A 60,948-nucleotide genomic window follows, 5' to 3' on the forward strand; every position below is an offset into this window, starting at 1 on the left:
ATAATTAATTGTCATAATTTGACTCCCTTTCGAAATAAATTATGATTTATAACTATTTGTAATCGAATCGGGTCATTTTTCTGAGTCTAAGGGTCTTCGTTTCACTTAAATCAGTTAGACGGTTTAATTACTACGCAATAAACAAGATTTAATCAATGATTAATCAATTATAATTAATTAATCATAATTAATTAAACCTTAATTATATTTTTAAATAATCAATTAAGAATTATCATATTTTTAAATAATTATTCCCTAAGTTTTGGAATTAATTATAATTTATTACAAATTATTCAATTAATTGATTAATTATAAAGTAATTAATCAATTTAATTAAATGATCAATAATTAAAAAATAATTACATACATTAATAAATTTAAATTTCTAAAATAAGAAAGTAATTCTGGAATGATTTACAAAATAATTCAGATAATAAATTATTATTTATTGGATTTTCTAAATAATTAAAACTAATTTTTTTTAGAATTTTATAAAAATAAAAGTAAATAAATAATTCAGAAATAGATATCCTGAATCAGCTATTGGGTTTTTCAGATCAAAACCGGTTCCAGGAAAACGGATCCTGAAGAACAGACCCGGGTCGACCCAACCCTACCCAGATTTCGGTGGTGACACCGGTTTCCGGCGAGCCTAATTCGAGTCAGTTTGACTCGATTCTGTTCGATTGGCTGATCCAACACCTTTCCCGTATCTGCAGCAACATAAACCCCACGTCCCCGGTGCTCGACGATCCCCACAGCTTCTTCTCCGGCGAACTCCGCCAGCGATACTCAAAAAACAAGGCGAACGCCCGGCGTAACTCCGTTCAGGGCCATAACAACATCGTTTGGATCGATTTCTGGTGGGTTTTCATTCCAAATTTCACCAGGAACACGAATATACTACAATCACAATCTAACAATCCCTACAACAGATTCTCCGATCAAACCATAATATTTTCCAGCCAAAAACTGAAGTAACGATTCCTACACGAAAAATTATACATAATAGTTCAAAATAAAGTTTAACACTTTTACAATCTAACCCCTATAATCAAAACAATCTCAGGTTCATGTAAAATTAAAAACGAATTAAAGTAAACTTCCATAAATCTTAAAATAAGAACTAATAATTCAAGCTATCGTTTGATGAAGTAAATAGCATAAATCAATTGTAAATGAGCATATGATATTATCCCAAGCATCAATTTCATCCCATAACCCCAAAATCAGAAACCCCCAATTTCAGTTCATGAACCCTAAATTACGAATTGAAAATCTAAGCAACAAAACATGAAATTGTTGGTATGAACAGAAAGTAAAGATCATAAGCTTCGTTTTGGTTACTCACATGAACGATTTGGATAACAGAATCACAGTCAAATCTGGGGTTGAATTCTTGAGTTGTTCTTCACAAACACAATTGTTCTTGATTTTCTGATTTTTTTAATAATTAGCTAATTAATAATTAATAATAAATCAGCTATTTATACTAGGGTTAAAAATACTCCTAATTAAAATTAAGGGCTTAATTATACATCTAATAAAATTAATTAACTCTATTTTTTTATAATTTTTGGGTATTAATTATGAATTTTTAAATATCCAATAAATACAAAAATTATGCCAAAAATTCCCAAAAATTGTGAATAATATAAAAATGCAAAGAAAAATGATGTTTGATAATTTGATGATCCTATAAAAATAAAAATGTGATTTTTGTGGGGTTTTTGACACCCGAAGGGCCCCATAAAATTCATTTTTTGCGAAACAGGAAAATTTGTAAAACGTCTAGATGTTCAAAATATCGATATGGCATAGGCCATACTTGGCAAAATAGGGCCAATGATTTTGTTTGAAATATTGGCTTTTAAAACACTGTTTGGGCTGTACAGCTTTTGATATAAAGATATTTAACTTATAGTAAAGCACTCAATAAATACCCAAAACACATTCCGATTGAAACATATAACACATAGCAGATAGCAGCTAGGGTTTATGACCCAACACACTTAACAACATAACAATACAAATAAATCATCTTTATTAAGATATAATACAAGCGTAATTTCTCGGTCATTACAGTTGAGAAATAAGTCGGTATCTTTAGTACGAGTTTTATGGAGAAACCATTTGATTAAAGAGTCAACCTGGGAACTTGAGAGTGAAATGTTAGAAAAGTATCCCCAATTATTTTCTTAGCGAGATTCTGAGGACAGAATCCTATTAAGGGGGAAGGATGTAACGACTGAGAAATTACGCTTGTATTATATCATAATAAAGATAAATTATGTATTTTATTGTGTCATTTATGTATAATTAGTCATAAAACCCTAAATCTTATGTGCTACGTATGTTCTGTATCGTCAGGATATTTTCTGGGTATTTGTCGGATATTTTATTTTGTGTTAAAAGCTTTTGTATCAAAAGTTATACGGCCCAAACTATGTTTTAATAGCTGATATTTCATATAAAATAATTGGCCTTATTTTTCTTAGAACGGCTTGTACCATCGCGTTACTCGAAATATCTAGATATTTTATAAATTTTCTTGTTTCGTGAAAAATGACTTTTTCGGGCCCCTTCAAGTGTTAAAACCCCCACAAAAATCATATTTTTATTTTTATAAAATTATAGGACTTTCATATATACCATTTCTTTGTATTTTTGAATTATTCACAATTTTTGAGAATTTTTGGCATATATATTGTATATATTAAATATTTAAAAATTAGAAATTAATATTCAAAAATTATAAAATTAGGGGCCAATTAATTTTATTAGATGTATAATTAAGGTCTTAATTTTAATTAGAAGTATTACTTTACCTACTATAAATAGCCTAATTTTTATTAATTAATTATAATTAAATTATTAAAAATTCTAACAAATATGAAAATTCTCTTTTTCCGGGTCAGGTTTTGAATTCGAGTTGTGCAATCAAACCGTGATTTTGATCTGATTTCTGCACCAAATCAAGTCGTTCAAGTACTCAAATCAAAGGTTTTGATCTGTTCTTACTGTTTCTGATATCAATTTCATATTTTGATTCGTTATTTTTCAATTTTGATTTTTAGGGTTTATGTTCGAATTGGTACTTTTTTATTCTGGGGTTATCTGTTGAAATTGATGTTATGAATAGCTTTATATGATTGTTTCTGATCGATTTGCATCAATTAAATTAACGAAAAATTGCTTGAAATGATAGTTCGATATTTAGGGTTTATACTCAATTTTGATTTGATCGTTTTTGAGTTTGAGTGATTTTTGGTTACTGAGATGTTAGGGCTTAGATTGTAGAGGTTCTAAGCTTTAATTTGAGCTATTAAAATCAAAGTTTTATGTATAAACGAAGAGAATCGGGTGTTGGCCGGAGTTTATGTCGGTTTGATCAGAGGTCGGGATTCAGGGATGATTCTAGTGATTGAACGATGTGTTTGTGATGTTGAAGTGATTTGCAATCGATTCCAGTCAATAAACAGAACAAACGATGTCGATTTTGGCCTGAAAATGAGCCACCGAAATCTGTGCCGATCGCCGGTTTCTGGGCAAAATCTGGCGTGTTCTTCACGACCCGGATTTTGACCTGTTTGACCCGTCTGTTTGACCTGTGTTTGATCCAATTTGTCAGAAGTTTCATTTCTGACAAGTGTTTCTGAATTTTTATTTTCTTAATTATAAAATGAAATCAGTTTTATTTATTTTATAAATTGATTAATTATTTATGTAATTAATTGATTTATATTCTAAATAATTCTAAAATATTTTCTAAAATTTGAAATAAATTATTCCTTTAATTATTAATTATTTAAAAATAATTAATTACTTTGATAATTAATCAAATTATTTTCAATAATTCATAATAAATTTATTTTAATTCTAAAAATTATGGAAATATTATTTTTAATTCTGATTTTTCCTAAATAATTATTTAAAAATATTTTTGAGGTTTAATAATTTTGAATAATAAATTGATTTATTCTTATTTATCGAACACTAATTGAACCGTTTATCCAATTTAAGCGAAACGAAAGTCCTTCAACTCAGAAAAATGATCTGTTTTCATTAAAAATAGTTTTAAATCCTAATTTCTTTTAGAAGCGAGTCATCTTTCAATATTTATTTGTTTATATGCCCTATTACTTAGAGAGATGAGTCCGATGAATTCCAAAAATTAGGAAACGAGTCAGATATTGTTCAGTAATGCGAATAGCGAGTCGATTTTGATTCTAAAAATTATTTTACACCCGGAATGACCATGTGACTTATGTGCTATGTGAATTATGTGGTTAATCGAGTCTTATTTGTTGATAATTATTATACGAGTCAATCATACGTATATGGGTAGACGATAAGAGCTACGTGAAGTCGGTTTGAAACGTGATTGAGATACGAGTTGACTAAATAAGCCTATTTCTTTGATAGAGGTGAAGTCGATAAGGCGGACCGAGCCAGGGTTAGATAACGGTGAATTGCTTGTGGTAGATCGCGTGAAAGGCAAGTTTTTCCCCTATTCTAAATTCAGAATAGTGAATTGCTTTCATATTCTTATCGTAGTTACACACTGATAATTTCTGTTCACAAACACTGATACACAATTATTATTCCTTTATTCATATTTCATTTCGATTCTTGATTTCTCCTAATTCGTTGAATCCTCTATTCATATTCCAATAGTTTATATATATATATACATATATCCTGATATATTCCGATGTCGGGATACATCAAAGCATACCGATCATTCTGGTTGCTCATCTATGGACTGGATGGTGATGATTGGGATCAGGTATACACTTGATCCTAAGGACTGGGAATTAAACAGATCCTTGTGTTGTGTCGTAGAGCCTGGGTACCCGAATGGATCTATACATTGAGTTATGGATCTGTACTGTATCCTGGCTGATCAAAAGGATATAGGTGCAAACTTATGTTCAATTTAGTTTATTGATATTTGCCGATAATGGCCTTTATTATTTTCTTGTGAGGTTATATCTTTGCAGATGTAACCAAATTAGCGGTTCATTTAACTTTATTATAACACTGCTTATATATTATGGACTTGTTGAGCAACTTATGGCTCACCCTTTTTTGTTGTTATTCACATTATTGTTTTCAGTTAAGAAGGAAAATGAAACCTATCAGGACTCGCGTGGTAAAGAAACGAGTCAAGCAGCAAGACCCTCTAATACCAAAAGTGTTGATCCCGATTCAGAAAGAAAGCTTTGAGTTACTTGAGCAGGTGTAGTGTAGATAGATATGGTGTGTGTTTGAATAAAAGTGAATTTAGTTTAAAACTTGTTTAGACAATGGTTTGTAATAAAGAGAGTTCTGTGAGATTTTAAATTTGGTTTGTAATAAAAGTAGAGTGTTGTTCTTGTTTTCATAATTTAACCTGAAAAGATCCTGGTAAGTTGTTTAAAGGGGATTAGATATATATATACATACATATATACATATATGTTTAATTATAATACAGGTTTGGTAATTAGTAAGTAACCCCCGGATCTATACCCCGGCTTTGGAGGGCGTTACACATGGTGCACCCATTGATAGCATTAGCAGACTTTTTAGAAGCCCGCGTCAAACTCCTGAACAACCAAATCAATACAGCAGCTCCCCAGGTAATCCCTGATATCCTGGTCAAATCCTAAATGAGTTGTATCCACCTAAATTGCAGAAAGGGTACTAAAGTATAAAAAACGAGAAACTACTATGTATAACATGCAAGAACTACATAATTACAAAAATGCAGGAGCCACCTATCAAAGGTTGGTAAATAAAATTTTTAAGGATCTTATTGGCAAAACCATGGAAGTCTATGTTGATGACATGTTAGTCAAGAGTCTAGTAAAGACTGGCCATATAACCCATTTGAGGGAAGCTTTTGAGGTCCTGAGATATCATAAGATGATGTTAAATCCTACGAAGTGTGCTTTCGGAGTAGGGTCTGGAAAGCTTTTAGGATTAATGGTCTCCAAGAGAGGAATCGAGGCCGATCCCAATAAAATAAAGGCAATCCTGGACATGGAGCCACCAAAAACTATCAAAGATGTTCAGAAGCTCACATGAAGGGTTGCTGCGCTGGGACGATTCATCTCCAAGTCAGGGGACAAGTGCTTGTCGTTCTTCAAGTCCTTAAAGAAGGTCAAAGATTTTGAATGGAGTGAGGAAAGCCAGAAGGCATTTGAAGAATTAAAAAAATATATGGCTCAGGCCCCGTTGTTGCCCAACCCAACTTTTAATAAAGTTTTATACTTATACTTGGCCGTTTCAGAGAATGCCTTGAGCACTGTATTGGTCAAGGAGGAACTGAAAATCCAGAAACCCGTGTACTATGTCAGTAAAATTTTGCATGAAGCTGAGTTGAATTATTCAACTATTGAGAAGTTTGCTTTAGCCTTGGTAATGGCTTCGAGAAAGTTGCGTCCTTACTTCCAGGCTCACAAGATTGAGGTGCTAACAAATCAACCCCTGAGAAATATCATTCATAGTCCCAAGGCTAGTGGAAGGCTGATTAAGTGGGCAATAGAGTTGGGAGAATTCGATATCAAGTATAAGCCACGAACTGCGATAAAAGCCCAGGCATTGGCTGACTTCGTGGTGGAATGTACCATACCCAACCAAGAAGTCGGGGGGGCAGGAAGATACCATACCTCAAGACAAGGAAGTTGATAAGGAGGACAAAGAAAAGGTTGATAAGGAGAAAGAATACTGGGTTCTCTATTTTGATGGAACATCAAAAATAAATTCAAGTGGAGCAGGTTTGGTTTTACAAAGCCCTGATGGGTTATTAATTGAGTATGTCATGAAGTTAGACTTCCCAACCACAAACAATGAGGCAGAATTTGAAGCTCTGATAGCTGGTCTTGGCTTAGCAGGGACACTTAGAGTCAAGAACTTAAAAGTCTGTGGAGACTCGAAGCTGGTCATATCCCAGGTGAAGGGAGAGTTTGAGGCAAGGGATGATACGATGGCTAAATATGTTCGCCTAGTAAGGGCTGTGATGACCCAATTCGATGAATGCCATGTTGAGCACATTCCAAGGGAGGAAAATGCCAAGGCAGATGCATTATCAAAGTTTGCTTCATCGGAGATAAATGAAAGTTCAGGAAGCATGTACTTCCGTGTTCTGAAGACACGGAGCATTGATGTTTAGCTTGTAGCTCCTATAGGTCTGGGGACTATTATTCCCAAGGAATTAACAATGAGATTTACAGAAGGGGGTTGAATGTAAATCTCAAAACTTTTTCAAGTTTTGAGCAGTTTCGAAGGCTAAGTGTTTGATGAACAGTTGTGTGTGAATTGCTTTGAGCTGGTGCAGACAGATGTATATTCAAGACACAAAATGTAAAGAACACAAAGGCTTTAAAAACTTTTCTGGTGGATTTGTTGTTCCACCAGAGATGTGTATTTCAGAAAATCTATGATTCAAAGAATTGATCACAGCTGCGTCCTAGTACAAACTAGATGATTTTCTCTCTATATTTTTCTAAACAGCTCTGGAAAATTCATCATCTAATTACTAGCTGCAACTTGGTTTATATATCACCAAGATTACAAGTGAAGACAAAAATAAAATACAATTTTTAAAATAGTTTTTCACATGTTTCTTCTTCATTTCTCTATCCAATGCAATCTAGGATAATCTGTGAATCTTTGAATACTTCCTTGTTTGCACCAGAATGGAAATCCTGTATTTTCTTAATTCCTCCAAGAGGCTACCACATTCCAATTGTCTCTGTCAACCCATGTGCCTCTATCAGCTTATGAATTGTCACTGTCAACTGTTATTGAACTGAGCATCCGTCGAAGCTTTCATCCGTTGATGGCTTTATCCGTTGATGCTTTATCAGTTGAAGCTTTACCCATTGATGCACTCATCCGTTGATGGATGTTATCCGTTGAAGCTTTAGAGACATCCGTTAAAGCTTTGTTTCTCATCCGTTGAAGGTCTTTAATCTATCAGTTGATACTACTTCATTTATACAAAATTACAAGGCATGAAATATTTACAATTAGCCCTCCTATTTGCATATCCACTATTAGTCAACATGACTTATAATTTCCCATAAATTCTAAGAATTATAACTTAAATACAGAAACTGAAATGTGCTACAATACTAAACTTATTTCTAAGTAAAGCTACTCCATCAACGGATAGCCAGAGTAGTCTTATCCATTAAGGCTATAAATACTAGATTTGTACTTAAGTGTTTTGCTTAACTTATCATCAAACTAATACACATATTCCTAACAATCTCCCCTATTTATGTCTACTAGAATTGTAGGCATAAATTTAGGTTTAACTTGATGATAACAAAACACTTAACGAATATATGAGCTGAAATCAAGTAGAAATTCAAAAGTGCTGCAAAAGTGTATGTACTGAGATAGAATTGAAGAATTACATTGTTTCAAAGGATGCTCCTTTAGACTGAGCAAATTAATTTCTTTTCCTTTGTTCCCTTGTTTTCTTCCCTAGCCTCCTGTCATTTTCCTCTACTTGGAGTTGGAGTTGTCTGTAGAATTCAGCTTCATCTTCTTCACTGATATCCAACTTAGATTGCATGTCCTTGAGAGTTTCATTACTGGCAATTTTAAGCTGGTCTTCAAGTCTGAAAAATCTTCTGACTCCTTTATTGTCTCTGAACTCCATCAGCCAATGAGGTGATTTATGAATTGTAATTCCATGCTCAGGGATGAGTAATGTTCTAGGCAAGGAATTAGACTCTCACCAAGTTTTCCTTATGCTGGCAATCTTGTTGAGAATCTCAGTTTTGGCAGTCCTGGTAAATCTATAATCCCTTTTGATAGCTGAGTAGACTCTAACCAAGGTAGAATAGCCCTCATTTAGAATTCTTTGAAGAGGCCAAGTCCGTTCCTCACTTCCTTTATACTTGAACACTAGCCTTTCTGGTAGCTGTTTGTAGGCACTTATTCCCCTTACTTCCTCCAGCTCATCCAGATAGAGTTCAATATCTGTATACTCCTTTATGTCACAAATGTGAACATAATCATCCTTTGAGGCTTGTGGCTTAGGCTTAGGATTATGTTTCTGAGTGAATTTACTTGAGGTTAGGGGAGGTGTTGATTTGGATTTTCTTTTCAGTTTCTTTGGTGGTGGAGAGGTAGTTAGGAAGGTAGGCAAGTTGATGGTGTCCCAATCAATAGGTTCCTCTTTAGGGATGATTGGTTCAGCATGGACATTTATACTGGGATCAGCAACAAAAGGTTCAGGAATGGAAGGTAGTGGTTTAGATTTTGATTGGGTTTCCACAGTGTCATCTCCACTCTTCCTTTTTGCATTGGCCTTCTTTCTGTTCCCTTTCTGCCATTTCTTTCTTTCCTCCCTTCTTTCCTCCACACTCTCACCAACCACATTCCCCATATCCACATTTCTGCTTTCAATCTTGTCTTCTTCACTCTTGTCTTCAATCTTCTTCTTTTCTTCAGTCTGACTTGACTTTAGCTATTTTTTAAGCTTTGCTTGTGCTCTTTTGTCAGCCTTCAGCTTTTTAGCTTCTTCCTTTAACCTCATGGTTTCTTCCCTCTTGGCTATTGAGAATTTGGGATGTCCTTGCATCACACAGATACTCTTTCCCACTCTATAGATGATAGCCATATTCATTCTTTCCACTACATCCTTGGTCTCTTTGTGCTTTATGATGTTACCACCCAAAACTTTGTCTTCATCAGGCTTTGGAAGAGGAAAATCCACTTCTTTTAGTTGAGCAAAGCTTAGAGGGTTCTTTGTATAGTCCTTGTTGAATCTAGTGGTTGGCTTGAGTACCATGGGCTTCAGGTTCCTGAAAGAAGTTTCTCCAACCTTATTCCTCCTTACTCGCTTGTGCTCCATTGTGATTTGCTCAACTTTTGTTCTATATTTCACAGATAAGGATTTTGTAGTTGTAGAGCCAAACACATGTTGCATCCTTTCATCAATTTTTCTCCTTTGCTCTTTCACCTTCATCTCAGCTGCTGCTAGCTGGATTAGATCAATTCCATCAAGCTTTCCTTTGATTTGAAGTGTTGGAGAAGTAGTGATGGCAGGAACTAGCACTTTGGATATTTGAATGTTTGTAGATGGCTCCCCTCCCCCTTCCACTTTATTCTCCCCCTTTTTGTTATCATCAAGGAGAAGAGTCAAGCCTTGTGCTTTAGCCAGTTGCATGAGAAGACTGGTCTGAGACTGTTGATTTTGAAGAATGGTGACCACGGAGTTTTCAATAACTTGAACTCTGTCCTCCAATTTGGCCAGCTTCTTTTCAACATCTGATTCTCTTCTCAATCTCAGTAAAAATGTCATGCATGGTACCATAAGGCATGATTGAGTCCAGCTTCTCAGAATTGTAGGACTTCAAGTCAGCTATATCCTTTTTTAGTTCATCCATACTCAGATTCTGTCTTAATTGCTGTAGCTTCATGAGATGTAGAGAATCTAGGTGGGCTTGAAGAATAGCCTTGGTACCAGCATTTGAGGTGTTCTGAATTGCCTTTTGGATAGACATGATTTGTTTGACTAAGGATACATTGAATTATGCTGGTGTAGACTCCTTTGTCAATGCCCATTCAGGTAAATCTGTAATAGAACTTGGGCCTTCATCTCCCCCTAAGTTCATGCTTCCATCAAATGAAACAGAGTCATCATCATTAGAATTTACTCCAAATTCTTCAGATGGCTCACCAGCTGTAGAAGGCCTCAAATTGACAGCAGCTTTATCCATTTGTAGAGATTCTGAAGTATGTACTAGATTTAAAGTCTTCTCTGCCTCCTCATTGCCCTGAGTAGCCAACAATTGATAGGCTGACACAGGATGAGTAAAAGTGTCAGCATCCAAGGAAATGTTATCAATTAAAGCTTTGTAATGTTGCTAAAATTGTCTTTCCTTTTCAGCATCATCCACAATCATTGACTCATGAGCAATGGCTGGATCCACCCTTATACCCTCTGTACCTGCTTTTCTCTCAATTTCTCTCTTTTCTTGCATCAGGGGCTCCCCCTGGCTCACACTCCTCACACCCTCACCTTCACCTACTAAGGTGGCACTCCTCTCACTTTCTTTTGCCATGCTGGAAGAAATAGCATGCATATTTAGACTCTCAAGCTCTCCTTTTGCCTGGGAGCAACCCAGGCTCTCACTCAAATTTTCACTCCCTTCCCTCAATCCTAGAAGTGATTGTACAGTAACCATGTCTTCTACACTTGATTTAATTCAGTTGTCTGTGTAGAGGCTATCAACGGATAAGGAGTATCCGTTGAAGTGGAAACTGATGGTATCAACAGATAACTGATGTTAAGCTTATCCGTTGAAGAACAACCACTTGTCAACGGATGAGAGATATCCGTTGAAGAAGGAAAAGAAGTAGAAATTGAAAGTGACATAATTTTTGAATCTGTGTGGATTGATTTTAATTTAGGTGACACAGAATCTTCAACTAAGTCTGAAAGAATTGGCTGATGATCCAACAAATCATCTAAAAGATGATGATCAACAGTATTTAAGTGGGGCTCCTCCCTGAGTTGTAAAGAGGGGGAATCAGGAATTGATGTGAATATCATGTCCACATCCAGAGATGGTGATGAAGAATTTGGTGATTGATGTGTGTCAATTTTGAGAGAATGGGGTTGTGACTCCACATTTGTTGGAGTCACATCAAGCTGAATTTGAGAAGGCATAGATACAGGTGGGTGTATCTGTGCAGTGTGTGCACCCTGTGTGGAAACTAGGGTTTTGACCCTTTTTCTTCTTGTAAAGGCTTTTACAGGTGAGTGTGTGGCTTCAGTGTCCCTCCCTCTTTTGTTCTGTGTCCCTGGTTAGGGACTATTTTCAATAGTTGCACCCTTTTGGGAGGATGCAACTAGGGATGAGTTTGAATCCTTTTCAACCACCACAGTCTTTTGAGAAACTGTGGATTGGCTAGCTGGGGTACCACTCACCTCTCCTACCTTATCCTGGGGGTTTTCTTGATGTTCACCCCTCCCCTCACCACTCACACCCTGTTCACTCCCCTCAGGGTTTATGGTAGTTGTTACAACTGTTGTCTTTTAAGAAACAACAGAGGTGGCTTTCTTTGACTTTGGTTTTGAAACTTTAGGTTTGGTGGCCTTGGTAGGAATCTGTTGGGACAAAGACACAGATTCCATGGCCACACTTGAAGGCAAAGAAATGATGGGGTTGGAAGTAGTAGGAGTTGAAGAAGTATTTACCTCACTTACCTGAGGTGCATTCATGATTGGTAAGTATACCAATGGCACCTGATTGTTGAGGTTAATTCTCAAAAGGTCTGCAAGGACCCTCTTCTCTTGTGCCCAGCATTTGAGTTTATTACTCTCATTGGTTATGACCAAACCTTCAGCAACATGGTTAGCCAATAACATAAAGAATCTAGCATAGTGGATGTTATGAGGTCTATTAGCCTTGTTACCTAACCTAGTACCCAATTCTAGCATAACATAATTGCTAAAATTAAAGTACCTATCAGAAACTAGCATATAGAGCATATTTACAAGAGATGAAGTTATTGCATCAAAATTACTAATTTTCCCAGAGAAAACCTTGATAAATGCATCACCAAGAAAACTCCATTCTTTCCTAAAGGTTTTTCTCCTAATACTTCCTAAACTGGCAGAATCAAAGGAATAGCCTATGGAATCTAACATGCTAGATACATCATTATCAGTGTGTGGTGTCATGGCATTATTTTCAGGTAGTTTGAAACAGGACTGTATATCATTACAGTTAATACAGTAATCTTTACCTTTGAGAGAGAAAGTGATGGTCATATCAGTGGGGTTGAACTCTGCAGTTGTCCAAATCTCCTCAATTACCTCACAGTAAATCGTTGGGGCTTCCAGCATTGCATAGCTTAGTTTGCAGTTTTTGATGAAGTCCATCATCTTGTGATAATCTGAGTGGGCTTCATTCTTTTCCACCAAAGCTATGAAATTGTTTTTCTCATAGACAAATCCAGACTGGGACATTATCTTTACTACTGGTGCCATTGTAGTGGGTAGAGGTTGCAGAGAAAGGTTCAGAGTTTTGGGAGAGAAAGAGAGTAAAAGCTTTTGAAAAATTGCAAGAAAGCGTAAAGTGAAAATAAGAATTCAAAGGAGCTTTTATACTTTCTCAAATTAAAACATAAAGAGAATGATTAAACAATGTTTTTAAGTAAATTTCAGCCGTTTGAGAATAAAGGAAAATTGTATGTATTCTAAAAACTGCCTTTGATACAAATACATACAACTGTGTATATATATATGTATCAACGGTTAAGTAAAAAGAATCAACGGTTGTGACTTACTTAAAACAACTGATTTGACACTTCAACGGATGAGGTAAACAGTTATCCATTGAAGATTAACACAGTTTTATCTGTTGAAGGATAAAATTACCAGAAATGTATTAGTCTTTCAACGGATAATGAACATCCGTTGATAGAACAGTTTTGGCTTTCAACGGTTAGGGAATATCCATTGATAGAATAGACTTTACTTAAAGCCAACTTTGTTCTTGCAACAAATTCATTTCAGGCTACAAAACAAATTACAATAAGGGCATGAATTTATGAATAATTAAGCATACCTAGCTCACTTACTAATCTTGTGAATATTGATTCATCAAGTGGCTTGGTAAATATGTCTGCAATCTGTTTTTCACTTAGAACAAAATGAAGTTCCACTGTACCATTCATCACATGTTCCCTTATGAAGTGGTACTTGATGTCAATGTGCTTGGTTCTTGAGTGCTGCACTGGATTTTTAGTAATGGCAATGGCAATTGTGTTGTCACAGAATATTGAAATTTTGTCAACATTTAGCCCATAGTCAAATAGTTGATTCCTCATCCATAGTATCTGTGCACAGCAACTACCAGCAGCAATGTACTCAGCTTCAGCTGTTGATGTAGAAACAGAATTTTGCTTCTTACTGAACCATGACACAAGCTTATTCCCTAGAAATTGACAGGTGTCAGTTGTACTTTTCCTGTCTATTTTGCAACCTGCATAATCTGCATCTGAGTATCCAATTAGATCAAACCAGACTCTCTAGGGTACCAAATTCCTAGATTTGGAGTCCCTTTGAGATATTTGAAAATTCTTTTAATAGCAACTAAGTGAGATTCTTTAGGGTCAGCTTGAAATCTAGCACAGAGACATGTAGAAAACATTATATCAGGTCTACTAGCAGTTAAATATAGAAGTGAACCAACCATGCCTCTATAACTTGTAATGTCCACAGACTTTTCAACCTTGTTTAATTCAAGCTTGGTGGCAGTGGCCATGAGAGTTTTTGCAGATGAACATTCTATTAAGTCAAACTTCTTTCAAAGATCATAAATATATTTAGTTTGACTAATGAAAATTCCACCACTAACTTGTTTAACTTGTAAGCCAAGAAAATAAGTTAGCTCTCCCATCATGCTCATTTCATATTTACTTTGCATTAACTTAGCAAACTTTTTACAAAGCTTATCATCTGTAGAACCAAATATAATATCATCTACATAAATTTGAACAAGTATTGTAGAGCCATTAACATTTCTAAATAAAAGAGTTTTGTCAACAGTACCCCTTGTGAAGTAATTATCTAGGAGAAATTTTGACAAAGTCTCATACCAGGCTCTAGGTGCTTTCTTTAGTCCATAGAGGGCTTTCAACAGATAATACACATGGTTTAGAAAATTAGAATCTTCAAATCCTAGAGGTTGGCTCACATAAACTTCTTCCTCCAATTCTCCATTCAGAAATGCACTATTGACATCCATTTGATAGACTCTAAAATTGGCATGGGCTGCATAGGCTAGAAAAATTCTGATGGCTTTAAGTCTTGCAACTGGAGCAAATGTCTCATCAAAATCTATTCCCTCTTGTTGAGAATAGCCCTTGGCAACCAATCTAGCTTTATTCCTTATGACAATGCCATTTTCATCCATCTTGTTTCTGAATACCCATTTTGTGTCAATGGAGCTCTTGTTCTTTGGCTTGGGTACCAGCTTCCATACCTTGTTCCTCTCAAATTGGTTTAGCTCCTCTTGCATTGCTAAAATCCAATCTGGATCCAATAGAGCTTCTTCCACCCTCTTAGGTTCCTCCTGTGATAGAAAACTATTGTATAGACATTCATCTTGAGTAGCCCTTCTAGTTTGTACCTTAGATGTTGCATCACCAATGATCAATTCAAAAGGATGATTCTTGGTCCATTTCCTTTGAGGTGGTAGATTAGCTCTAGATGAGCTTGCCTCAGTATTGTCATTATGTGAGATAGAGTGTTGATTGGTTGAAACTCCCCCTGAGTTACTGATCCTTTGAAAGGAACTGGGAGTTCTATCAACTGATGAAGTAAATTGATTATCCGTTGATAGACTATGATCAACGGATGCTTCATTATGTACTTCAACGGATGATGCACTTTGTCTTTCAACGGATGTTGCATTACTTCTATCAACGGATGCTGAATTATGACTTTCAACTGATGCAGCATTTTATGCATTATCCAGAGGCAGACTTTGAATCCTTTTCGAAGTGTCTTCTTCATCATTTTTGTCTTCACTATGATCACAATATATCTCAATGTTGTCAAATTTGAGTCCTTCATGATGTCCCTCATCTGTTAGTCCATCAATCTTTTTATCATCAAACATAACATGCACAGATTCCATAACAATGTTGGTTCTTAGATTGTAGACCCTATATGATTTTCCATCAGAATAACCAACAAATATCCCTTCATCAGCCTTTGCATCAAACTTTCCTTTGTGATCAGTTTGGTTCCTTAGAATGTAGCATTTGCAACCAAAAACATGAAGGAAGTTTAAGGTTGGTTTTCTTCTCTTGAACAATTGATAGGGAGTCATGCCTTTTGCCTGATTGATTAGAGAAATATTCTGAGTGTAACATGCACAGTTAACAGCCTCAGCCCAAAAATATGTTGGTAGTTTTGACTATTCAAGCATTGTTCTTGCAGCTTCAATTAGTGATCTGTTCTTTCTTTCCACCACACCATTTTGTTGTGGAGTCCTTGGAGCTGAGAACTCATGCATGATCCCATTTTCTTCACAGAACAACCTCATGGTAGAATTCCTGAACTCAGTTCCATTGTCACTCCTGATATTTCTTACTTTGAAATCTGGATGATTGTTGACTTGCTTGATATGATTGATAATAATTTCACTAGCCTCATCCTTTGATCCAAGAAAGTAGGTCCATGAAAACTTTGAGAAATCATCTACAATCACTAGGCAATATCTTTTCCTTGAAATTGACAATACATTGACTGGTCCAAAAAGATCTATGTGTATCAGTTGTAATGGTTCATTAATTGCTGATTCAAGCTTCTTACTGAATGATGCTCTCTTTTGCTTTCCTTTCTGACAAGCATCACACAGTCCATCCCTTGAGAATTCCACTAGAGGCATTCCTCTAACTAAGTCCTTTTTGACTAGATCATTCATTATTTTGAAATTCAAATGGGACAGCTTCTTGTGTCATAGCCAACTTTCATCTTGACTTGCTTTGCTGAAAAGACAAGTAATTAATTATCCATCTATAGAGTTGAAGTCAGCCAAGTACACATTCCCTTTTCTAACTCCAGTTAAAACCACTTTGTTGTCCTTCTTACCTGTGATAACATAGGCTTCAGAATTGAAGGAAACAGTTTTACCTCTGTCACATAGTTGACTGATGCTCAATAGATTGTGTTTGAGACCATCAACTAATGCAACTTCATCAATGATGACATTTTCCTTTGAAATTAAGCCATATCTCATAGTGAATCCTTTGCTGTCATCTCCAAAGGTTATGCTAGGGCCAGCTCTCTCCTTGAACTCTGTGAGCAGGGTGAAATCTCTTGTCATGTGCCTTGAACAACCACTGTCCAAGTACCATAGATTCCTTCTTTTTCCCTGCACACAACAAAATCAAATCAAGTTGATTTTGGTACCCAAGTTTCTTTGGGTCCAGCTTTGTTAGTCTTTTTCCTAGACTTCATACTTCCTGCACCTTTTGACTTAGGTAACTTTGGGTCAACCTTGGTCTCAGATGTAGTTGGTTGAAGTGTAGGTTAGTCACAGAATCATTTAGCATATTTGGTTGAATTTGATAAGGCATAGATTGTGCAAACATGTTATTCCACATAGGCATGTTGTATGGTATTTGAGGCATACTGAATGCAGCAAAATAAGGATTATTAATATATGGCATGTTTGCAAAATGTGCATGAGGATTCTGTTGAGACATAACAGGCATAGCATGCAGAGGTGATATAGACATGTTAGGCATGGAAGGAGTTAAAGGCATGGGAGCATTCTTAACAGACTTGCAGTTAGCAGATAGATGATTAACACTTTTTCTAGGAGCATACTTATCAAGTGTGTAATTATTGTGTTTGTTAATCCCTACCTTCCCATTTCTATTAGATTTCCTTTTAGTTTCCTTTTTATCCTCAACCAACTTAAGCCTATTTTTCAACTGATCTAAAGTCATGTGTCATATATTCACCTTACTGGCATCTTTGGATATGCTAGCCTCTTTTTTGACAAAGTTCTTGGAAGTTGAACCAAACTTCTTAATGAGATTTTTCAAATTATCCTTTTTAGAATCACTTGCCTGTTTTAATTGATGAGCATTCAACGGATGCTCCTTTTCTTCCTTCAACGGATAACTTTCATCATCCGTTAATTCCACATCTGTTGACAATCCATCAATTAATTTTACTTCCTTTTTGTTTTTCTTCCAGGCATTCTCACAGAGTGATTCAATTCCCTGAACCTTGACAATCTGAGCACTAACATCCCTAGATATTTTCCAGGCCTTGATTACTTCTTTCTCACGTTCTAGTTGTTTAGAAAGAATTTCTACTTTCTTAACAGACTCTTCTAGTTCACTCTCAACAGATAAGCATTTGATTTTAATATTTTCAAGCTCAATTACCTTACCCTCTAACACAGCATTCCTATCACTTAAAAACAAATTATTCTCTTTAATTCTTATGTTCTCTTTAGCTAGTGATTTAAGGGAAACACGTAAATGATACAATTCATTGGACATATCATTTATAGCTTCATTGTATTCATTTTTAGAAAGCTGAGAGAGGTCAGTAGTAATTACCTGGTTGCTTGATGAACTAGTTTCATTTTCATCAGAATTAGCCATCAGGGCTAGGTTGACATACTCCATATCATCATCTTTATTGGCTCCATCAGCTGCCCAGTCATTTTCCTGAGTCAGAAAAGCTCTTTCCTTTTGTTTGAGCAAATCGAAATATTTCTTTTTATAATCCACTTGCTCAAATTTCTTCTTTTCAGAAGTTGGCTTTCTGCACTCATTTGCAAAGTGTCCACTTATGCCACAGTTATAACATTTGAACTTAGATTTGTCCACCATGTTCTTGTTTGGCTTAGTGAATCTAGTATTTTTCTTGAATTTCATCTTTGCAAACCTTCTGGACAGAAAAGCCAGATGTTCGTCAACATCATCAGAGTCGTCTTGACTGGAATTGTCTTCAACCTTAGCTACTTGCTCCTTTCCTTTGCTTGATTCGGATTTGCTTGTGCCAATTTTGAGACTTGGCATTGTCTTTTCTTCATTCCTGACTTCAGTTCTCTCATTGTCAGCTACAAGTGCAGCTGATCCACTTTTTCTCTTTCCCTTTTCCAACAGCTCATCTTGCTCCATCTCAAGTTCATAGGTCTTCAAAATTCCATATAATCTTTCAAGAGTGAAGTCCTTATAATCTTGAGAATTCCTTAGTGAAACAGTCATAGGTTTCCATTCCTATGGTAGAGACCTCAGAAATTTTAAGTTGGAATCCTTGACTTGGTACACTCTGCCATACAGCTTCAATCCATTCAACAGTTTCTGAAATCTATTGAAGGTATCATTCAGTGATTCTCCTTCTTCAAAATGAAAATATTCATACTGTTGAATGAGAAGCTGCATTTTGTTTTCTCTAACGTGTTCAGTACCTTCACAGATAAGTTGCACAATATCTCAAATTTCCTTAGCAGTTTGGCTTAATGACATTATCAAACATATCTTGGTTTAGGCCATTAAACAGAATGTTCATGGCTTTCTTGTCCTTGTGAACCTCTTCAATATCTTCATCAATCCATTCTGCTTTTGGCTTGGGAATAGACTGTCCAACAGCAACTGTTGCAGTGGCAGCTGTGGCCACCTTGTGAGGGATGTGAGGACCATTTTCAATGCAGTTGATGTAGCTTTCATCTTGAGAGAGAAGATGTAGATGCATCTTCACTTTCCAGTGATGATAATTATCTATTTCCAGGATTGGAATCTTTACTCCAATATCCTTCTTACTCATGATGTTAGTAGAATAGATCTTTAAACTCTTTGTATGTTAAGAGCTTGCTCTGATACCAATTGTTATTCCCAAGGAACTAACAATGAGATTTACAGAAGGGGGGTTGAATGTAAATCTCAAAACTTTTTCAAGTTTTGAGCAGTTTCAAAGGCTAAGTGTTTGATGAACAGTTGTGTGTGAATTGCTTTGAGCTGGTGCAGACAGATGTATATTCAAGACACAAAATATAAAGAACACAAAGGCTTTAAAAACTTTTCTGGTTGATTTGTTGTTCCACCAGAGATGTGTATTTCAGAAAATCTGTGATTCAAAGAATTGATCACAGCTGCGTCCTAGTACAAACTAGATGATTTTCTCTCTATATTTTTCTAAATAGCTCTGGAAAATTCATCATCTAATTACTAGCTGCAACTTGGTTTATATATCACCAAGTTTACAAGTGAAGACAAAAATAAAATACAATTTTTAAAATAGTTCTTCACATGTTTCTTCTTCATTTCTCTATCCAATGCAATCTAGAATAATCTGTGAATCTTTGAATACTTCCTTGTTTGCACCAGAATGGATATGCTGCATTTTCTTGATTCCTCCAAGAGGCTACCACATTTCAATTGTCTCTGTCAACCCATGTGCCTCTGTCAGCTTATGAATTGTCACTGTCAACTGCTATTGAACTGAGCATCCGTTGAAACTTTCATCCGTTGATGGCTTTATCCGTTGATGCTTTATCAGTTGAAGCTTTACCCGTTGATGCACTCATCCGTTGATGGATATTATCCGTTGAAGCTTTAGAGACATCCGTTGAAGCTTTGTTTCTCATCCGTTGAAGGCCTTTAATCTGTCAGTTGATACTACTTCATTTATATAAAATTACAAGGCATGAAATATTTACAATTAGCCCTCCTCTTTGCATATCCACTAGTTTTCAACATGACTTATAATTTCCCACAACTTCTAAGAATTATAACTTAAATACAGAAACTGAAATGTGCTACAATACTAAACTTATTTCTAAGTAAAGCTACTCCATCAACGGATAGCCAGAGTGGTCTTATCCGTTGAGGCTACAAACACTAGATTTCTACTTAAGTGTTTTGCTTAACTTATCATCAAACTAATACACATATTCCTAATAGGGACGTCATGGATAGATCCTATTAAGACTCATATTCAAACCGGTTGGTTGCCGAATGATGCTACTGAAGCACAAAAATTGGTTGTTCGAGCACTAAGATACTCTTTAATAGATGGAATTCTGAATAAAAGATCTTTCGTGGTTCCTTACTTAAGGTGTCTCAGGCTCGATGAGGCACACTTGGCTCTTGAAGAAGTGCATGAAGGTATCTGTGGGCAACACTTGGGAGGCAGGGCCTTAGCACATAAGATAACCTGTTTAGGCTTCTATTGGCCAGAAATGATGGCTGATGCCAAAGAATATGTGAAAAAGTGTGACCGCTTTCAGAAGCACGCATCGGTCGTTAGACAACCCCCCGAGATGCTGACCTCCATCAACTCGCCGATCCCCTTTGCTATGTGGGGAATGGATATACTGGGGCCTTTCCCATGGCCACGGCACAAAGGAGGTTCCTGATTGTAGCCATTTATTATTTTACTAAGTGGATTGAAGCCAAGCCTTTGGCCAAAATCACAACTAAGCAGGTTGCACAATTCCTGTGGGAAAATATTATGTGCCGGTATGGAATTCCCCGCATCCTAGTCACTGACAATGGAACACAATTCAACAATGAGGAACTCAAGAAGTATTGTGAGGAGAATGAAATTGAGTTACGATTCACCTCTGTAGCTCACCCGCAAGCCAATGGGTAAGCGGAAGTGGAGAATCGAATAATCCTGGATGGACTAAAGAAGAGGATCGAGAAGTCGAGAATAACTGGGTGGATGAAATACTCCCAATACCATGGGCCTATAGGACTACCTGTAGAGTCACAACTGGAACAACTCCCTTCATGTTAGCATATGGGGCAGAAGCAGTTGTTCCTGTAGAGATATCACATTCCTCCCCCAGGATTCAAGCTTTCAATGCTGAGGAAAATGAGGAAGGGCATAGGTTAGCCCTGGATCTAATTGATGAAGTACGAGATAAGGCACATGCAAAGATAGTGGAATATCAGAAAAATGCTTCATTATACTATAACCTAAGGGTTAAAGAAAGGTTCTTCAAACAAGGTGACTTAGTCTTGAGGAAGGTGGAAGCTTCTGGTGTAGGGCAGAAAGGGAAACTTGCCCCTAATTGGGAAGGGCCGTACAAGGTTAAGAGCGTTCAAGGTAAAGGAACCTACAAGCTGGAGACTATGGATGGTTTTGAAGTCCCGAGAACTTGGCATGCGCAAAACCTGAAGGTTTACTATATGTAAAAAAGTTAAAGCACGATTCTCAGTTGTCAGAAGTGACAAGTTGGTTTAAAAGCACCTTGAAGCTTTGCTTGCTTAGGATTTTTATAGAAGATATGTTTAGATTTTATCAGGGTTGAACCCATCTCATGTAAGGTATCAAGATTACCAAGTTATAATAAAAAGCGTTCGGCTTATTCTATCCTATTAGATTGATGCATTGTGAAGGATAAAACCAAGTTATAAGCTTGAGTTCAAAAACTCGGAAAAAACTCGATGATACTTGGAAAATATAAATGAAAATAGTAAAAGTCAATTACAAAGTTCGATATTGTCTAAAAAAGAAGAAAAAATACATAAAACTTAGGCCTTGGAAGGCTCAGATTCTTCAGAACCACTATCCGAAGTCTCCTCGGACGTCTCTTCAGTCGGTCCCTCGGAAGTCTCTTCAGAAGTATTCGCAGAGGTTTCCTCGGAACTATCCTTTGATGCTTTGGATGCTGCAGGAGACGCTGGTTTAGGAGACGCTGGTTTTGGAGGCTCTTCTACCATGGACTTCTTTATAACAGGCTCAGTCTCCTCCTCAGAAGAAGATTCCTCCTCTTCAGAGTTGGATTCAAGCTCCTTCCTTTTTTGGCCTTGGCCTTGACTTCCTGATGGGTTGTTCTTAATCAGGTCAGAAAGCTTATCTGCAACGCCCCCAGGTGCTGGGACTTGCACAGGGCAGGGGAAAGAAGATTGTTCAAGAACCTCAGGAACCTCTTCCTGGATAGCCTCCACAGCAGCGTCCCAACCTTCCTTGTAATTGACTGGATATAGGAGGGCATCATGCTCCACCATTAAATCCTTGAATTCTTGAGTATCCATCCAGCCATCAAAGGCTTTGTCTTTTTGAGCCTTGAGAATGACAATCTCAGCCCTGGTCGTTTCAAGATCAGAAGTTGAGGAGGCAAGTTGAGCTTCGAGAGCCTCTATACGCTGGTTAACCTCTTCCAGCTTCTTGTTTGTGTCTTCCGGACCAACTTTCCAAGCCTTGGCTTGGTGAATTGCCCCTTGAAAGTGGACGTTCGCCTGCAAGAAACAAAGGAAAAGTGAGAAACAAGAAAAATTACTGCAAAAAGATATGAATGCCAAAAGAAAAAGATGTACCGTTGCCAAAGCCTGAGCTCCAAAAAGCTCGTTAGCCTCCAAGTCCTGTTGAAGGACAAGGTCATGATAGTCTACCGGGGAAATGGAATGCAAAGACCATTCCTTGGCAAGCGCTGTGTTGCCAACAATCGAATTCTTTCCCCGGATTCCCCAAATAGGTTGGAAAAAAGCCCCTGATTTTTGTTTAGTATGTAAAGGTTGGTTGGGGCCTTCCTCGCCTGCTTCCTTCGCCTGGAGTAGGAACTCCGGGAAGCAATCCCCGAGGTGCGGGTCTTTGAAGACCTTCCCAGCACGTTTCATCCTGGTCGTTTCCAGGTCTTTAGGCTTTGTAGCCTCCTCGATCTTCTCAGCCACTGCAACATATAAGATAAGTGAGTTGAGAAATTAACAAAGTAAAAAGTGGGAGAAACAAAGACAACTAGAGAAGGAAGGAAACATACTCTTTTTAGGAATGGGAGAAAGGCCACGTTTTACAAGAACGGTCTCCCTGATAAGATCCCAAGAGTGGGAAGTCCCATCCCATTATCTTGAGTAAGGAGGTTGAAAGCTCTGGTCTCCTTCTCAGACAAACTCCCATCTACAGCTAGCCCAAAAGATGAACGAAAGAGGGTGCCCCAATTGCCACGCTCCCAAAGGACATAAAAAAAATCTTTCTTCCACCCCAAATTATTGTCAGGGATGGACTTCCCATTCACTATGTGGGGAACGGTTGGGCGCCGGTTCAAAGAAACCCAACCCAGATTCTTGTCGGGACTGTTCTTGAACTGAAAAAACTTTCTAAATACAGCAACCAAGGTAGGAACGTTGTGCTTGGCGCATTGCGACAAGTAGCATAAAATCAACCTCCAAGAGTTTGGAGGGAGTTAACAAGGGTTGATGCCCACATCAGCTAGCAAAACAGGGATAAATGGGTGAAAGGGGAGTCTGATACCTGCCCTTAGAGTGTCCCTGTAGATGCATAGTGCGTCCTTCCTCCATTGACAGGCCCTATCGGCCGGACCCGCAAGAACCAGCTTGAAGGGCTCCTTTATTTTGAAACAAGCAGTTAACTTTTCCAGCTCCTTTGGATCCCGGAAGACACTGATATGGTCATGCGCGTCCAGATGTGCGTCAGATGGGTACTCATCCCCTCGGCTGTTGATCATATCAATCAAGGAAGTGTAACTCGATCGAATGGGGAACTCACTGGACTTTTTGGCTACGTTCATCTTGGCCAAACGTGTAATTCTCTTATCAGCCATTTGAGAAAAGGGCGCAAAAGAAGACAATTTTAAAACATGAGCTATGCAAAAACGAGCAAAAAAAAAAGAAAGGAAGGTATTTTACCTGAAGTAAACGCTGCAAAAAGGGGCTGGCTTATTAAGTAAAGGTTTTGGAGACTCAAAAACTCTGACCTACAATTATTTCTCTAAGAGCTTTAGAAGAAGAAAAGAGGAAGGAAATTCAGAAATGAGAATGTGAGAAAATGAGTGACCCTAGTTACTCCTTTATATAGGCGGAAAAGGGAAGATGAAAAGGCAGAAAAGCCCATTAAGTTGAAGGCCCAAAGAGAAAGCCCAAATTCTAGAATGTTCCAGAATATCTTTAGAGTTATTAAGTTCTGCAACCTTCCAGAATATCTTCAAGAAATTCTTATGGCCCGAAACAGGGCCCAAATCCAAAAAGGGGTTTGGAAAAGTAAAGGCCCAAAATGAGGCCCAAATCCAAAAAGGATTTGGAAAAGTAAAGGCACAAAACGAGGCCCAAATCCGAAAAGGATTTGGAAAAGTAAAAGCCCAAAACGAGGCCCAAATCCAAAAAGGATTTGGAAAAGTAAAGGCCCAAACAAGGCCCAATCCAAGTTGGATTAGGAAAAGCCCAATGAAGACCAGGATTGAGGTCGAATTTGAGGTCGTAAATCCTATTCGAACTCTTTCGAACAGGCGCCCGTAAAATTCGGGTTAGAAGAACAGGATTAAGGTCGAATTTGAGGTCGTAAATCCTATTCGAACTCTTTCGAACAGGCGCCCGTAAAGTTCGGGTTAAAAGATCAGGATGGAGGTCAAAATTGAAGTCGTGGATCCAGTTCGAATTCTTTCGAACAGAAGCCAGAAAAGACTTATCAATAAGACCAGGATTGAGGTTGAAATTCTGGTCATAAATCAAACACAAAAATTTTAAGGACCAAGATAAAGGTCGCAGGTTCGACTAGGATCCAGGTCGAAACCCTGGCCGTGAATCCTGGTCGAAACCTTTCGAACAGGAATCAAATAAGGCTGGAAAACTCGACTAAAATCCAGGTCCAAGGATCGACTAGGATCCAGGTCGAAACCCTGGTCGTGAATTCTAGTCGAAATCTTACGAACATGAGTCAAATAAATACAGAAATTGCAACCAAAATCCAAGTCGAAGGTTCTACTAGGATCCTGGTCGAAAACCAGGCCGTGAAACCTAGTCGAAATCCTTCGACCAGGAATCAAAACAAGGACATAATTTTTGACCAAAATCCAGGTCGAAGGTTCGACTAGGATCCTGGTCGAAATTCAGGTCGTGGATCCTAGTCGAAATCCTTCGACCAGGATTGAGAGGCTGTCCCAAAATTTGACTAGGATCCAGGTCGAAATTTCGACTCGGATCCTGGTCGAAAAAGAGCTGAAAATTAAAAAAATGTTTGTGAAAAATTGTAGAAAAATTGGAAAAATCTCGAAAATAAAGGGAAAATTCCTAAAAAATACCAGAAAATTCCTAAAAAAAGGAAAAAGGTAAGAAAATAATAGGGAAGTTTTTAAACGACCTTGAAGCTGCGTGCAAGGCAAATCATTATGAATTTGTAGGTCGCTCCACACTTTACATAAAACGATACCCTGTAAGGGAATGAGTGAACTTAACTTTTGCGAAATCATATACGGTTTCCCAAAAGTTGGGGGGCAAAAGATAGGGAATAAATAAATCCTGATTGTGTAATTAAATATTACATTAATTATACATGATTTGGGCTACTAGGCCCAATAAGAAGAAGTATGACATTCATACCAAAAAGGTTAACACATTTATCAGGCCTGATGGACCAGATCAGGCCTGATGGAACAAAGAAGGCCCAAAATCCTAAATATTAATTAATTTCGTAATTAATTAATAAGGGAAAAATCAGCTATTGAGAAGAGTCCCGATAAGGACATAAATCCTTGCAGATTAGCCTGTAAGGGACCTAGAAGGATAAGGAATCAGTTTCCTACCATTTAAGACTCCAAAGTCCATTCTAATTATGAGACTTGGCTACCAAGTCTCCTATACCAAGTCCAATTCAAGGACCCCCAACATCTATATAACGGGCCTCACCCCACAAATCAGATCTACCTTTTTTGACTTGATCATTGGCAATCAGCAAGGTACGTAGGCATCTTGTTAAGGCAGATTGAGTCACGAAACACAAGAGCAGTCAAATCGAGCCTTGAAGCTCACGTTCCTTAGTAATAAATACAGCAGTTATTATACTTTAGTGTTTGATCCATAACAGAAATAAAATTTCCTTACCTCTAGCAGATTGGGGCATGGTCAGCCTGGTGGCAAGTTCTTCCAGGATCAATAGACCAACATTCAAGTGCCTGTTATGGGCTATTGAGAACACCAGCTTCTGCACCACATTTGAGATGTTGTCATATCCTGTCTTCATGTATGTGAAGGCCCTTACTATAGAATCAAACACAAAGGACCATTCCTTCCTTATGTTTGTTCTGTTCAAGCTTGCCAGGTTGATTCTTCCACCATAGTTGATGAAGTCCATGAACTCAACTAGTTCATCCTGGGTTGGCACCTCCACTAGATTTGCAGTTGGAAGACACAAAGCTGCATTCACATCTTGCTCATTAAACTCTATATGTTGGCCTCAAATTGAGCAAGTCACCACCAAAGACACAGAGTTGTCAAGCATAACAGTTCTCACTACAACTGTTGTCCAGAATTCATGTAGAACATACAAGTATAGGACTGGATTAGCAGTTAAAGAACCTGCAAGATAAGATTCGGACAGAAATTTCACAAACCCCTTGAAACTGTCAGGGGCTTGGTTAGCATCAGTGAAAGCAATATAGTTGGTTCCTTTCTCTGGGATTACAGCTCTAACATTATTGAGTGCCATTATTGTTGAGTAAGAGTGAATGGGTAAGAAAAATTAATGAGAAAGAGTTTGAAATGAGAGAGAAATTGGTTTGGAATTGAAAAAGCTAGGTCACTTAGATTTCTCGAAGGCGTAAGTATATGTGTATCGAGATGTCTGGGTATTTAGCAATTGACTTGAATAGACGTTTAGAGTTTTTTTATCGAGAAGTCATTTTGAAAAGTGAAGAACATATCGATAATTCATTTTGTATTATTCTTATAGAGAACTAAAAATAAGCTTATCGAGATGTTAAACAAATACCCAGTTTGTCCAAACTGGACTGAATTGTTTCCAATTTTAATTTGAATAAATTAAAATAAAATCAGAATAATTTTGCTTAAAGTATTTTACCAAAATAATTTATTGAATTAAATTATTTCATTTCCGAGTTATTTATAAGTCTAAAATGATACTTGTAGAGAACTATGTGAGTTAACTCTTATAGAGAACAGTGACTTGGCGATAAGTCATAATAAAGTTTATCGAGAATCCACTCGAAAAGTCAGTAATTTTTTTATCGAGAACTCACTCGAGAAGTCTTAAAATGACTTGTCGATGAGTCAGTTAGACTTATCGAGAACCTAGTTCTCTATATATTTTTGATTACTTTGATTCTGCCTTGTGTTAATTTTACATATTGAAAACGTAAACCAACAATTAGACAATTTTCTTAGAATTTGAAAATTTCCAAGCTGAATTTTGAATTTTGAATAATAAATATGCAGAGATTTCTGAAATATTTATAATTCATATTCCAGTTAATTTCTAATTAAATCAAATTAATTTTGATTTAATAGAAATTGATCTGCTGCAAAACATTAGCTGAGTTCTTGCCTTAGGATGAAGAATTAAGCTTTCCAATTTCTCCTACAAGTCTAGTGAAAGTTACTTCATCCTAAGGTTTAGTAAAAATGTCAGCTAATTGTTCTTCTGTTGGAATAAAAATGAACTCAATGGTACCATTTGCAGCATGTTCTCTAATAAAATGGTACCTTACATCAATGTGCTTTGTCCTAGAGTGATTAACTGGATTAGCCACAATAAATATAACATTAGTATTGTCACACATAATTGAATTTTGTGTAACACTAGGCTATAATCCATTAGCTGATTTCTAATCCAAATCACTTGAGCACAACAACTTCCAGAAACTATATATTCTGCTTCAGCTGTGGAAGTTGACACAGATTGTTGTTTCTTGTTATACCAGGATACAAGTCTTTGTCCAAGAAACTGACAGCTTCCACTAGTACTCTTTCTGTCAACCCTGCATCCAGCAAAATCTATATATGTGTATCCAACAGCTTCAAAACCAGTTCCCTTAGGATACCATAATCCCAAGTTTGGAGTCCCCTTCAAGTATCTGAAAATCCTCTTCACAACCATCAAATGTGATTTTTTTGGATTGGCTTGATATCTTGCACATAGACATGTAGCAAATATGATGTTTGGTCTACTCGCAGTTAAGTAAAACAATGATTCAATCATTCCTCTGTAGCTTGTCATATATACACTCTTTCCCTTTTTATCTTCATCCAACTTTGTTGCTGTAGACATAGGTGTAGATGCAGGTGAACAATTAACCATGCCAAACTTTTTCAATAAATCTTTAACATACTTAGTTTGGTTGATGAAGATTCCATCCCCTCTTTGACTGACTTGAAGTCCAAGAAAGTAACTTAATTCCCTCATCATACTCATTTCATAAATTGGGGGAGATTGTTGTGGATATGTTGTGAACTTGATGATTTTTTTAACAAAATACCTTAGTAGATTTTACTTAGTGAAAAATGTAGCACTCGAAGGATAAGAATTATAGTCCTGACGGATGACTCAATATAGTCCCGACGGATGATGATTTATTATCCATCGAGTGAGTAGCTTGTGTAACAATAAGTCTGTAGCACATTTCTGCATACACATTGTTTAGATTCTATAGTAGTACTCAAGTCATGTTGACTTTAACTAGATATGCATAATAGGTTGATTAATTGTACATAGATGATGTCATGTAATTCTGCATAAATGAAATGAAGTCAAGTGCCAGATAGCTACCCGACGGATAAACAACAATGCCACTCGATGGATGATCAACAATACAACCCGACGGATGATCATGAACCCAACGGATAAAGAATTCAAACATCTGTTGACAGTGACAACACAGTCACATGCATCGAGTGTATGCAAATGGAATGTGGAAGCCTATTCAACTGGGTTTTAGAGAATATAGAAGCATTGTCATTTCCATGCTATTAAGAAGATATTCAAAGATGCTGGAATAGAGTAATGAAGTAGCATAGTATTAGACTTGATAGTTTTTGTTTTATTATCTTCTCTTATTACTTTGTAATCTTGGTGTTATATAAACCAAGAAGTAGCAAACAAGAACACTAAGCAACTGAGCAAGATTATTATTCTCAGAGAAACATTTGTAAGCTGTATTCTTAGCATTTCTCTGTAAACTTAGTTGTTCAAATTTGTAAGCAGCTGTGAGCTAATTGCTACACGGAGTTCTCTTTATATAATATATATCTCTGGTGGATACTTTCAAATCCACCAGAAAGTTTTTAAAGACTTGTGTTTTTAATTACTTGTGTTTTGATTCATTTCAAGTTATTATTCCGCACTTTGTAGATCAATTCACTAAGATATATATTTTAAGTTAGAACACTTTTTAAACCAAGAAAAAGTTTCAAGAATTCCATTCAACCCCCCTTCTGTAATTCTTGTTGCATTGTTAGGGACTAACATTCATCATTTTCTTCATTATCGGTATAACTAATAGATCATTCTTCTCTTTCTCCCCCTGAGTTTGTGATATCAAATTCAGGTGTATGAGATGAGCTTCTATTTCCATGATTTTCCTATTCAGTAGTTTCTTCATTCATCATCTGTTGTGCATTGACTTCATCTTCTTCATCAGAATCACTGTTAATGTTGAGATTTTCAAATGCAAGGACTTCAGCTTCATTATCATCAAGGCATTCGAAGCCTGGACACGTGTCACCATCAAAAGTCACATATGTGCTCTCCATGATTTTCTTTTGATCAATTACATAGACCTTGTAGGAAGTTCTCTCCAATGAATATCCCAGAAAAATTGCTTCAAAAACCTTTGAGTCAAATTTTCCCACATATTTAGAGTTGTCTTTTAAAATGTAACACATGCTTGCAAACACATGAAGTTGTTTTACAATAGGAATTCTCTTAGACATGATTGAGTAAGGTGATTTTCCATGTTTCTTGTTAATGAGATATCTGTTTAGAGTGTAGCATCCAATATTTACAGCTTCTTCCTAAAAACTAGTTGGCAGATTGGCATCTTGTAGCATTGTTCTTGCAACTTCTACTAATGTTCTGTTCTTTCTCTCAACTACCCCATTTTGTTGAGGTGTTCTAGCAGCGAAAAACTCTTGAACAATGCCTTTGTGTTTGCAGAATTCACTCAATGTAGCATTTCTAAATTCTGTGATGATTTAAATACTAGTGAAGAACCTAAAACCCCTGTATATGTTGAAGATGATGATTTTGTAGATAGAAATGAGAAATTTATTAATTTAGATTAGGATTTGGTTGATGTTGAAGATGAAAATGAAGAAAATGAGGTTGAAAATGATAGTGATAATGTTGAGGGTGAGGGTGAAGATGAAGATGATAATGTAGAGGATGCAAATTTGTATGAAAATGTTGATAAGGGGGAGTTCCATATTTGAATCAAAATTTTCAAAGTGTGGATGAGGCCGGTCATTTTTTTAGGGCTTATGTTTTACGAAGGATTTGCTATTAAAATTCAAGCTAGCCATCGTAATAAAGACAACGAGATATATGGTCGTTTATATGTTTGTAGGTTTTCCGAGAGTAGTCAAAATAAACGGCATAGAGAGGTTCTTCCTAAAAGTGAGTGCAAGGTGAGGATGTATGTCAATTATCAAAAGAAAAAACATCACTGGGAGGTAACTAGCCTTGAATTGGTACACAACCACGCTCTTGTTTCCCCTAGTAAGATGAATTTGGTACAACGAGAAAGACATGTCAACACCGCGACCCGTAGTTTGATTAAAACGCTTTATGGTTCGGGGGTTCATAATTCTCAAGTGATGAATATGATTGGTAACATTCATGAAGGTAATGATAAAGTTAGTTTCAATGTTCAACATGTTGGGAATGTGTTAAGAGACGAGAGGAAGAAAAGGTTTGAGATTAGTGACGCCCAAGCGGGGTTGGACTTGTTACATAGGTTGAATGAAGAAAGTGGTTCTAAATATTTTATTAGGACCGAAGTCGATGAAGAGAATCGCTTGAAGTGTCTAGTATGGATTGATTTGAGATGTATAATGGCTTACCAAAATTTTGGCGATGTTATGGCTTTTGATACCACTTATCGGACAAATAGGTATGCAATGCCATTTGTCCCATTTACCGGAGTCAATCATCATTATCAATCGGTAATTTTCGGGTTTGCATTGATGCGGAATGAACACGCGTCGACTTTTGAGTGGATTCTTCGTACTTGGCTTGAAGGTATGGGGAATAATCCTCCATTGACTATAATCACGGATCAAGATTAAGCTATGGTAAGCGCTATTGTGGTTATACTCCCGAATACTACCCATTTATTGTGTTCTTGGCACATTAGTAAAAAATTCCCAAAGAAATTAGCGCATTACTATTCGGCTTTTCCGGAATTTAAGACGGACTTCAACCATTACATTTATAAATCTCTCATCGAATGTATTTTTGAGGCTAGATGGGCGTCGTTTGTGGAAAAGTATCACTTGCAAGAGCATAAATGGTTAAATGGGTTATATGAGTTGAAGCGCAAGTGGATTCCTGCATATACTAGAAACACATTTTCGGCGTTTCAAAATAGTACATCGAGGAGTGAGGGGATGAATTCTTTCTTTGATAAGTATGTGAGTTCGGCAACGGGTTTGAAGGAATTCATTGAAAATGCCCAAAAAGCATTGGCAAGGCAATTCATGAGGGAGAAGGAAGAAGATTATGTCACCATTAATCTAAAACATCCCATGAAATTGCATACCACATTGGAGTATCATGCTTCTTGTATCTACACTAAGGAAATGTTTAGAAGATTTTAAGATGAATTGGTTGAGTCTTCAAAATACTTTGTTGAAAAAGACCGACGAGCTAGTGAAGAAGGGGAGATAATGGGGGATGATTATACGTACTATAGTTGTTATAGGCCCATGTCCGAGCCTACGAGAAGAAATGTTTATTTTGTGGCATTCGAGAAAGCAAGCTTTTTGGGAGTGTGTACGTGTAGAATGCTTGAACATTCAGGACTACCTTGTATACACCTATTGGCGGTCTTCACTAAGAAACAGATGTCGGAAATTCCCCCGTATTACATAAACCGCAGGTGGATAATGCATGCCAATAGAGTTGATGGTGTGTTTCCTTACAATTTGGATGTTGGACAAAGTCATGAGATGACCTCAACCGATCGATTTAATAGCAAGATAATGTTAACCATGAGTTTTTATCAAAGTAGCATTGCATCCAAGGAACGGTATCATTATGCCGTTGGAGTGATGAATCGAGAAATACCAATTCTCGAAAGAATGAGCGTTGATGGAATTAAATTTTACGAAAGCAATTCTCATGCTCCAAATGCAAGTGCTCATGAAGAACCAATTCTTGACCCTATTATGTCCCAAACTAAAGGGAGGAAGAAGGACGTTCGTTTTAAAAGTCCCATGGAATCGATTGGTAAAAAGGAGAAGCCGCCAAGAAAGTGCACCTATTGTCAAATGGAAGGCCATGATAAAAGCAAGTGTGCTGGTAGAGTAGAAGATCTTAAAAACGCTCAAGAATTGCAATATAATTAGTAGTGTAGCATTTGTAACCGAATGTTGTAATCTTTTAATGGATTTGAATTTTTAGTGTTTAACATTGCTTTCTTTTTTGTTATGTTTTATTGTCATATAATTGCCAATTATTGTCATATAATTATGTTTTATTGTGATAGGTAACATGACTAGCGAGTATAGTGGTGACAAAAACTCCGATCATAGTTATGATTTGGTTTCCCACGTTACCAACACATTCTCGGACTCCCTACCAAGCGACTCGTGGTATGAGGATAATGACGAGGAAGATGTGGTCTCACCAACCTTTAGTGAGATGGAAGATGCATGTACCGAGTTGATGTCCCTTGTGGATAATGACGAGCCGCCCCATGTGGAGGAAGAGGAAACAGACTTGTACCCACTCGATGAGGAAGCTTATCGGGCCAAAAATTGGATCGAGGCATGCAATTGGATGGAGGGTACTAAACCGTGGAGATTGGTGAACTCTCATCTGGATCCGTACTTCCTTCCGATCTTGAATTTGGGCAACAACACGCCCGATGGAAAATGGAAAAAATCCGGATGGAATGGCGGTAAGCTTGTTAAATGTGATCGGATTGTCGATATTGTAAACTTGAGGCCTCGTGAGGGTTGTAATATGGACCAAATACACATTGAATATGTGAAGGGTTAGGTTTCAAACCTAACGGAAAGGACGGAGAGGGAATGCGGGACATATTTTGCAAGATTTTGTCTCTACGATGGGTCGAATATGATTCTCGTTACCATTTGGAACGACTCCAGCCCTTACCCGTGGAAACTTACGGAAGGGCATATCCGTGATGGTTGTGTACTTGTTCTCTACCATATTGCATGCTTCGTGGATACTACGCAAGGAGTTGCTCAACATCGGTTATCCAATGGTCTTTCTAATATATTAGGTATTTTTGGTTAGGATCAATATATTTCGTAAAATTTAGTGGATTGTATTGATCGTGTAATTTTCATTCGAACTTATGTATTTTATAATTTTCATTGAATTTGAGCGGCAATTATGTATTTTCTATGAATTAAAGTATGAAATTTGAGATTGAAAGTGTACCTATAAATTTGAGATTGAAAATTAAAATTTACAAGTCGAACTATACATTAGAAATTGTTATGAAATGTATTGAAAAGTTTTTTTAACATTTGGACAAAATGTTGACTTTTATTGACTTTTTAAGGAATTTTCAATTTAATGTAAAAATTGAATTTTTTTTTTTGAAAATCACTTATTACCATATTTTAAGACTTTTGAGAGTGGTTTGGATTTTTGGAAGTTAGTTTAGGACTAACTTCTAAAATTTAAGAAATTTCAACAGAAGCTTGCATGCATTACTCTGTTTTTGCTCTATTTTTGTGGAGAAAAACAAAGGGATTTCCGCGGTTGGGCTGAAGAGGGACCGCGGAAAATTTTCGCGGTTGGGCGGGGATTTTTTTTCTGCAGACTGTATGCAGACAGCCAACAAAAACCAACATCCAGCAAAAAAAACAAAATCCAGCCAACAAATTGCCAACAATCCTCCAAAATCCAGCATAATTCCCACACACCAACAATCCTCCAAAATCCAGCATAATTCACCAAAATTTATTCACAACAATCCTCCAAAATTAAACCAAAAAAACCTAAATAAAACAGGACAATATAAAATCAAATAAAATCCAAGTACGTAATCCGACAACCTAAAATCAAATGAAATCCAAGTACGTAAACCGACAACCTAAAATTAAATGAAATCCAAGTACGTAATCCGACAACCTAAAATCAAATGAAATCCAAGTACGTAATCCGATAACCTAAAATCAAAGAAAATCCAACCACATATGAAATAAAATCCCACCACATAAGTACTACGAAGCTTCGTGATGCCTATGCATACGAGTCACGGGAATCCCCCTTGCCTTCCCTAGTTGAAGCTCCTGGGCTATCCGATACCTAAAGGTATTCACCTCCTCCTGCGACCAATTCGGTACCTCAGCTAAGTCATATCCTTGCGTGAAGTAGTCCATGTACTTCATCACATAAACACCGCAATCATTGGAGTTTCGTTGCTTTGGCCTGGACGGTAGAGCTAGGACCTCGGCTAAAGTAGGGTCACGCCCCTCGATTGGTTGTATCATATGCAATAGCCTCGGCAACAACCATGACTGTAATGAAATTATGATCCGAGAATGAATACAATATACAATTGGTAAGGACTATATAGAAGATAGTAATAGTAGAGGAGCATACCACCACTCGTATATCCTCACGATAATCCGGCTCGTCATTCATTGAATCTATGATAAGACCTCCAAATCGTCTAGTACCGAACATGAACAAAACCCAATGCACATCTCCGACACAACATGGGATGAATATATAGTCCGCCTCAAGAACAGAAGGACCAACAGTAGCACTGGAAAAACCAGTAAAACTACGTAATGCTTTATTACATGCCCTCTGCAATGTATCTCCACTGACCCTCGATGCTTTTCTGATTTTCTTCACATGTCCTTTCCCAAGTACCATGAAGTAGGGATCCATGAAGTAATAGACGGGTTTTCTCTCCCATATATGTCCAGTGTGAATCTCCTCCTCCCGACTCCTTAGCAATTCCTAAAAATAAATATGAATGAAACAAGTAAAATATATGTAACAAGTAAAATGAATGCAACAACTAAAATGAATGCAACAACTTAAATGTATTAGAAAACTAAAATGTATTAGCAACGAGTAACGAACAATACCATATAAGTGTATATGATCCTGTCATCAACCCATGTTCCTGGAGCCAGACTCTGCATAGCTGATGCATGGACGTGATAGTCCTGAAAAGTAAGACCACCGGGAATCCTCGACTCTATTCCAAAGCCCCATCCCCAATCTGAATATATAGCATTCTTCTTTGTCATGCTGAGACTCTTAGTGTAACTCCACTTCTCTTCTTTCATCCCGCGGGATGCAAGCTTCGCGGGCCTACTGGATGAGGCAATAGTCTGGGGTGGCTGAGACACATGCTGGGATGGTTGTGTCATGTCAACGACATCCTGGGAAGGAATGGCTGGAATGTCAAAGTCATCAGCCGAAGGTGCAACGAAATCTGGTTTTATGTTCTGAAATTTGGGAGGCCTATAGGCGGGTCCTTTGATCTTCTTCATTAATCGAGAGAATGGTGTGAGGAAGGTACCAGAAATCCTCTAAAACATCTCCACAAACTCTGGAGGAATCCTAGCATCTAGTTGCTTCAACATATTAAGCCCAGCAACCATCTACAAACAAAAACAAACAAACATTTTTCATTAATTCCAGAAGGAAATCATATGTGCAAGATGAAATACGTGTGAATACAAATTTGGTAGTGTGTGGTGTAATGTGAAATATGCATATTTGTAAAACACTTATAACTTCATATCCCTCGAGGCTATCATACAACTCCCTCGTCTTGTACTGCTGCTGAGGCTGTGGATCCGGCTTCCCTATGCGCATACGAGATATATCAGCATACCACGCCATGTAATCAGCCTCTGAAGCTATGTCTATCGAGTCATCAACAAGTCCATCCAAATATGAACAGAACCTGGCCCATTTGCCAATATCAATAAACCACCGTACAAGCCAATCCTCCCCTGCAAATTTGGCCTCCTTAGCCCCCCTATAACCAACCATGTTCACCGGCGCCCGTGGAATCTGGGGACTAGAACCAAACTGTCTCGACACCCTGTCCGGATGCTGCCACTCAACCACGTCATAACATACAAGGGGAACTCGACCGCACCCAGCTAACTATTCCTGTATCATCTCACTGTCCATAACATCCTCGAACCTAGCATATGGCCTCCAGACCACCTCATCACCAGCAACACCATCAAACTCACCCCTATAGAATGGTAAGCTGTGGTGAGGACCTGTCATCCTGCACTTCTTCAAAACCCCCATATGAGTATCACTAGAATAGGCCCATCCCTCAGCAACTGGATAATCCTCCTGACCGGGAGATCGTAAAGGCACGCCAATACGAGGAAATCTCTCGTAAGACCAAACCTGTAACACCCAGACATAACAAGCAATGCTCTTGTTGTCTTTCCTTGCAGCAATCTCCAAACCCCGGTATATATGAGCTAACACAACTGCACCCCAAGCATAATAAGGAATCTCCCGCATATTAATCAATGGTTACATATACCGAACATGAACAAAAGATCGGTTGATGCTAGGGAAGAGAATACAACCCATCAAGAATAGCATATACGCCATAGTATGTACAACCGTGGCCCTCATATTATTCTTCTCAGTCTTCTGTGTACCATATCTCTCAAACAACCACCCTAGCTTGATGTTATTCTGATACAAAGCCTCTTTCACCTCCTCCTCGGTCAAAGGCTCAAACCAGTTATTAACAAAATAAGCAGCCTTGTTCTCTATCACCCCACAAGTCAGTTGTTAGTCCCTTAACAATATAGCAAGAATTACAGAAGGGGGGTTGAATGGAATTCTTGAACCTTTTTCTCGAAATAAAAATGTTCAACTCGAATATAGATATAAATGTTTTGATTAGCACAATGCGGAATAGAAACTTAATTGAATCAAAACATAAGTATTTAAAAACAAGAGTCTTTAAAAACTTTCTGGTGGATTTAAACAATTCCACCAGAGATATATATTATATATCGAGAGGACTCTGTGTGCAAGAATGCTCACAGCTGCTTACAAATTGAGTTGCTGAGAATACAGGGAAATGCTAATAATTCTGCTTACAAAGATTTCTCTGTTTTGTGTATCTCAGCTCTCTTCTTCTATTTGCTACATTCTTGGTTTATATATTACCAAGATTACAAAGTCAAAAAGACTGAACAAATATAAAAACTATCAGTCTTAAGCTTTGCTGCTTTTCGTCCTCTATTACCCGGTTAATGGGCTTCCACAGTAGATTTGTATACATCTCGACGGTTGTGCTCAGCTTTCACTGTTCAACTGCTGTTTGAATTCTTTATTAGTTGAGTACATGATCATCCGTCGGGTTGTTGATCATCCGTCGGTTGCTTTGTAGGTTATCCGTCGGGTAGCAATCAAGCATATGACTTCATTTCACTTATACATAATTACAAGACATCATTTATGTACAATTAATCAACCTATTCTACATATCTAGTTAAAGTTAACATGACTTATATGCTACTACAGATTATATACAAATGTGTATACATAACTGTGCTACAGACTTATTATTCCATAAGCTACTCACTCGATGGATAATTAGTTAACATCCGTCGGGACTATAATGAGTTATCCGTCGGGACTATAATTCTTATCCGTCGAGTGCTACATTATTTTACTAGTAAAATCCACTTAGATGTTTTGTTTATGAAATCATCAAGTACACAATAAATGCACAACATCAGTGCATCCCCCTGAACTGGCAACCCTAGAATAAACCCTACATCCTCCAGTGTAACAGTCATCTCCCCTTGCCTCGTGAAGAAAGTGTTGGTCTCAGGTCTCCGACGCTCTACCAAAGCAGATATCAACCGAGTGTCAGTAGCCAAGACAACAACAGGGTCTGCAAAAATCCCAAACCCAAGCATGTGTAGCAATTCCCGCTGTGGTCTCCTTAACTTCCACAAGTGCAATGACTTGTTCCCCGAATAACTCTGCAACTCATCTCTCCCTGTACCATCCCAAACATCCTCACTAACATGATACCGATTATCCCAAATAACATTATGCGCGTTCGGACCCGACAACATATTCCAGAAATCACCAAAATTATCCACACCTGAAAATATTGTCAACATATTTCATCAATCGCCACAATAAAAACAACATGTACACAATTAAAACAATTACCACATATATAATTACCTAAATTAACCCTAATTTCATAAATTATAAATTCTTAATATAATTAGAATTTAACACTAATTTTATCAATAAATTCTATTTTTACACTATATAATTCGAAATTAACACTAATATAATTAAAAATTTGAAATTAACCCTAATTTCATAAATTATAAATTCTATTATAAATTTTTAATATAATTAGAATTTCACACTATTTTTTATTAAATTTGAATTTCACACTAATTTTTCATTAAATTCGAAATTAACTAAATTAATTCAAAAATAATTCGATTTTACCAAATTATGCAAATTCGATTTTACCAAATTTATACACGAAATTAATTCACTAATTAAATTCAATTTTAACCACTAATTTATCCTAAATATAATTCGGAATTAAATTTTCATTAAATATATCCTAAAAACTAATTAAATAAATAAAAATTAAATTTTAATTAAATAAATCCTAAAATACGAATTAAACTAATCGAAATCAACATTAATTTATCCTATAAATCTATTAAATTAATCCTAAAAAATGATTTAAATTAAACTAATCGAAATCAACACTAATATTTTTCGAATTAAATCAATTCCAAATTATGAACCCTAAAAATTCTAAATAATCGAATTTAATCATACTATAATTCATATGAAAATGGTTTACAAGAATTCATATATTAATTAATCCTAAAAATTTGAATTGCATACATAAAATCAGATATACACTAAGAAAAAAGCATAAATTTATATCAAGAAAACTGTAAATAACATAAAGGAATCGGTTATATACCTTAATTACGAAAAAGGAGAATGATTTTGCTGATTGTTTTGCTTTGTTGTGGTTGTTTTGCTTCTGTTGGGGGTGTTGTTGTTGCTGCTGTGTGTATATACTGTTGCGGCTGTGTTTTGTGTTTGTGTTTCGTTGAGAGGCAGTGTTTGATAGGGATTAGGTAAACAAAAAACGAGCCTAATCGCGAAAATTTTTCGCGGTCCGTGTGGAAGGGTATTTTTGTAATTACACCGGACCGCTGAAATTTTCCGCAGTCCCTTTTATGCAGTTTCAATTTTCACCCGTTAGATCCACCATCCAACGGTGACAAAAGTGTTTGTTGTATACCGCTCTACAACAAACGTTTATTGTAGACCGACTCCCACAAGATATATACCCAAAGTCACATTTAATCATTTTGGCGAATTTGCAGATTGGAAAGCCTCCAAACAGAGATTGTGTGACTGTCATCTCGGTACATAATATGATTTAGTCATGAAATTTCATAATGTTTTTTGTAAGAGCCGGCATATTTGAGGTTTTTGTATGTACAGCTGCAGCCTGCAGGTTAGACAACAATAAACGACATTACATTTTTCATGGTGGAATAAAATAAGGTACAAAACTAGCTTTTTTATAGGCTTATTTTCTTTCTTTTGATATTTGGATTTAGTTCCGGCCTCTTGAAAAAGTAATTTTACGAATTTATATGATACTAAATCAATGTTCTTGGTGTAGATCTTCATTCGGTAAAATTGGCCCTTGGTTTTTAGGGACGTACCTTGTGGCCGCGCTGGTGCATAAGGTGCAACATCGTATGGTGGTGTTTCGCTTATATTATTATATGAGACGTAGTGCATAATAAATTCAATCACATTACGTTGATAAAAAAACTGTAAAAAATTGATCATTAGGATGTGACAATTAAATGAAATTGTTGAACAACATTATCAGCTACTTTCATCATCGGTCGCTCTGATCCAATCCCCTTAAATCTTTCATCTGCTATCAGCTCAGTCGATTATATTAAAGCAGAAAAAATGTGAAGGCAGTGTTGTAAGCACAGTTTTGGTGGTACTTCCGTAGAATATCTTAGGATAATGCATGGTTTTAATGAATTTTGTAGTGTTTGTAGAATGTATGATTTTAGTGAATTTTGTAGTGTCTTTCAATTTAATTGGTGTTGGTGAATAGTACTGTATACAATAAATATGTGCCTATCTATAATTCCAAGCAAATGTAATCTTCTTTGTTCTCCATTCATTTTTTTATGTTAACTAATATATTATACTATGTTATTTTATCCCTTTATTTTAAAGGCTAAATTGTTGTTAATTTATAAAATTAATTTAGAGATTTTGATAGTGATATGCAAATTTACTTTCTTGATGAAAAATTAAATAAAAAGTAAATTATATCTCAATAACAATAATTACATGCAATGACGGGTGGGATGATGAAATTTTTTTACCGGGATGAAAGCTTAAGGTAGTAGAAGACAACGTCAAAAATCTAGACATATGTTGGCCGTATAGTTTTTTTTATTATTATTTGCAAATATGTATCTTTGTTGTTCAATAGTATCATCACAAAAATTGTGTTATTATTATATCTTAATTCTTTCCTTAGGATTTTATTAATTTGTCACTACTCACTCCTAATTTAGTTTTGCCCGTTTTTCAGCAATAATAAATAAAAAATTTACGGTGATTCTTTATCCCATAAGTTGAGATAGTCCAATCTGAGCATGCATTACCTTTCATTTGTTATATAGCTCTAGCATGTCTTCTTAAAAATAATTATTTTTTAAATTGGTTTTATGTAACTTGATTTTTTTTACTAATTCTGTAACTTGATTTTAATCACTCAGTAGCATTTTATTATCAACTAACTATGACAACCCATGTTCCTCCTAACATTTTGCTTTACAAAATAGGGGACAACACATCTTATTCTTCAAGATGTTCGACAACCCTAATAAGTAATATTACTAGCAATGTAAAATTGGAATTTTTATGATGTTAGCTATGTTTTTTCGAAGATCTATTATGTAATTAGTTCCGTACAAAGTCGCACTCGATTTACTTATAACATGTGTATATGTGATTTGTTCAATATTTTAAGTTATTTGAATTTTAAAATCATTGTAGCATTTATATAAAAGTACTAAAATTATAGTATATTTTTTTAATTAGATTATACGAGGTGAGTTAGTCATTATAAATGTTAATCATATTACAAAATGCCTACACTATTTACCATATTTTGTGATTTTTCAAAATAAGTATTCAGATAGAGGAGAGTAATATGCATCAAATTTTTTTATATACAAAGAATGAATTTTCAACAAGTTAAGTTCCCACAAAAATATATAATATCATACTACTTAATATCTCAAAAAGTATAATTATTTTAATAAAATCAAAAATCACCTCACTTTATTATCAAAAATTGTATTGCAACATGTTTATAACAACCGCGCTTCGCGCGGTTTTTTTCACCTAGTTTATAAATAATCGAAAAGCAGTGTACATAATTTCTGAAAATGACGTAAATATCTTACCTACACAAGTCACATTATAATTTATAAATAACAAAATCGATTTATTCACAATTTAGCGAGGCCGATTAAATTTGTTGCACCCGCTTATACCTAACAATTTAATTCTCTTGTTCGACCGCTGACTTTTTCCTTGAAGGAATGAAATTAATGTTTATTATGATCATGAAATGTAACCATCCCATTATGAGTCTCTGATTAATATTTGTACAAATTGAGTATAGATTTGATTAATTTATGGTTGGCACTGGTCATGACGGATTTAGAAATTAATTTTCGAAGTATCAATTATAATTTATAAATATATTTTTATATTTTTTAATTATCGGGACACTTTCATATATTTTTTAAAAAAATTAATAATAACAAAATGTAAAATTTTATTAATGTATTATTGTGTGCCTCACTAGATTTTTCGCCGAGTACCGATCTGATTTATGATATTTGCTGTCAACGCCCAAGTGTGCCCCTGCATGGCTGCAAGTAATGAGACGGTCAGCACTGCAGTGAGCAGCAGCCAGCAGGCCAGCAGTTGTTTGACTTGTTTCATACTCTGTAAGTTGCACCCGCCAAGGAATTACTTCTCCCAAGTCCGAAGAATGTGATGTTTTGATCCATTTATATTCCCAACTGTCACCGTGTAACCTAATAAACTTAACTCGTATTAATTTCGCCCCATCTATTCTCACCTGTATTCACGGGCATTAATTTTTGTAACACCATCAATTCAGTTCTGTTCAAAGCTCAATAGTACCGGAGACCGTAGTTCAAAGCTGAGGTAGTATAATTTTGACACGCATGTAAGGTCATTATACAGTTTCTGTGTGTTTTGTAGGGAATTTATATTTTTGTAAAATTATTTGCGATTTTACTAATTTACGAATTTTTTTACAAAAATACTATTTTGTTCTGAAAATATTAGGAAAAAGACGATATTGCATAATAGAGTATAAATTGTGTAACTATTTTAGATTGCATTTCGGGTTGCATTTTAGGTTGTAAATATGGTGGCAATTTACGGAACATATTTTTGCAATTTTTTTTATAATTTCAAGTTGCAAACGTGGTTGTAAAAATATTTGCGCGTATTTTTGCTAATATTTTAAAAAAATGATAGTATTTTTGCAAAAATTTTGTAAAACTTTGGTATTAATGAAAAAATCCCTTTTTAATTAAGACTAAACTTATATTTTTATTTTTTTAGTTTTTGTACGTTAATTTTATTGCTTAATTTTTATATAAGTTTTGCTCTAAAAATTTCAAAATAATTAACGACTATATATAATTCATTTTAATATGTGCATAAATATAGCACTAAATAAGTAAAACGGGGTTACATATATAGTTGATCTTATATTTTTAATTTTAAAGATAGGAATACAAATTTTTACCATATGTTTAAATAATTATAAATAAATAAATAAATGTTTGTTTGTTTTATATGAAAAATTAGAAAATAGGTAAAATTTAGTCAAATTTAAAAATATTTGATTACAAAATACAAGTAGTATTGGAATCCTGACAAATAAAAAAGAAGAAAAATATACTCCCTCTATTTTTTTATTATATGACGTTTGACTTTCTGGCACACATGTTTTAGGAGGTTTGATCATATAGTTAAAATAATATTTTTCAAAAAATTCTTTTTGTGAATAAAAGTTTTGATCTCATATTTTTATTCAAAAAAAGATTTTTTTTTTAAATCATAATTCTAACTATGTGGTCAACCCTCCTAAATATGTGTGTCAAAAAGTCAAATATCATATATTAAAAAACAGGGAGTATTGGAATTGAACTTCATTTTTAACTTTAAACTATATTTTTTGATATTTAATTATCCAATTTTCTTTTATGTGCCGTCAAAAAAAATTTTGGTTGCTCTTTCAATATTGACGGATTCCAAACAATTCTCTCTCTCAACGAGAGTCGACCGCCCCATCTTTCTTTAACCCTAATTCATGATACCTCCTTCTTCACCCTTTCTATCCATCTTCATCTCTATCGCCATCCTCTCTCTTCATCCATACAACATTTTTTCCATTTGTTTTTAACTTTCTTTCAATAAATATCGGATTTTGTTCAAAAATTCGGTTCTTTTTCATTTCGTTCAATTGAGTTGTTATTTATGTGTTTGATTGTCTCGCTTTGTGCGATAAGTCTCGCTTTATGCGATGTGTTGAAAATGGATTTCACGGTGTATTGGTAGATCTGGATATCTCGCGTCAACAACACTTTCAGAAGGTTTATAGCTGGTGTCCGCAGGTAGATAGCTGAGGTGCTTTTGGAACGGTAGTAAAAATCGCATGTGCTCACCTCTTACAAAATATTTTTGTTCATAATATGAGGGTCCTCTCAGTTTTTGCAACTGAGTACTCTGAACATTGTACTATCCATGGAATTAATGTGAGAGTCAATTGTGAAACTACTGTTTCGGTTGAGATGCAGGCTGGATCGCTCGAGAAACCATTATCTTCATTTTTAATTTTCAGAATATTTTTATTTAGTCAGTTAAGTAATCCGGAAACAAAAAGACTAATTATTTAGTTCGTCTATTTGTTTTTCAACCTGATTGCATGATCAACTGAGGGTTTATCCCGATTGAGTTTTTTTCATGTTATTAATAAAATCTGCTATAAATTTGGCAAAAAAAATATTAACGGATTCCTGCATTTTACACCGATTTTACAGATATTAATACTTCAAAATCAGGATGTCCACAGCACACACCAAACGACCCTTTAATTATAATCATGCATGTAATCATATTTTTTAGCTTTATCAATATTGTACGTATTCGTAACCCAGTTGCCCCATGCTAGCTGCATCACTGTCAACATTCAGTATTCACTCATTTATATACTTGTTATTCATCCCCTAGCTCGGAGCCATCAAAGAAGTCCTTTGATTCGCTTACTTATTAAGTACACCATTATAGTTGTGATTGCCCTATTAAATAAATACCATTTTTTGCATGTTAGGCCCCAAGTACCCAAATGATCATTTACTAATATTAGGCCGATGCAGTAATAATTTAAATTGAGTAGAGTCTTGTGTAAATTTATTAAATCGAGTCAAAGTATAATAAGTATAAGTAAATTTATTTGTCTTGTGTATTTTTGGAATTGGATTAGTATTTGAACATTTAACATAATAATCATTTACAATTTGCTGCATAAACAACTAGATTCGATTTAAAAGCAAATTTGGAACCTTTTTCTGATTTTTTAGTATAAACAATTCCCATATGTGTTCTATGGAAAACGTTATAAATCAGTACATGAATACACTCTCTTTTATTATTTTTTATTTCATTTTTCATCTCATTTATCTTGTGATAATATTTAATACGATTCCATGATAATACTCACTTTTAAAGAATATTTTTCCCATGATACATGATTATTTCAATTCCCAAATATAAATATTGTTAACAATAATCTTAAATTATCTTTTTTAAAAGATTATATTATTTCAATTAACGACTAAAACTCTAAAATATAGTAGTTCATATTTCGTGAAATCAATATATTTATAAAATATATCAGTGAAAATATATTATTAAATTAATATTTTCTTACATGAAAATTTGAAGAAAAAACTATCATTATGGAAAGCAGGGAATAATCAAAATATCTTTTACATGAGGAGATAGTTGTCTATCTAGAGAAGGGCCTCATTAATTCACCAACTGTATTTTGCGCTTGAAAGCTACATGTCATGGCCGGTATTACAAATGAATAGTAGAGCTAGGTTCTCGATTATTAATTTAAAAAAATATCGCATAATATTTCACATGACAAATTTTAATTTAAATCTGGGATGCATATTTACAGACGTGTGATCCTGTATTATTAAAAGAATTATTATGTATATATTGATGTATTGTTATTTGTGGAAAAATTTGGAAAAGTAAAATATGAGCATTTAGGTGCATATTTATATTTGAGATTGGACCCAAAACAACATAGAAGCCCAAAAATCTATAGTGTTTTAATCTTGTCAAAAATAAATTAGCTGCCTGTACTTATAAAAAACTATATATATACAAATTTTTGTTCATTTTTGCATAGCCAACAAGCTAAAACATCTGCAAGAAATGGAGAACCTAGTTTACAACAAGAAGATATCCACGGTGGTTCCGGCGAGAATGACACCGGAGGAGAAAAGCATTCATGAACTAACAAACATGGATTTAGCAATGAAACTTCATTACATCAGAGGTGTTTACTTTTTTGAGAGCAAAGCTGTTGAAGGATTGGTGATTCTTGACTTGAAAAAACCGTTTTTCCAGCTTCTTAATGTATATTTTCCGGCATCCGGACGAGTCCGGAGGTCGGAAAAAGGAGGTGGAAGGCCGATAATAAGGTGCAATGATAGCGGTGTGAGGATTGTTGAAGCACAGTCTAGCAAAAAGTTGGAGGAATGGATGGACATGATTAAAGATGATTATTCTGCTAATGATCATCTTGTTTATAAGCATGTTCTTGGTCCTGATCTTGGTTTCTCTCCACTTGTCTTTGTGCAGGTTAGTATACTAATTCGTAATGATGCATATACTTAAGTTATCACTTCTCATAAAATCTCAAGATATTAGGAGTTGGATGTACCTTAATGCTAACATAAGTTTTTTAAAATGTTAGGACTCGTCGAAAATGATTTTTTAATCTCGAGAACTAATGTTCTGCACTTGTTGTATTTACCATTTTAATTTTTGACTGTAGTGCGGTCCAGAGATGGCGCACATTTATAAAATTAAATTGTGTGTTGGATCTGAGCCTCCCAGTCCCATATTAGGCTGTCTATGTTCAGAGTACTTAGATTTCCGATTCTGCCGGTAGGTACATGGTGTCAGACTAATGAATTATATGTACAGCTCTCTGTAAAATTATAACAATACACATACCTGTAATCTGTTAACCTTGAATTTTTTGTTGCCAGTGCTAGTTACTACTGCCAAACGTATTTAACTTTCATGCAAGTGAGATGTTTATACGGGCCATAATAATATGTTAGTATTACTCAAGTACACACAGCTCATATGAGGTATGCAGTGCATGTTTAACTGCCTAACAGTAAACAGGACGGAACCAAGAGGGCTAATTTAGATTGTAGTCCCGGCTGACTTCACAAATTACCAAATACACCTCATTTTTTAGTTGGAAATTGGTAAAATTATTTTGAACCTCGGCTAACCTCCAAAACTTAACAAAATGAAGTATTCTTATGCTCGATTTCTTTTGAAATCGTGATTCCACATTTTACCGTAAAAGGCCTTAATTGCAGACGGTCACGGTGTGTATCTTTAATGGTGGGAAGAGGGGGGTTGAATGTGAGATTATTAGGGTAGGGTGTGCATATATATAGTTTTAATTCCTATTTTTAGGCCCTCATACAGTTACATGTTCACATGCCAATCCCCTAAATGAACAATGCATTCATAGTTGTCCTGTGAATTGAATTTTAAAACTGTACACGACTCTGGTATGGTAGCAATAAGTTTCGATTTCTTGGTATGGTCCAGTTCACATGGTTCCAGTGTGGAGGAATGTCCGTGGGCCTTAGCTGGTCCCACATTCTTGGAGATGCATTCACAGCTTCAGCCTTCATCAACAAGTGGGCCCAGATTCTTGGAGGACAGATGCCATGTCAGCCTGCAGAAAACCCAAGCTCTGAAACTTACAAACTTCCTTCTTTACCCACAAAATCAGGTTCACTTAAAAGAGTTGGCCCTGTTGGAGACTATTGGGTAGCTCCAAATAACTGCAAAATGAGGACACATTGTTTTAATATCACTGGACAGCAACTTCATCATTTGCTTATTAACATCTGTGGGCTAAGCCCAAGTGAAAATATCAGGCCTTTTGAATATATCTCTGCTATAATATGGAAATCTCTTGCCAAGATAAGAAAAGAGTTGATGTCAGAATCTGTGACAATATGTACCAACAGTTGTCCTGGCAAGGGAACTGAATTGCCAAGAAACAGGCAAGTTGTGAGCACAGTTGCATTTGATGCAAGTGTCATTGATGCTGATGTAGTGCAGCTAGCTGAGTTGATTGCAAAGAAACAAGTCGACGAGCGAGAAATGATTGAAGGGTTGATTGATAAGGAGGATGGAAGCTTGGACTGTATAGTATACGGGGCAAATTTGACATTCGTAAATCTTGAAGACGCGAAAATGTACGAGATGGAACTGAAGGGAGTGAAAACTGTTTATGCAAATTACAGTATCGACGGAGTTGGAGACAATGGGGTAGTGTTGGTTCTTCCGGAGATTGAAGATGGTGACAAGGGCATAAGAGTGACAATGGTATTGTCTGAGAATGAAGTTGAAGAGATCAAGCATGAGCTAAAATGTGAATGGGGCATCAACTGAGGGATTGCATTGGTATTGCAACCAGTGTTACAAGTTATTCGAAGAAAGTGTTGTATTTTTAAAGTTATATCAATAAATCTAAGGTTTTAAATATTTTCTTTCAGTTTGTTATGCTACAGCAACAAGACGTGTGTCCATCTTAATGCAAGTAATTTAATTTCTTAGCTTTATTCGACGTGTTTGTTGTTCTGTTCAGACTGTTCTCCTCAGCTTAATCAGATTACAGTTGATTAAAGGTTATTTTGATGTATTATTTTTGCTCTAACATGAAGATCTGAACAATGCTTTAAGAAAATAGTATCGAAGGTCAGGGAATGCCGATGGATAATAGTGGTCACCACCACATATTGGCGGATCCAAGTTACAAAAGATATGAAGTTTAATTTTGTTGTGGATAGTATCACTGATCATCAGAACATAGTTTTGCTCTAATTTTAAGGCCGTATTTCTGTCCTGCATTTGTAGTCTAGTTATGCTTGAAACATCTGATCAGTATGTAGTTTTGGCTGTGAAAAGGAAATTTGATACTGAAACCAGTGTTAAAACATCTCCAAGGTATGTATAATGTCTATATATAATGTCTATGTGGCAAACTAATATACCTAATATTTAAAATTTTGATCACTCCAACTGGAGCTTCTGTTAGATACACGGCAGCTCTCATTCTTAAAATATGGTTTAACCTAATATTATCTTATGTTTCTATGTTATAAATATTTTTTTATAATAAATAGCATACTACTTTAAATAATTTTTAAATAGTATTTAATTATTAACCAAAATAAAAATTCTAATATTATATTATAATAAATTATGCTTCATTTAAAAATTATATATATATATATATGTAAGTAATGTTTATTAATTTTATGTTTTCCATTTTTAAATATGTTATTATATTTATAATTATAATAATTTTTTATTTTATAATATTTAATTTAAAATATAAAAATATAAAAATATTGTCATTAAATATTTTTGATTTAAATATATATTTTATTTTCAATTGTATTAAATATAAATAGCTTAAATTAATTTTAATTGTATATTTAAAATTAAAAATAAAATAATATTTTGAATATAGCTAATACCACTGGAGTATAAATCCTTACAGGTTCAACAAAATTTTAGCTAACGGTATTTTAGCTAACAAGTTTACCTAATACTCTGTTGGAGATGTTATTACAAATTAGTGCAAATCACTAGCCGTTTGAATAAGTCTTTTCTAATTACCATTTTGTAGGGAGGAGATTATTGTAGTGGATGTAGCTCAAAGTAGTGTTCCGTATTTGTAGTTGTTTTAGGTATCTTCTATTATATAAATTAGGTTATGCTCAGATAGGTAGAAGTATGCACTTCCATTATATTCTTTTATGTGCTTGTTTCTTCAGTAATAATAATATCTTTTAGATTAATATTGTTCCAAAGATATTTATATATTTATTTCATGGTATCAGAGCCAGGTTTTCTATTCTTATTACTCTAGAAATATAAATGGTGGAAGTGCTATGTCAAATTTCTCGGTTGATAAGTGTTGGTAATAACTATAATTATTGAAAGTTGTATATGGAAGCATATTTGCAGGGTCAGGATTTATGGGATCTAATTTCTGGCGATGAGATGACAATTCCAAGTAATACTCCTCGGAATGCTGAGTTATGACGGAAATGGAAGATAAAGAATGGAAAAACATTATTTGCATTACGAACTTCAATTAGTAAATAATATATTGAGCATGTCCGGGATTCAACATCACCAAAGGAGGTCTGGGAAACACTCGATAAATTGTTTACCAGAAAGAATACGGCTTGACTACAATATCTTGAGAACGAACTAGTCATGACAATTCAAGGTACTCTTTCAATTGAGGAATATTTTCTTAAAGTTAAGAATTTGTGTTCAGAAATTTCAGAACTAGACAAAGAGGAACATGTGAAGGATGCACGTTTGCGTCGTTATCTCATTCGTGGTTTACGAAATGAGTTCATGCCCTTTATATCATTAGTACAAGGATGGGCTACATAACCTTCTATCATTGAGTTGGAGAATTTACTTTTTAATCAGGAAGCTTTGACAAGACAAACAGCTAATGACAACAATCAGGTCTCAAAGGAAGATGTTCTTTATCCCATGGAGCAAATGAGGGGTTCTTTTACAAAGTATTCAGCTGGAAATCGAAAGCAATTTACCAATGTAGAGGAGAAGCAAAAGAGTTCTCCCATGGCTTGTTATAGATGTGGAAAGCTGGGACACATCAAACGTGATTGTCGAGTGAAAGTGGCATGTGATCGATGTGGAAAACATGGTCATATCAAAATAAATTGTCATGTTAAATTGCAGGAAGCAGTAGTAAATATTGTTCATGAAAGCAGCATATCTGAACAAACAAATTGGGAGACATGTTTATCTATTGAAGTTAGTGATCAACCATCAAAGATGACTTCTGTAGTGCACCCGACCGACGCAACTACAGTTGTCAACTCTTTAATTGATTACACTAAAGAATGGATTGTTGATTCAGGATGCTCACATCATGCAACAGGAAATATTGAACTGTTATCCAATGTTCATCCACATTGTGGGAATAAAGTCATTGTGACTGCTGATAATTCCTTACATCCTGTTACTTAAGAAGGGTCCTACGATGAAGTTAATCGTGAAGGTGTTCGTCTCGACGATGTCTATCATGTCCCAGACTTAAAGAATAATCTTGCATCTGTATCTCAGATTACAAATTCTGGAAGGTATGTACTTTTTGGTCCAAATAATGTTCAAGTACTTACAAATGTGGATCATAAATGCTGATGTTTTGTTTACTGGAAAAAGAAAAGAGTTTTTGTATGTGTTATCTGCAAATGAGGCTTATGTTGAAAAGACAAGTAAGAATGTAAATTCAACACTTTGGCATACTCGCTTAGGTCATGTTGGATATCAGTTACTTGATCAAATTTCTAAAGATATACTCATAAATGGTGTTCCTATTTTTTAAAATATTCAAAAGCATGTGGTCTTTCTGGTTGTCAATACGGAAAATCTCAACGCCCTCCTTTTCCTAAGTCAGGTCATCGAGCAAGTAAGGTATTAGAGTTGGTCCATTCTGATCTTTTGGGACCGACAACAACACCTACTTATCTCGGTTATCGTTATGTGATGATAATTGTAGATGATTTTTCTCGTTTCACATGGGTGTATTTCTTGGCGTATAAAAGTGAAGCTTTATCTAAATTCATTGAGTTCAAGAATGATTCTGAGAAGGAATTTAAACTTCCATTGAAATGTCTGCGTACTGATAATGGTGGAGAGTTTGTATCAGCCCCGTTCAATAATTATTGTAGGGAACATGGTATTCAGTGTCAATTGAATATCTGGTAGTGAGAAAAAGGCATATCAAATCTTCCTCTTTTTTTTGAAGAAGAAGTATCTGGTAGTGAGGAAATTGAAGCTTCTTCAAATCAATCTGATGAAGTTATTACACGAAGATCAATAAGGCAAAGACAACAACCTTCATATCTCAACGATTATGAGGTTGATGCAAATTAATTTTCGGTGTTGGCATGTTTCTATGCAAATGAAGAAAATGAGCCCAACTGTTATGAAGAAGCGAGAGGAATTCATGAATGGGAAGAGGCGATGCAATAAGAAATTGCAGCTTTAACGGAAAATTTTACCTGACAGCTTGTTCCAAAACCAGCAGATGCAGAATTGGTTTCATGTAAAGGGGTATACAAATTAAAAAGGGATGTTGATGACAATTTCAAGATACAAGGCTCGCCTGGTTGCTCAAGATTTTTTTCAGCAATATGGTCGTGATTATGAAGAGACTTTTAGTCTGGTTGCTAGATTGGTGATTGTTCGAACAATTATTTTTTTGGCAGCTAGCAACGGTTGGAAGTTATGGCAACTAGATGTGAAAATGCGTTCTTATATGGCGAGCTTGATCGTGATATATTTATGGAGCAGCCTAAAGATTTTATATCGAATGAGTTCCCTGATTATGTGTGTTTGCTCAAGAAGTCGTTGTATGACCTCAGGAAATCTCCGCGCCTTTGTTTTGGTAAGATAGCTCAATATCTTGTTTTTTGTGGTTTTAAATCTTCTGAAGCAGACCCGGGTTTACTTATCAAAAGGGCACACAATAAATGTATTATGCTTCTTCATTATGTGGATGACATGATTTTTACGGGAGATGATGTTGAAATTTCTCGCCTTCATGATGATCTATCTATTCGTTTTGAAATGAAGAATTTGGGAGAAGCTACTTGTTTTCTTGGCTTAGAAATTCAGAAGTCAGATGGCTATTTTGTGTCTCAGAAGCGATATGCAACATGCCTGCTAAAACGTTTTCAAATGAAGGAATCAAAGATCATGACAACTCCCATCGAGCCCTGCACGAAGCTGTCTAAAACTGAGGGAAAGACATTGGAAGATGCTAGTTTGTTTCGACAAATTATTGGCAGTTTGTTTTATTTAAAAATAATACGCCCTGATATCGTATACGCTGTTGGGATCATATCTCAGTTTATGGATAAACCATGTGAAGGTCATTTAATTGTAGCAAAAGGTTTCTTCGTTACGTAAAGGGTACTCTGAGTTATGGGTTGTTGTATTAACGCAATATGAAGTACGCTTTGACTGCTTTTGTAGATGCAGATTGGGATGGTGATGTAAATGATCGACGCTCTACAACTGGTTTCTGTTTCAACATAGGTTCAGCCGCAATTACATGGTGCAGCAAAAAGCAAAGCACCGTAGCTCTTTCAAGTTGCGAGGCAGAGTATGTAGCAGCAAGTATGGCTACGCAGCCAATGCATTTGGCTTAAAAGGCTTCTTGAAGAAATTGTTGAAATTGGTAACCACACAGTACCAATTTACTGTGACAATGAAAATGCCATAAAGATAGCTGAAAATCCAGTGTTTCATGCTCGGACAAAACACATACAAACTCATTTTCATTTTGTCAGGGAGATGTAGGATTTTAATCATCACAGAAGCATGGTAAAACAATTTTCTTGATATAAAATCCAAATAAAGGAATACAAATCGTGATTAAATCATATGTGATCGATTTCTAACCTTTAAAAGCGAACCAAGAACGAAGAGTTGAGATCCCTAGCAGCTGCTCCTCAAGTGTGAAGAACTCCACCGGTATCCACCAAGAGATCAATGTAATGGAGGAGGAAGAGGTGGGAGAATTAGGGTTTGGTTAACCTTTTTAGGTTTTGGCAAAAATAGGGTTTATAATAGTATATTTATAGGCAAAATTTTCAGCTGAAAATTTTCTCATAAAATATTATTATTATTAACCCTTTATTCTTATTAACCAATTAACTAATAATTAAAACACCTTTTAATTATTAATCATTTTACTAAAACTTTAGAAATAATTCTCTCACTTGATTTAATTTTTAAAAATTAAATTCTTAATTAATTTATAATTAATTAAATCTCATTTAATCAATTATTAAATTTGCTAATTAATTATTTATTTCACAAATAAATAATTATCAGCCATTATTAATTAATTCCTCCACCATTAAATCATTCTCTTTTATGGTGTGACCCTATAGGTTCAATATTAAGCCGGTAGTAGAAATAAATAATAATAAAACTATTTTATCATTATTTATATAAATTCTCTAATTCATTAAATATGATTAATTAATTAATTAATCATATTTATTCTACATCGTGAGGGATACTTCTCAGCATATCGCGACTATCCGGATAATACGAATTCACTGCTTAGAATACCAAGAACCCATTCAGTGAATAGTTACCGTACAATTAATTCCTTCTACCCTGCAATGTCATGATTTAATACAAGGCATGGAACTCGTGTCAAGCCTATCTTATTTAATCATATATTTTCCCATTCACTATGCTTAGTTCTAATTAATGTGAATTAGAAACTCCTTTCTAATTTCATTCACTCTGGCCAGAGATTCTTGAACTAGCATAAGTGGATCGGCATTGAACATTCTCTTCCTTCACTGGAAGGGGTAGATCCTTTATTGATCATACACTATCTTCGTGTATAAATTCCTACACCCAGTAGAGCCCTTATTGTTGTCCCTAGAGACTAAGAACTAAACCAAAGTATAGTTCAGTGTACACAAGATGACTATGATGACCTCAAGTCTAAGGATACTTGTACAACTATCACTATGTGAACATCTGTTGACACGTGAGTGAACTCCATCAGTTGTTCAGCTGTGTGAGTCATGTTCAGTGAACTTATTCTATAATAAGCACCTACATACTAGTTATAGTGTCACCACACAAATGTCTATGAGAACAGACATCCTTCATAATGAAACAAGCATAGTATGTACCGATCTTTGCGGATTACTAATTACCAGTTAGTAATCCTACGACCAGGAAATATTTAAGTTCAGAGTTATCATCTTTTAGGTCTCATTATTATGATCTCATCATAATCCATTAAAAAGCTTTACTCTAAACTATGTTATATCTTATTTAAACACTTAAATAGATAAAGCCCGCAATAAAACCAAAACAAGTCTTTTATTAATATCAATGAAATCAAAACAGATTACATAAAAGTTATTCCTAAATCATCATACATGATTGGACTTAGGACACATCTCTTTCAATCTCCCACTTGTACTAAAGCCAATCACTCTGGTATCTAATACCCATCTTGTCTTTATGACGATCAAAGTGACTTTGAGAAAGTGGCTTTGTTAAAGGGTCTGCTATGTTGTTATGTGTGTCAACTCTCTTGACGTTGACATCTCCTCTTTCAACAATCTCCCTAATCAGATGAAAGCGTCGCAAAACATTTCCTATAAGAAGTATGTCATCCACATACAATACAAAAAATTTTACCGCGCTCCCACTAACCTTCTTGTAGACACATGGTTCATCTATATTTTTGATAAAACCAAACTCTTTAATTGTCTCATCAAAACGGATGTTCCATCTACGAGAAGTTTGCTTTAAACCATATATGGTTCGCAGCAGCTTACACACTAGGTGTTCATTTCCCTTGGAAAGAAAACCCTCTGGCTGTGTCATATACACTTCCTCTCTAAGTTTCCCATTGAGGAAGGCCATTTTCACGTCCATTTGCCATATCTCAAAGTCGTAGTAAGCAGCAATCGCAAGCAAAATCCGAATTGATTTTAACAGGGCTACAGGTGAAAAAGTTTCATCAAAGTCAATCACTTGCCTTTGTTTGAATCCTTTTGCCACGAGCCTTGCCTTATAGGTCTCCACCTGGCCATCTGCTCCAATCTTTCTTTTGTATACCCACTTGCACCCAATAGGCTTAACACCTTCAGGCGCCTCAACCAGAGTCCATACTTGGTTGGTATACATAGATTCCATTTCGGATTTCATGGCACTATGCCATTTCTCTGAGTCAACACTACTCATTGCCTCATTATAGGTCACAGGGTCGTCATCATCAATGATTGACAATTCATTGTCATTCTCAATGACTGACAACTCATTGTCATTCTCAATGACAAGGCCATAATACCTCTCAGGTTGGCGAGACACTCTCCCTGACCTACGAATGGGTTGTTCCACAGAAGGTTGTTCAGTCTGAACAGGTGTTTCCACTTGATCCGTAGTAGTTTGTGCTTCTTGAACTTCATCAAGTTCAATTTTTCTCCCACTGTTTCCTTCATGGATAAACTGCTTTTCCAAGAAGGTAGCATGTCTGGAGACAAACACCCGATGATCGGTGTAAAAGTAATAACCTAAAGTCTCTTTAGGATATCCCACAAAATTACATTTTACGGATCGAGATTCCAGCTTATCTGGGTCAACTTTCTTGACATAAGCTGGACATTCCCAAATCTAACATGTTTAAGACTCGGCTTCCTTTCTTTCCATATCTCATATGGAGTTTGAGGAACAGATTTGGAAGGCACCTTATTCAGTAAATATGCTGAGGTTTCCAATGCATAACCCCATAGGAATACTGGAAGATTCGCATAGCTCATCATGGACCGAACCATGTCTAATAAAGTTCGATTTCTCCTTTCAGATACCCCATTCAGTTGTGGAGTATATGGAGGAGTCCACTGGGAGACTATACCATTTTCTTTGAGATAATCTAGAAACTCTCCATTCAAGTATTCACCACCTCGATCTGATCGAAGAGTTATAATACTATATTTGGTTTGTTTCTCCACTTCATGCTTATATTCTTTGAACTTTTCAAAGGCTTCAGATTTGTGTTTCATCAAATACACATATCTGAATCTAGATCGATCATCTATGAAAGTAATGAAGTATGAAAATCCACCCATGGCTTGCGTAGACATTGGTCCACATACATCTGTGTGTACCAATCCTAGCAAATCTGCAGCCCTCTCTCCATGTCCACTAAATGGAGATTTGGTCATTTTACCCAATAGACAAGACTCACATGTACGATATGATTCAAAATCAATGGGTCAAGTAACCCTTCCTTATGCAATGTCCGCAGTCTATTTTCACTAATATGACCAAGTCTGCAGTGCCACAAGAAAGTGAGATTTTCATCATCCCTTTTTCTTTTATTAGTTTGTTCAATCTGAAGTAAATTATGCTCTACGTCACATACATACATACCATTATTTAAAGTACCACGTCCATAAAGAACATTATCTCTAAAAATAGAACATTCATTATTCTTAATAATAAATGAAAAACCATCCAAATCCAACATAGGAATAGAAACAATATTCCTCACAATAGAGGGAACGTAATAACAATTATTCAAAATAATAGTCTTACCCGTAGGCATATGTAAACTAAATGATCCTACAGATATGGCGGCAACCCTTGCTCCATTGCCCATACGTAGAATCACCTCTTCTTCTTCAAGATTCCTACTTCCCTTTAGTCCCTGCAACGAATTGCAAATATGAGAACCACAGGCGGTATCAAATACCCAAGTAGAAATTTGACTTAGTGACATATTAACTTCGATCATGAACATACCTGAATCAGAAGCGGTAGTCTCACTACCCTTCTTCTTCTTCAATTCTGCAAGGTAAACCTTGCAGTTCCTCTTCCAGTGCCCCACCTTGTTACAGTGAAAGCAAACAGCTTTGCTCTTGGGGTCTTCAGCTTTTGGTGAAACCGGCTTTTTCTCACCTACTTTCTTCTTCTTGGAAGGGTTCTTCTTCCTTTTCTTAGGATTGGAACCTTCACCAATTAGAAGAACAGAACTCTTCTTAGGGGGGGAAATTCGATTCCGCAGTCTTCAACATGTTGTGGAGTTCAGGCAGACTGACATCCAGCTTATTCATGTGAAAGTTCAAAACAAACTGCGAGAACGAACTCGGAAGTGATTGCAAGACCAATTCTTGGCTCAGCTCCCCATCCATGGCAAAACCAAGTTGTCCAAGACGTTCAATCAAATTGATCATCTTAAGTACATGGTAATTCACAGATGATCCCTCAGACATCCTACAACCGAACAGCTCCTTCGATATCTCATATCGAGCTATCCTCCCTGCCACAACATACAACTCTTGTAGATGCATAAGGATAGTGTGAGCATCCATATGCTCATGTTGCTTCTGTAGCTCAATGTTCATGGAAGCTAGCATGATACATTGAACAACATTTGCATCATCTATCCACTTACGATACACAACATGTTCATCATTATGTGCATCGCTAGCAGGTTCAGTAGGCTTAGGTGAGTCAAGCACATATTCCAGCTTCTCAACCCTGAGAACAATTCTCAAGTTTCGAAGCCAGTCAGCAAAATTAGGACCAGTCAACTTGTGAGCATCTAGTATACTCCGGAGTGATAGTGCAGAAGACATAACGTATATAGTAAATCTGTAAATGATTAACACATAACAACACTTAGCAAATATTCAATTTCATTTCAAAACACTATATGAATCGGGTCTTTATTCATAAGTGGCTCCCACTAGTTTATTTAATTTATACAACCCCTAAGTGAAAATTAAGCATTCATAATGCTAGTGGGAATAGGGATCCTACATTCCATTACACAACTTCGGCTGTAGCACGAAACGTCATATGATGTTCAATAGGTAGACAACTCTTGTCAATTACATCTTATGTTATTCCCTAATAAAACTTTAGCCTCTTGAATAATTGAGTCACGGTTGTAGCACGACAGACTCAATATTCTAAGTCAAGTCTAACCCAACATTTCGTACAATTGAATCAGTCTCCAACGGCCCACGGCTGCAGCACATAACGACCTTTAGATTCTAATTCCATGTACACATCTCTATGTAATAGACAAGTATTTCTTATTTCGAAATCAAATCCCTCGGCTATAGCACGAAACAACAATGATTCAAAAATAAGAACTACTTTCTACCATGTTGGAAGGCTTTGACTGACACAAGCCCGTTGTGTTATTGGCCAATTACTACTTGATATTATTTAATTTTAGAGGGATTATATTTATGTTACAATCATAATCATATTATAAAGAGATTCTTCCTTTTAAATTAAATATTTCAAATCAAAAATCGATAATCAGATTATTCCCAGATCGGGGGGAGCATTGTCAAGAGGCGTCACTTAATACCCCTTTCTTACAGATAGAAATCTGCTTTTGAAAGAATCATCCTTTCTCTCAATATTGAAAATTCATATTTAATTACGTGTTTCATAAATACAAGAATCTCATGATTGTGTTCTTTTTTTTTTTGACTAATTTTGGCTTATAGCCTTACAAATGAGTATCTGTTCTCAACAATTCTCGGGGTGAGCCAGGATCGAACCCAGGATCTGGGACGACAGAGGATAAGCCCTTTACCACTTGAGCTATCCAACCGTGCTCTCATGATTGTGTTCATAATATTATCGTTAAGGCAAGAAACGATTCATATTCTAGATTTTCTAGAGCATGCCTTATATTGATTTAAGTTCACCTAAATCTATCATTGCATGATAAATATAGGCATATATCTCATATATAAAAATAAATAAACAAGTAAGCATGCAAGAAATTATCATGTCACACATTGATATAATGATGTATGAATTTATTATAGTATTTAAAAGCAATTAAAACAATTAAAACATGTTTTAAAACACTTTCGGCAATATAAACAGTTCAAAACTTTTATATAAAAAATATTTGACCACTCCATTAGATCCGTCTCGAAAAACGAATCCAACGATATATTACACGCCCAAAACGGAGTTACGAAACTCCCAGAAAATCAAATTTAATGTGGACAGTCGGGATGTAACGCATTACAAGAACGCGTTACAAGGGCTGTAACGCATTCCCGTAATGCGTTACAACACATTTGAGCCTTTAATGCGTGTAACGCATTCCGTAAATGCGCGACACTGTGTAACGCATTCACGGAATGCGCGACACCCCCCAGAGACTGCGCTTCACGCGCTTAGCACAACAGATGCGTTGAATTTTTTTTTTATTGCAGCGGCCGCCGCCTGTCTAGAAAGCCGTGCCCCATCAATCAGCGGAACGTACTATTCTTAAAATCACAGCAGGTGACAACTAAACATATATATATACTAACAGAATATATATATATATATTTAATTACGAATTTAATTAAAACAACTTCAAAAAATTATAATAATTAATCCACACATCAGAAAATTATGAAAAAAATAACCAGACAATCTACAACACTTGTAGAACCCAGATCTACAGTCAAAATAATTTTGAGAAATAATTTCTAATCAATCATAATTAATCCATGATATAACTTGCAAATATCATAATAAATTCATACAATATCATAAAATTCTGAAAATTTTATCACAGATCTATATGCATACAACCTATGATCTGATACCATTGTAGGATTTTAATCATCACGGAAGCATGGTAAAATAATTTTCTTGATATAAAATCCAAATAAAGGCATACAAATCGTGATTAAATCATATGGGATCGATTTGTAACCTTTAAAAGCGATCCAAGAACGAAGAGCGGAGATCCCTAGCAGCTGCTCCTCAAGTGTGAAGCACTCCACCGGTATCCACCAAGAGATTAATATAATGGAGGAGGAAGTGGTGGGAGAATTAGGGTTTGGTTAACCTTTTTAGGTTTTGGCAAAAATATGTTTTATAATAGTATATTTATAGGCAAAATTTTCAGCTGAAAATTTTCCCATAAAATATTATTATTATTAACCCTTTATTATTATTAACCAATTAACTAATAATTAAAATACCTTTTAATTATTAATCCTTTTTCTAAACACTTTAGAAATAATTCTCTCACTTGATTTAATTTCCAAAAATTAAATTCTTAATTAATAATATTAAGAACTTTTTCTTAATTAATTTATAATTAATTAAATCTCATTTAATGAATTATTAAATTTTCTAATTAATTATTTATTTCACAAATAAATAATTACCAGCCATTATTAATTAATTCCTCCACCATTAAATCATTCTCTTTTATGGTGTGACCCTGTAGGTTCAATATTAAGCCGATAGTAGAAATAAATAATAATAAAACTATTTTATCATTATTTATATAAATTCTCTAATTCATTAAATATGATTAATTGATTAATCATATTTATTCTACATCGTGAGGGATACTTCTCAGCATATCGCGACTATCCGGATAATACGAATTCACTGCTTAGAATACC

At 35.6% G+C, this 60,948-nt stretch overlaps 3 protein-coding genes across 3 annotated transcripts; all 3 read left to right on the top strand.

Moving 5' to 3' along the window:
* Positions 1–30,696: 30,696 nt before the first annotated feature.
* Positions 30,697–31,530, top strand: LOC141685502 (protein FAR1-RELATED SEQUENCE 5-like). The gene has a single exon (XM_074490597.1). It carries the CDS (start codon positions 30,697–30,699, stop codon positions 31,528–31,530), a length of 834 nt encoding a protein of 277 aa, XP_074346698.1.
* A 3-nt stretch (positions 31,531–31,533) lies between these two features.
* Positions 31,534–32,061, top strand: LOC141685509 (protein FAR1-RELATED SEQUENCE 5-like). The gene has a single exon (XM_074490604.1). It carries the CDS (start codon positions 31,534–31,536, stop codon positions 32,059–32,061), a length of 528 nt encoding a protein of 175 aa, XP_074346705.1.
* A 13,884-nt stretch (positions 32,062–45,945) lies between these two features.
* On the top strand, positions 45,946–48,521 carry LOC141706965 (protein ECERIFERUM 2-like). Its single transcript, XM_074509883.1, has 2 exons — positions 45,946–46,495; positions 47,492–48,521. Exons 1-2 carry the CDS (start codon positions 46,067–46,069, stop codon positions 48,344–48,346), a joined length of 1,284 nt encoding a protein of 427 aa, XP_074365984.1. The 5' UTR covers positions 45,946–46,066; the 3' UTR covers positions 48,347–48,521.
* Positions 48,522–60,948: the final 12,427 nt, after the last annotated feature.

Source organism: Apium graveolens, chromosome 2 (assembly GCF_009905375.1).
Source record: "Apium graveolens cultivar Ventura chromosome 2, ASM990537v1, whole genome shotgun sequence".
In the NCBI taxonomy this organism is placed as follows: domain Eukaryota; kingdom Viridiplantae; phylum Streptophyta; class Magnoliopsida; order Apiales; family Apiaceae; genus Apium; species Apium graveolens.

What these genes read in the sequence shown, in the direction of transcription:
- LOC141685502 (XM_074490597.1), top strand. Translation starts at nt 30,697, where the DNA reads ATGAGGCCGGTCATTTTTTTAGGGCTTATGTTTTACGAAGGATTTGCT.
- LOC141685509 (XM_074490604.1), top strand. Translation starts at nt 31,534, where the DNA reads ATGGTAAGCGCTATTGTGGTTATACTCCCGAATACTACCCATTTATTG.
- LOC141706965 (XM_074509883.1), top strand. Translation starts at nt 46,067, where the DNA reads ATGGAGAACCTAGTTTACAACAAGAAGATATCCACGGTGGTTCCGGCG. An exon ending in CTCCACTTGTCTTTGTGCAG is followed by an intron (nt 46,496 to 47,491) that starts GTTAGTATACTA and finishes GGTATGGTCCAG; the next exon opens with TTCACATGGTTCCAGTGTGG.